Genomic DNA, 72,089 nt, shown 5'->3' with positions numbered 1-72,089 from the left:
CTGTCTACAGATCACCTTAGTCATTGCTTGGATCATTACCTTCTAAAGATTCATAACTCTCTTTAGGTTTTAACCAGGAAATCACAATGAACTTGCACAGGTATCACTCTACTCCTAGGAAAACCCATGATGGGCTACAACTGTGCAGATGACCAGAACCCTTCCTCAAACGGAGAGAAACTCGAAGGTTTCATGGGGTACAAATTGTGTCAGTCTGAATAGCAGGAAAATGATATCCTGAATCAAAGGGCAATTTCAAATCCTTTCAACTGATGTTAAACAGAAATACAAATATCCATGGCCTAAAGCAAGGACTTGAAGTCTCAAGATTCAGATACCCATGTATCTGGATCATGACCAAATAGCATATGCAGAAAAATGTTTAAGCATGGCTAAAATGAAGATGAACTCTGTCCATGCCTTTATCTTTATGGCGATCCATGGCTATTAATCCAAAGAATGCAGGACTTTTGGTGTTGGTGTCTACTGTTTACATTTACACCTGAGCAGTTCCTTTAACAGCGCTTAAGATGTATTAGATGGTGGGAAAACAATAATCAATGAGGACATCCTCACTTACTGAGGCCCCTACCTGCCATAGAGAAGATTTACATCCATCAATGGATGAATGGACACAGAAGCTGTGGTATATATATATAAACAACGGAGTATTATTCAGCCACAAAAACCAGGGAAATCCTATGATTTGTGAAAACATGAACAAAACTTGATGGCACTATGCTAAGAGAAAGGAGACAGAGACAGACAAATACTTTATGCTCTCACTTATATGTGGAACCAAAAAAACTCACAGAAGAAGAGATCAGACTTGTGGTTACCAGAAACGGGGGTGGGGGTGCTGGGTTGGGCAACTGGAAGTGGTGTCAAAAGGCACAAACTTCCAGTTATAAGATAACTAAGTGCTAGAATGTAATGTACAACGTGACAACTATAGCTAATACTGACATATGATACAATGGGAAGCTTTAACAGAGTAAATCCTAAAATTTGTCATTACATAGAGAAAAATTATTTCTTTATTCTTTTCTTCTTCCTTTTCTTCTTATTTTTTTAAATTTTATTTTATTTTGAGGAAGATTAGCCCTGAGCTAACATCTGCCGCCAATCACCCTCTTCTCGTTTTTTTGCTGAGGAAGACTGGCCCTGAGCTAACATCCATGCCCATCTTCCTCTACTTTATATGTGGGATGCCTGCCACAGTACAGCTTGACAAGCGATGTGTAGGTCCGCATCTGAGATCCAAAGTGGTGAACCCTGGGCCGCAGAAGCAGAGCGTGAGAACTTAACTGCTGCACCACTGGGCTGGTCTCCTTTTCTTTTTATTTTATCGATATGAGATGAATGTTAACTGAATTCGTGGTAACCATTTCAGTAAATCAGACCACCATGCTGTACACCTTTCATTTATACAGTCATGTATGTCAATTTTTTCCCAATAAACCTAGAAAAAAAGGAGTCAGAGACTTCTGGTCTCTGGTCTGTCATGCAAGGAGCTCAGAAGCCAGATTCCAGTACTCAAATGAAAAAAGCAAAGAAAATTGAAATCAACAAGTCTTGCATAAGAGAATGGAGGTCACAGGGTAAACCACAATTCAGAAAGAGACAAAAATGTACGATTTAAAACATATCCAAAATATTCTGTTCTTAACAAGGCATGTCCTAAAAACAATCTATTTCACAAGAGGATAACTGACGTGGATTTTCCCAAAGCCTAAGTGACCAGGGGGCACCGAAATAGCCAACTTGAGACTCTTCCAGCCTTTTTTGCTCTCAGAGGTGGGGCAATTGAGAGGATGGTACGTTTTCTTTCCATTCCTGACACCAAATATTTCATGTCTGTTCCAGTGCAACTTCTCCAACTCTGCATCACCAAAAAGGTGTCCAACAGTTCAATTACATTCTAAGATTAACTACACAGAGCTCACATCAGACTCCACAGGTTAAGAGCTCAGTCCCACAAACCGCCCCTTCTTTAGCTGCCAACCACAAATGGGGTGGCCAGGCTGCCAGCATTTCTACTCAGCTGCCTATAGATTCAGATTCCCTCCACACCTTGTTACATTTGGTATTTTACTGAAACAATTCTGAGAACTCAGCAAACTGCTTTACTTAACATTACTGGTTTATAAAAAGGATATAACTCAGGAACAGACAAAAGGTAAAGATGCATAGGACAATGTAAGGTAGTGGTATGGGTAAGGGGAGTGGAGGTGGAGGGGGCTGCAGAGATTCCACATCCTCTCTGGACACTCCACCCTCCCAGCACCTGGATGTGTTCACCAGCCCAGAAACTCTCTGAATTCTGTCTTTAAGGGTTCTGATGGAGGCTTCCTTACCTGGGCACAATTTATTAACTCACCGGCCATTGGCCCTTTGTCAACTCAGTCTCCAGTCCTTCTCCTCTCCACAGAGGCTGGGAGCTGGGGGTGTAAATTCGAAGTCTATAATCAAGGCTTGGTGTTTCTGTTGCCCAATCCCCATCCTGAAGTCAAGAGTTGCCTCATTAAAACAAAAGACACTCTATCTCCCTCATCTCTCACGTAATTCCAAGGGCTTCCAGAGGCTTTTGCCAGGAACTGAGGACAAAGAACACATATCTCTCTTATTATATCACAGAAGGTCAGGCCCAGGGACACAGGCTCAACAAAGAATGAGACCAAAACATCAGACTATGAATGCTTCCCCTCTGCCCACACCTCCCTCTACATGGACTACGCTCTTGCTGAACATTAGTGGACTACAGTAAAAGAAGGAGATGCTTTCTGACAACATCAAGCAGAAGGCAAGGATGTCTCCTCCCACCACTCCTAGTCAAACTAAGACTAGAATTCTTCGTTAATGCAATTAGACATGAAAAGGATATAAAACGTACATAGATTGGGAAGCAGGAAATAAAACTGTCCTCATGGCACAAGATTCTGTATGGAGAAAATCTCAAAGTATCTCCACAGCAAAGAAAATCCCTCGAACTAAGAAGAGTGTAGAGGAAGGATGAAAGATAAAATGTTAAGATACAAAAGTCAATTGTTTTCCTGTAGATATACACAGATATAGTGAACACATCTTTCACAAAGGACCAAAGGCAATTCAGTGGGAAAACATGGTCTTTTCAACAAATACTCCCAGAAAAACTAGCCATCCACATGCAAAAAAAAAGAATCTAGACATAGACTTTACATTTTTTACAAAAATTAATTCAAAACGAATCATAGATCTTAGTATAAAATGTATACCTACAATACTCCTAAAAGATAACACAGCAGAAAATTTAGGTGACCTTGGGTTGGTGATGAACTTTTAGATACAACATGAAAAGCAAGATCCAAGATAGGAAAAAATAAGTTTGACTTCATTAAAATGACAAGCTTCCATTTAGTGAAACACATTGTTAAAAGAATAAAGATAGAAACAACAAACTTGCAGAAAATCTTTGAAAATCACTTATCTGATAAAGGACTGGTACCCAAAACATCCAAAGAACTCTTAAAACTCAAGAAAAAGACAAACAACCAAAATAAAAATGGGCAAAAGATTTGAACACACACTTCAACAATGATATACAGATGGTAAATAAGCACATGAAAACTTGCTCACAATCATGTGTCAGAAGGAAAATGAAAATAAAAGAATGACATATCACGAGATACTTATTACAGTGGCTGAAATTAAAAACACTGAAAACACAGGGCTGGCCTGGTGGTGCAGTGGTTAAGTTTGCACTTAACCACTCTGCTTTGATGGCCCGGTGTTCGCCAGTTCAGATCCTGGGTGTGGACCTATGCACTGCTTATCAAGCTATGCTGTGGTAGGCATCCCACATATAAAGTAGGGGAAGATGGGCACGGATGTTAGCTCAGGGCCAGTCTTCCTGAGGAAAACGAGGAGGACTGGCGGCAGATATTAGCTCAGAGCTAATCTTCCTCAAAAAACAAAACAAAACACTGAAGATACCAAACAACAGTGAAGATGGAGCCTCATTCATTGTTGGTGGGAATGGAGAATGGAATGCCTACTTTGGGAGAAAAGTAGTTTCTTAAAACTAACCCCACACTGACCATACGATGCAGCAATCATGTTCTTCAAACTTATCCAGATGAGCTGAAAACAGATGTTCACAAAATATCTGCACATGAATATTTATAGGAGCTTTATGCATAAATGTCAAGACCTAGATGTAACCAAGATAATTTCAATAGGAAAAGGGATCAACAAACATGGTATGTCCATACTTCAGTGATGAATAGAAATGGAGTTACCAAGCCAAAATCACATGGAGAAACTTTAAAATCATATTGCTAAGTAAAAGAAGCCAATATGACAAGGCTGTACACTGTGTGATTCCAAGCAAGTGACATTCTGGAAAAGATAGAAGTATAAGACACTGAAAGATCATTGGTTACCAGGGACCTGGGGGTGGGAGAGAGGGAAGAATGAATAGATGGAGCACAGGAGATTTTTAGGACAGTGAAAATGTTCCATATGATACAGAAATGATGGAGACATGTCATTTCACCTTGGCCAAAGCCCAGAGATTGCATAACATAGTCAACACTAATGTAAACTATGAACTTTCATATATCAAATTGGCTCATCAAATGTAACAAATGAACCCAGTAACACAGGATATAAAATATAGGGCAAACTGTGTGGAGGCAGAGGGGTTATGTGGGAAATCTGTACTTTCCAATCAAGTTTTCTATAAACTTAAAACTACTCTTAAGAAAAATGAAGTCTACTAGGAACAAAAAGATGGACAGACACATTAATATTCACCCCCAATGACTGGCTGATGACAGAAACAGACCATCTTCCATTCAACTAACTTGACCTTATTTCAATAAGCCATAATGGTGCTCTATGAGGCCTGCACCCCGAGACTTGGAAGAGAGGAGAAACTTCCATTGAATACCTTGTTAAGAGCCCAGCACCGTATATTCTGAGAAGTGAAATGAATGCCTTTGTTATTATCAGTAGTGTCTGGAACTCCCACGTGGATAAAGAGTGTCCCGGTGAGGCTTTGTGTGTGACCTTTATATGTATAGAGACAAGTTTTATTTTGATTTATATTGAAGGTAATTGTGAAGCAAGAGATTCCCAGAGTCCTTTTACCACAAAGGGGCAACTCTCAGGGAATTGCCCATAGTCTGCAATGTCTGCAGCTGGAGCCAATTGTTGGTCAGTGCTAAGATGACTGTTTGATGTACGGTCAGTGTGATGACCCTTGGGTCTGGGCCTTTTATGAGAGATGTCACAACTAAGACATGAAAAACAACAACTCTGCCTGAGCTCCATCATGTACAAATGAGGTGATGTTGTCCCTAAAATCTATGGACTCCCATTGCTTTTCACTCAGGGAGTCCAAAGGAGTTTCACATGGAACCTGTGGGTCTGGGAAAGGGGTGACCTGTTTCAACACATGGCACCTGGCAGGAGACTGAGGACAGGGAAGACCACCCCCTCCTGTAGGTAGGATATCCCAGAGTGCCCAGGTCGGGCTCCATCATGTCTCCAGGGGGTCTCAGTAACCGTGCCGAGCTCTTAGAGTGCTGTTTCCAGGTCCCAAGTCAAAATGGACTGCTGGATAGATGGTCCCATGTGCAGGGCCATCTACTGTCAGGAGAGCCCCGTAAGTAGAGGTCATTGCAGCTCTAACGGCATATAGTGTGGGGCCTAGGGCAGGTTCTTGCATCAGAAGCCTATGGACAACTAAAGGCCATCATGGGTACCCCAGGAGGATGACAGAAGGTCACTGAGGCCTCTATAGTGAAGGAGCCTCTGAGAGCACTAACAGGGATTTTGGTTGTACGACAATCTGAAGAGATTCTCCAGACTTTTGTGGTAGGAGTGCCCATTTAGAGGGGGAGGCAAATATCCAAGTAACAATAGCGAAACAATAGCTTTTTCTTCAAGGCATCAGAGAAGGATCAGAATTCAGATTATTAAATAATTTCCAGAAATTTAACAAAGTTGTCAGGGTGTCACCTCATATGAGTGGGAATATCCCATCCACTTTTTGTGAGCTCCCTTTTAAAATATTTGTATGTCCTAAATGTCCTCAGAGGAGATGTTATTAATGTAACATTGTACCTGTGTTCTTGGAGACACCAGGGCGCAGTTCAGACCCCGCCTGCCATGACTGTGGGAGGGCACAGCTGGGGAAGATCCACGAGGAGAACCCAGTAAAGGGGCATCATGTCCCTTCAGAGGGGAAGGCCAAGTGCAGCTGAGAGGCTGTGGACACAGGACTGGACAGAGCAGACTTAGCCAAACCTGTGAGAGCAGGATATTTATCAATTGCTGATTGGCTGTGGTCAGTAATTTCCAGACTGTGGGTAGTGGGGACAGAGGTCTGTGTGGTGCAGCCACAGCCTCGAGTTGAGGTGAACCACTCTGAGGTGTCAGACGTTCTTTCCAGGTTTAATAACAGGACAAACTCGGATGTTAAAAGAAGCACTGATTATAATCACCCCTTCACTACTAGGTTTTCTGTATAGTTTTCAATGCTTCAAGGCCCTGGATAATTTACATTGGGCCATACTAACTACTTTATTTGTGGGGTTAGGTCCCTGGGGTCCCAATTCGTCAAGCCATTTTGTAGGTGGGAAAGACTTCACTTACTTTTAGTTCTCAATCATTGGTTCAGAGCTTCCCAGCTCACTATGGGATATTTTAGGACAAAGTGTGTTACGACCACGGAGAATTTAGGCAAGACCATAGTTCTGGTGGCTAAAGATGAAACATTTGTCCTATTTGTCCTCTATATTATATTCATGAACACCCCTAAGATCATCAGGGGCACCTTCCTTAAATTTCGTGGGATCCCAGGTATAAGTGTAAACTGACACCTAGTGTTGATTAATTGCTTGATGGTTTCTAAATTAGCACATTAAATGAGAGCAAAATTAATTCAGAACCTATGTTGTAGAGGCCCAAAAGCCAAGCAGTGTACCTTTATCTGTTTTGTTATGTTATGTTAACTCTTTTAGTATATTTTGGATTTCCAATTGGGTCAAATTGTGGACCTTTGTTTCAGTATTTTATCTACTGTTTTCTTCCTCCTGATCTTTCCTGTTTTATTTTCTTCATCATGGGATATATTTCAGGGGAGGTAGTGCCTCTGTATCCTGGTATTTATAATTTTTTTTTCACCCAAGAGCCTAACACAGTGCCATCAGGGTTAGGAGCCTCCCCCATGACAACTGGTTGCTTTACACCTTTTAAACCCTGGGCTTAAGTCAGTTTGAACTAATCCTTTATCCCACAGGACTGTGTGCCATAGGTGTTGTCCCTTATAACCCCAAAGGTCAGGATCCTTGTGGCAGTAGAGGCAGGGGCAGCAGCAGAGGTACTGAAGGGTCATGGCAAGCCCTCAGGTATTAGGAGTGTGGACTCAGCCTGCCACCTACTGTCTGCCTTTCCACCTCTCCTTTTTTTTTTTTAAATTGACTGTTCTTTCAGGAGTGACCATCTGATGGACCCACCTCTTGCAAAGGGCATAGTCCCTCCTGCAGCACCACCATCCCTGAGGTATGTCAGGCTAACACAGCTTCTGATACAGCTTCACTCTAACATACAGATAAATCCCAAAGACAGTGACCCAGGACTCACTTGAGGAGGCCCCAACCTAAGTGTCCTGCTCCCAAATGCATATAAATTCTTCAAACTGCCATCTGTGCTCAGCTGAACCTCGAACTGAGGTTGGTGGGTCAACAATGCAACACGGGGCAGCACAGCTCACAGCACAAGCTCCCCAGCGAGCAGCAGCCCACAGTGCATGCCGCCACCAGGCAGCAGAGCAGGGGAGCAAGTCAGAGCAAGAGAAGACAGACCCACGGGTGGGGTCATGTCTGGACGTGCTGCTCAGGGCGCCAACTGTTATGGTCACCCGCAGAGGGTGGTTCCCTTGTTGACACTCATGCCAGGGTGGTGCACACACATACACACACACCCCCACATACACACAGGGTAGGAAAAGGCTTAGGACTCACATAATAAGGTCTAAAGGGAGGGCAGAGCCGGCCTCTCAAGCAGCTCTGACAGGTCTCAGAAAGCAAGGAATGCAGCCTGGCCTGGGGCTTCACTGGGCCTGGGGGTGGGGCCGGGGCAAGAGCTCTGCACACAGGCAGGGGCTGGGGTGGTGGGAATCTCCTGCCTGCTCTAGAGGAGAGAGCACTCAGGCTTCCTCCTCAGCTTGTCCAGGTTGGGGCACAAGGGGAGGACGGTGGGATGAGGCCTAAGGTGTGAGCAGTCACCCAAAAATGTGGAGTCTGACTGCTCATTACAAGGACAAAATGTGTCAGAAAAATATGCATTCTCCATTGATTGATTTATATAAAGAAACACTAATAGGAGACTCAAAAATGATCAAAACTGTGTGTTTGGGGTAACTCAAGTAACAGTGCTGCAGGGGGCAAGGATATGTTGGCAGTGAATCTTCTTAAGTTAGACTTTGCTATTTAACAGATATATTTCAAATATAGAGAGAAATTTATATCTTCTAATTGTAACTCTTCTACATAGGCAATCATTCTAAGATTTAATTCCTTTAAATGCTAACAGTTACAAAAGAGTAAATTATACAAAATAAAATTTTCAAATCTCTTTCTAAGTAAAACAATCTGCAGCATCCTAGTTTGTCCTTCCCCTATAGCTCACACTGGGGGCACTTTCAGGAGTAGGTAGCATTATAAGAGTTTAAACCCTTAAATGCAATGGATTTTAAAAGATTTACATAAGCTTTCTGAAGTTTACTCGGGTCAATTATAAACAGAATTTCAATTGTTTTAGCCTTTTAAATTTCTATATTATCTAGAGACACGCACATAGAAAAACTGGTCTAAAAATGAAAAACTTTTCGTCCTTCCCTCACATCGTATTTCTCAATCAACTCACAGTTTCAGGGCCCGAGTGCTAAGGGAAACTAGAGCCACAGGGCTGCCTTAGTTCATCAATAAAGGAATCCAAAGGAAAGAAACACAAATACTGGAATCAGCTCAGATGAGCAGCCTGCTTCCCACAGGACAGAAGGAAAGCCACACTCAGAAGGTCCCATGTTCCTGACTCTTCTGGTGGAGACAGAACCCCGGAGGGGGTCAGTCCCTGGAGAAGGAGGGGAGGGCACCTGAGCAGCCACAGGAAGGAGCTCTGGGAGCCCCACACACCCTCCTCTCCCCAGGGAACAGTGCACATGCTCCCTCTCTCACGCTCCATTCTCACAGTGAGGAAACTCAGCTGGATCCAGTTTAAGGTTCTGACCCAAATGGACCCCCAGATTAATGTGCCCTAATCCAGGACACAGAGCTCCTGACTCTCACAGACTTTCTCAGTGTAAACAAATTACACTCTGAGTGCACCTACACTGTGGATGCAAAACTCCAATTATGTCTAGAAACAAGCCCAAGGGAACCAGAGCTACAACCTCAGGGCGTCACTCCCCACCCCATGAGCACGTGCACCCCCAGCTTTCCAGGGCTCTGCAGCTCCTCTCAGGATAAAGGCTCCTTCCATGGGGGTGTGAGCAGTAGGACACCTGCAGGGGGAGGCTCCCCAGGAAGGACAACCGGGCCTGCAAGGCCTTCCCTTTGCAGGCTCAAGGGGGCCTTAGCTTAAATTCACTGCCCTCAGGCCTCCGCCCCCACTGGAGGTTTTTTGGACCACCATTGATATTTTAAATGACACAAACCTGGTCTTTGAACAATCCAGCTAAAGGATTCAAACCAGTCTTTATGTGGAAATGAGGGAAGAAAACTGTACGCCACTTTGCTGACTCAACAAGAAACCCCACAGGCATGTATTGCATTCTGAAAAAAAGGAGTTAATATAGCATTATGTCCATGACAAGAAATTTTTTTATAAACTGTTAATCATACTTGAACACTTCAGGTCTGCAAGTCGAAGGTGTGAAAATCCATTTGAATTCACCCAAAATAAAAGAACAGACCTCAGAATGTTACTACCCATGATGGGAGGGGGGAAAAGGGTAGAAGAATATAGCACATGCAAGGTAAAACTGGAATACTGTATTTTTTCTGAAATTTACCTCTTTCTTGCCTCTTTCAAAATATTTCATATTGTGTTTCAAGTCATATTGATTAAGTAAATTTTTATTTATTGAAAAACTGAGACTAAGATGAAGTGAATAAATCTTCTAAAGGTGACTAGTTCAGGTAGGGACAGTGCTGACAGGACAGATCTCCCAGGAAAGTTTCTGAAGAGGAACCTGCATGCAGAGGATTTCCCGCAGGATGTCTGTGCCCAGAAAGATCCTGGGGGAGACGCACGAGGATTTCATACAACGTAGTTCCAGGTGGTTATAGGCTGCTTTTCTCTCATGGAAAATATCCACAGAAACAAAACAGCCGTCCACTAACTGTGAGAAAATGATAAACAATTAAAATATTGTATCCATTTCAAATCCACCAGGAGAACAAACAGTGGATAACAACGCTGTGAATTAGAGACATCTGGGGATGTGGGGTGAGATTGGGAATTTAGGCATCCGCTGCCAGCCCTCGGAAGATCTAGACTTGGGGGAGAGGGTCATGGATTTGAGACCCTGCTCCCTGAATATATGGAAAATACAGAAGAAAAGAGGTGCCCTCCAGGGAGAAAGAAAAGACTGGGGACCCCATGGACTACAACTCCTCCTGATGTAGATCAACGCTGCCGCAGGGAGACGAAGCACAAGGTGTCCTGGCCTACCTGCTGATCTATATGGCCCAATTCATATCTAAAGTTATACGACCACACAATAACCAGACCCCAACTGCACTGATACCATTTCATGACTTTTTACATCATCTTTCCTTTGTCTAGTAAAAATAAGTCACGTACCGATGCCTTATTATTTAGCCCTAACCCTCAACACATTGCAGCTCTTCACTGTCCACGGGTCCTGTCCCCATGCTACTCCACGCTATTCTCTGAATAAAAGAGCACTACTGCCAGACCTTGAGAGTCCAAGAAATCTTTCTCTCAACTCCTGGCTGCCCAAGCCGCATCACTCCCACGCAAGGACCCCGGAGACCGACGCCCGACTGTCCTGCGGGCCCTCCCGCGGGCCCCGCACCGTCTGGGACACGCGGGGCTGCGGGCGCACAGCGGCCCAGAGACGCTCCGGCCCAAGTCGCCGCGCGCAGGGACCGCAGGACGCCCGGGGCCCGGCTGCCGGCCCCGCCCCCACGCTGCGGCCAGAGGGGCCTGAGGGCCGAGCGGCGCCACCGCGGACTCGGGGCCGCAGAGCCCGGAGGGGACCGCGGGAGGCCGGGCCCGTCCCGCCGCTTCCCACCAGCCCCTCCTCCCGTGTCCTCACCCCCGGGCCGCACACTCACCATTTCTAGGGCTCCCGGGTCCCCCGAGTCCTTCCTACGACCCCCACGGCTAGTGCAGGTCACAGGGTGACTGAGGCTGCGGCAGAGCCACCAGGGAACCTTAACGGCAGGTGACAAGTGATCCCGAGCCCAACAGGAGCGAGAAGACAAGACAACCTTGGGCCAGACACTCCTCCCCTAAATCGTGACTCTAGGCCCCAAATCTCACCTTTCTAGGTTTCCTGGGTCCCCCGGTGTCCTTCCTAGGACTCCCGAGGTCGCTACAGGTCACAACTCGACAGAACAGGCAGCAGAGCCACGTGGAGCCTTTAACCGCGGGGAGACGCGGTCCCCAGCGCGGCTGGAGCAGCAGCAACTTCCGGGGTTTGGGTAGCTTCGCCCCACCCACCTGCCTCAGCGAAAAGAGGAGGATTGGGAGTAGTTAGCTCAGGGCCAATCTTCCTCAGCAAAAAGAGGAGGATTGGTGGCGGATGTTAGCTGAAGGCTAATCATCCTCAAAAAAAGAAAAAAAAACAGAGAGGTGAACACATTGAGTTCAGTTACAATATCAGGGATGCATTAGGTGGGCATCCTTACAACACTTCAGTCAGATTCAGAATAAGAGCATTGTGAGAAAAAACAAGCCACCATTTCAGAAGAAAAGTCACTTCTTTTTATTCAGAATGGTTAACTTTAGAAAATGTTTCTGACATGAAAATATTTGTATCCCATGGAAAATGCAGCAGAGCCTCTTTCTCACCAGTGGTTAAATCACTCTCCGTGGTCATGATCAACCTCTTACTGGTGGTTATCCTATTTAATCCATCTATAATGAGACTTATCAGAAAACTGGTTTCATCTAAATAAGCATCTCACTAATTAGTGAGGCTATGATACTAGGGAGTAATGTTCATCCTGACAGTGTTGGAATCACTCCATGACAGGCATCCTCTCCATGTAGTATGAACGGATACCATTTCTGACCATTTCCTCTCCCAACTCCCTGGGGAAATGCTCACCTTTGATATCATCTGACTCAAACAGCACCACCCAAGTCCAGCTGAACTTCAACAATAATTCCACCATGCTCAGGGACAGAAGGATCCCTGCAGGTCATGTGACAGATGGACACTGAGGGGCAGAGCCAAAGAACCATAAGTGACCTCAATGAAAACAGAAAAGGAAGGCCCAGTTTGCAACTAGTGCTCATCATACAAGGGACAACACTGCTGGGCAGTAGCATCATCTGTCAGTCACCCACCCAAAGTAGGAAGAAGAGTTCTGTGGGTATTCAGCATCAAGCATCAAGAGATGTAGATAGAAGATACCTCCACTTCGTTATCTGTTTTTCATCTTCCCTTTAAGAACTATCTGGAAAATAATGGTCGGGAAGCAAGTTTCCAGGAAATCACTCTGATTTCCTAAGTCAGGAATGCCTCTGTTTTTTCTTTTAACTCCCAGCTCCTCATCTCCACCTCCAACAAAGGACACACCACCCTAAGAATGTGCACTCACCTGGGAAGATGCATGAGTCCGGCTCTGCTCTCACACACTGTCAGCAACATGGTGCTGAGGAAACTACATTTCATCACTGCCCTCCCCCACCCTACTTTCATTGCACTGTGGGAATTGTACAGTTCCAGTAGTGGCCCTATCTGGGCAGAAAGCAGGGATGTGCTTCCTGCACTGATGAATTGGTAAATTGTTCTGCTTCTCACAGGTAACATTAGGGACAGTCTGGTTCTGTCTTGAGGTCACATCATGGTCCTCACAAAGGGCCTGTAATCATTGTGATTGGCACAATACACATGATGCCTTAAGGTTGTCTTTGGTAAGAGCATGTGGTTCCTGTTTATTCCCGTCATGGCACACTTGAGGGACAAAATATAGGCAGAGTGTTCTTGTATCCACTTGTGCTGAATGAAGGCCATGAGAACTCAAGAACGTCCTACAAGGTACTTTTCTAAGCCAAATAAAGAGCCCCCTTTAAGAGGCAAAGGGAGTTATTTGTAGGTATGGAGAGAGAGATTTACTCTATGACTTTAAATAATGGCCCTAATGGAATGAGTTATCCAAGAGTCAAGAAGATGCTCTGTCAGAGGAGGTCGCTGAGAGGATGTGACCACTGGCTGACCCTCCAGTTGGACCCAGGCAATTGGAGCCTCCTTGCTCACTCCCCTGTCCTTGGAATATACATTCCTCCCACTGTTCCCAAACTAAGAGCCATTTCAAGGATGCAGCCTGGAGAGAATAATTTGTTGTTGAGACCCTCTAGACTGTGTTCATTACTGAACTACATTAAAGCATCTATATAATCTTTTAAGATTCTGATGGATGGGTTCGGAGATCTACTCATCTTGCACCACCTAAGACAACCCCATATATTAGTTCCATTGCTTGTTAAAATTGCCACTTCCCAATCTGGAGTCATCTGCTTCTTTCTTCAGTCTCTCCTTGCCCTCCATGTACAGGAGCCAGTTTCAGATGTCCCCCAAACTCTCGAGGTTGTGAACGAACATGCTCTTAGCTCTGAATGAAAATAAGAGAGTAATTGATCCTCCTTGTGCTGGGAAGAATGAAGTACCTCTAAATGGCACAACATCAGGCTATGTCTTTGCACTTTTAAAACTATGAACTATAACATGGTGTTTGAATTAGCAATTGGAGGAACGATCAACCAAATTGTTCTGTCTAGTGCGGAAGGCATGAATCGCCAAAAACTAATTATCAGAGCATTTATTTAGTGAAATTTTCAAAGTATGGGAAAGTAAGCACCCATAGAAGAAATCAAAATAGTCATCACAGAACTTTTTTAAAGCATTAGTTCTCAGTAGTCTTACAAGCCAGTTGCAACCTTACGTGTCAAGGAAGCATGGCATCACCTGCAGTGTAAAAGGTAGATTCACTGAGAGAATTCTGCTTTCTAAGTCGTTATGAAAATGTTGATGAGAATGACAGTGAGAATAGTAACAGGAACACTGACACTAATAATAAGGCACTGTAGGAAGGCTTACTGAGTGTGAGGCACGGCACTCAGCACCACAGGGGGACTGGCTCATTGCTTTTCATTCGCACAGACTTCTAACAGGGAAGCACCAGCATGATCTTATTTGATAAGAGAGGAAACTGAGACTTAGGGGAGCTGAGTGACTTGTGTGACTTTACACAGGCAGTCAGGAGGGTGCTCAGATTCATTACCAGGCTGCCCGACTCAGACCAAGCTTTGCCACTGAGCACACTTCATCTCTTATTATGAAATTAGAAAAATGATTCATTAACTAGGACTGACAAGATGTTTCTGTGTGAATCAGAAACAACTTTATTCTTCCCCACCAGCCTTATTAAAATCCCCACTATGGAATAGATTGCCCTTGCCCTTGGTTGAAATCTGAAGAGGGTGCCACAGTATTTTTAGTCACTTTTAGGTGTTAAAATCTTGTGTTCACTTCCAGGCACAATGACTGGCAGGCCAGCTTGGTACTCACAGAAGATGTTTAGGAGCAGAGCATGAAGAGAAACTTGGTGTGTGAAAGGCATCCCACTGAAAGGAGGAACTAATCCAAAAATAACCAAAGATGTTTCTTTTCACTCCAAGTGTTTACCACTGCTTTAATCTCTAACGTCAAGACAGACAACACAATGATCCATCTGGTGAACAAGATGGAAGAAGTAGATACTGTTATTGGAGATGAGAGCATTGTTTATTTGACAAGCTAAAGATAAAATAACTGGAAAATTGCTACAACTGATGGAGTCAATTTTCTGAACATTGTGTAAATACACACATTATACATCACAGCACATATTATTGAATTAAAATCAATTGTGTTGCAAAATATAGATGAAATTCGGAGGTTTGGGGCTAATACCATGTGTGAGATCTATGTGCAGACAAGTCTGAATGTTTCCCGATGAGATGACAGAAACATGGCTGTTGTCCGCAGCCGCAAAGGGCAAGGAATGACAGGTACCGCCAAGGCTACTTGGTTGTTTAAGCAATCAGAGTTTATTGATAAAGGGAAACAGGACGAGGAGCGGGGAGAAAGGGGAACAACAAATCAGTACTCACAACATCCACATAACAATCAGGCGGGAAGTCCCGATAGTTTGTACAGCGGGCAGGATGCCCATTGTCCGGGTCTGAGGCAAAGCGTCCTTTCCTCAGTGACACTCCCAATCGTTCTGTGCCTGGGACTCCCTTTATCCTAGGGTTCCTCTGGGTTCCGACTCGGGTTTCAGCCATTTGGATACTTTGAGTTATTTCTTCTTGTTCCCACGGATGGGGTGCTTCTATCTTTTTTGTTCCCACGGTTGGGATATTTCTAAAGTCCAGTCAGGTGCCCGTCGGGGTGGCCAGCCCAGACAAGGAACATGACGCAGGACATATTCTTTGTAACTTGTGCCTTAGAGTCAGGGCCGAAGTGGCCACCTTTGGCCCCGAGCCCAAACACATTCCTTCGCGTAGGGCCCAGGCCCAGTGTACTTGGAAGGCGGGGAGGTCAATGAACTCTGTACAATCGCCTCATGGAAACATAATCAATGTTGGTGCATGGCAGACTCCTGAAGTCAATGATGTGGCTCTCTACATACAGCCAGACTTTTAAAGACATTTCCAATCAAATTTGCATCAGGATCTTCATTTCTGCCTCCTAACACAGTAATTCTAAAGCATATTTCTGAAAATAAGTTCAAAGTGTATTCAAGAATTTATTGCAAGTAAAGAACGAAGAAGAGCAATTTTCACCAGATTCACCAATGTCAAAAATTAACGAGGAATGATAATTTTAGTGGTTTGTTCCCACCATAAGAACTGGCCAGTTGTTCGTCATGGGAGTGATTTTGCCCCTCAGGGAATATTTGTTGATATCTCAGGAAAATTTGTGTTGCATCTGTGGGAAGTGGGGAACTCTGCTACAGACATCTGGGGATCCTGTGATACACAAAATAGTCCCCTTGACTAAGAGTATTATCTTGTCATACATGTCAGTAGTGTCAATGTTGAGAAACTAGACTAGTCAGATGAACCCTTGATGGTCTATAAACAGACACAAGGATGGAACAAAATAGATGATGAATTATGGCAATCTGTCATTTTACTGTCTACTCCATCCATATAAATTCTGTAAGGAGTAAAAACTCAAACATTTAAAAAGATTACATGTGCGGGGCTGGCCCTGTGGCCGAGTGGTTAAGTTCATGCTCTCCACTACAGGCGGCCCAGTGTTTTGTTGGTTCGAATCCTGGGCGCGGACATGGCACTGCTCATTAAGCCACGCTGAGGCAGCGTCCCACATGCCACAACTAGAAGGACCACAATGAAGAATATACAACTATGTACCGGGGGGCTTTGGGGAGAAAAAGGAAAAAATAAAATCTTAAAAAAATAAATAAATAAATAAAAAGATTACATGTGCTTGACTTAACTAGCTTTAAAAAAATAATATGAAAATACAAAAGTAAATGTCAGAAAGTATTTCTGTATACCTAGGCAGTAGAAGTCATGACATCACAAGAAAAATGTAAATAAAAGTTAGATTTGGTAAACTAAAACATGTAAATATATCATTGATAACAATAAAAGATATAGAAACACTATCTGGGAAAACATTTTGAATAATAATATAGAGAAATGTATACTATCATTAACAGTTTAAATAGGTCTTAATAATCAAAACCAAAATATGAATGTTCCAATAAAGATATTCAAAGGCCATGCACAAACCTTACAAAATTATGAGTTATAAATGCCTAACAAAGTTATGAAAATAGATTAGCTCCTTAGGCCCAAGCTATGCAATGAAAATAGAAGTACTTTTTTTTTTTTTAAAGATTGACACCTAAACTAACAACTGTTGACAATCTTCTTTCTTTTTCTGCTTTTTTTCCCCAAGTCCCCCTAGTACATGGTTGTATATTTTAGTTGTGGGTCCTTCTGGTTGTGGCATGTGGGGTGCCGCCTCAACGTGGCCCGACCAGCAGTGCCATGTCCGTGCCCAGGATCCGAACCAGTAAAACCCCAGGCCGCTGAAGCAGAGCACGTGAACTTAACCACTTGGCCACGAGCCGGACCTAGATGTACTTATTAACGTGCAAAAATACGTATGTTGCTTTCCTACCCCTTTTAGTGAGGCATATTCTGGTGGGAAAGGCCAAGTGGGTGCTTCTTGATCTCTTCCCCAACAAAGATAGTAACCCAGAAGTAACCCCTTATCTGTGAGGAACAGCAGAGATAACTTCTATCACCAAAGACCTGAGATATATGGAGGGATTTTTTATAACCTTCTTCTTTAATTTTCATGTTTGTTTGTTACAAAACTATGGAGAGTGAGTTTAGAATATCATAAACTTAAAGAGGTTGCGATGTCAATTATAGCTGTTTTCCAGATGTGGAATCATTACTGGGGCATATGAACAAGGCTTGTGGCATCTGGTGTGCAACTCCTTACACATTCTTACTCAACAGAATAGATATTCTTCTCAACCACACATGGACCTTTCTCCAAGGTAGATCAAATCCTCAGCATAAAACCTCACAAATTTAAAATACTAGGGAATTTAAAATTTAAAATACAAAGTAAGATCTCTGACCTCAATGGAATGAAATTAGAAATCAATATCTTGGGAAAATTTGGAGAAATTCGCAAATATGAGGAAATTAAACAAGACGCTCTTAAATGACCAATGGCTAAAAGAAATCAATAAGGAAGTTAAAAAACTTTTTCATTGAGTTCATAATAGTTTACATCAATGTGAGATTTCAGTTGTACATTATTTCTTGACTGTCACCACATAAGTGCTCCCTTTCACCCCCTGTGCCCCCCCACCCCTCTTCCCCTGGTAACCACTGAACTGTTAGAAACATTTTTAATGAATGAAAATATATCAAAGATTTTTAAATTTGTTTTTGCTGAGGAAGATTCCCCCTGAGCTAACATCCCTTAACAATCTTCCTCTATTTTGTATGTGAGCTGCCATCATAGCATGGCCACTGACAGATGAGTAGTGTAGGTCTCCACCTGGGAACAAAACCTGGGTGGCTGAAGTGGAGTATGCCCAACGTAAGCACTAGGCCACTGGGGCTGGCCCCAATATACCAAAGGTATGGTCTACATTGAAAACACTAGATAGATAAAAATTATACCCGTAAATGCCTAAACTAACAAAGAAGAAAGGCCTTAGAGGCCAGCCCGGTGGCACAGTGGTTAGGTGCACGCATTCAACTTCGGCGGCCCAGGGTTTGCCGGTTCGTGTTCTAGGTGCAGACATGGCACCGCTTGGCACGCCATGCTGTGGTGGGCATCCCACATATAGAGTGGAGGAAGATGGGCACAGATGTTAGCTCAGGGCCAGCCTTCCTCAGAAAGAAGAGGAGGATTGGCAGCAGTTGGCTCAGGGCTAATCTTCCTCAAAAAAAAAAGAAGAAAGACCTCAAATCAATAACTTAACCTTTTACCTAAAACATTTGAAAGGATGAGAAACCAAACCAAAAGTAAGGAGACAAGGAAATGATAAAAATTAGAAAGAAAATTAAGAAAATAGAGGATAGAAAACCCATAAAGAAAATCAATGAAACCAAAAGTGAGTTTTATGAAAAGACAACAAGATTGACAACAGAAAACTAATAGACAGGTTAGCTGGATTGACCTAAGGAGAAAGAGAGCCAACTTCAATTCCTAGAATCAGTATGAGAGAGGGGCTATTACCAACGAGATTATAGAAATGAGAAGGGTTATAAAGAAAATCAATGAACAATCGCATGCAAACCAGTTGGACAACTTAGAAGAAATGGACAAATTCCTGGAAATACAGAAACTACCAAAAGTGACTCAAGAAGAAACAGAAAATATGACTAGAATTATAAGAAGAGAGGTGGTTGATTTAGTAAACAAAAACTACCCATGGGGCAAAGCTCACACCCAGAGGATTTCACAGCAGAATTCTCTAAAACATCCAATTAAGGTTTAATAGTCATTCCTCACAAACTCTTCTGCAAAACAGAACCAACACAACACTTGAATCTCACTTGTGAAGCCAGTGTTATCCTGGTACTAAAATCACCAAAAAACCCTGCAGACCTGTTTCCTTTGTGAATATGGACCCAAAAATCCTCAGCGTATACTAGTACCTAATCCAGCAACAACCTAAAAGAGTTATACACCAAGATCAGGTGGTGCAGGGTTGGGTTAACCTCCCCAAATCCATTAATGTAGTACATCATATTAATAGAGTGAATAGCAAAAATGACCTGATCTTCTCAATAGACTCAGAAGAAGTGCTTGACAAAATCCAATGTCCTTTCATGATAGAAACACTCGGCAAAACAGGATTTGAAGGAAATTTTCTGAATCTGAAAATGAGCAAGTAAGGGACACCCACAGCTAACATTATATTTTAAGGTGAAAGGCTGGATATTTTCTCCTACGAATGAGGAACAAAACAAGAATGTCTGTTCTTGCCACTTCTTTTTTTTTTTTTTTTTTTTTTAGGAAGTTCAGCTCTGAGCTAACATCTGCTGGCAATCCTCTTTTTGCTGAGGAAGACTGGCCCTCAGCTAACATTCATGCCCATCTTCCTCCACTTTATATGTGGGATTCCTACCACAGCATGGCTTGCCATTCGGTGCCATGTCCTTGCTCGGGATCTGAACTGGTGAACTCCGGGCCGCCAAAGTGAAACATGTGAATTTAACCACTGAGCCACTGGGCTGACGCCCTCTTGCCACTTGTATTTGACAATGTGCTAGAGATTTCAGCCAGAATAGTTTTGCAAGGAAAGGAAATAAAGACCATCCAGGCTGGGTAGGAAGATGTAAAACTGTCTTCTTTTGCATAGAAAACTCTAAAAAATCCACCAAAAACATCTATTAGATCTGATAATCAAGTACAGCAAATTTGTACGATACAAGGTAAGTATATAAAAATAAATTACATTTTATACACGGCAATGAACAATCTATAATGAAATTAACAAAAGAAATCTAGTTACAATAGCATTTAAAAGAATAAAATAGGAATAAATTTGATAATAGGAGAAAATACTCCTCAAATTGCAAAATATTAAAAAATTAATAAAGATCTACAAGTGTGAAATAAGTGTTGGTGAGGATGTGAAGAAAAGGGAATCCTTGTGTACTGTTGGTGGGAAGGTAAATTGGTGCAGCCTTTATGGAAAACAGTATAGAGGTGCATCAAAGAATTAAAATAGACCTACCGTATGACTCAGTAATTCCACTTCTGGGTATTTATCCAAAGAAAGCAAAAATGCTAACTCAAAAAGATATGTTCACCCCCATGTTCACTGTAACACTATTTACAATAGCCAAGATATGGAAACAACCTAAGCATCTATCAATAAATAAATGGATAAGGAAATTTGTATATATGTACAGTGGAAATCATTCAGCCATGAAAAGAATGAAATCTTACCATTTGTGACAACATAGATTGACCTTGATGGCATTATGCTAAGTGAAATATGTCAGAGAAAGATAAATATTATGTGTTGCTTCACATATGGAATCTTAAAAAACGCCCAAAAAACAAACAAAATCATCAAGCTCATGAATACAGAAACAGACTGGTGCTTGCCAGTGGTGGGAGTGGGAGTGGTGGAAATGAGTGAAGGGATCAAAAGGTAAAATAAAACAGAAAGGGATTTGTATCCAAAAAATGCATATTTGTGATAATCAGAGTGACAGAAAAATGAGCAGATATATATATATTAAATTTAGAAACTACACATCATTGTCATTGGATGGTCATTACTGAATGTACATATACACAAAGGGATATCAGTTACAGAGCTGCAAGAATTCTGAAGGTGTGTGGAAAAAACCCCTCTTTTAGCCGCATTTCTCTCAGCCTAATTTCTAGTAATAATAATCATTAAACTTTTTTTTTAAAGATTGGCACCTGCACTAACATCTCTTGCCAATCTTTTTCTTTTCCTTCTTCTTCTTCTCCCCAAAGCCCCCCAGCACATAGTTGTGTATTCCAGTTGTGAGTTCCTCTGGTTGTGGTATGTGGAGCCCCACCTCAACATGACCTGATGAGTGGTCTCATGTCCACACCCAGCATCCAAACCGGTGAAACCCTGGGCCACCGAAGCGGAGTGTGCAAACTTAACCCTTGGCCCCAGGGCAGCCCCAGTTGCCAAAAATTTGATTTGCATTTTTGGAAATTAAAAAGAATGGGGTGAATTTGGGAGGGGCTTTGGATATTTAGACATTGCAAATTTTTAACAAAGATGAGTGAAGGCCTTGGAGTGATGCCATCCTTTTTCTTGCTCTTTATTTCTCCCTAACCAATAGTGGCAAGAAAACAAGTGAACCCTAAAAATAAACAAACAAACAAATAAAAGGGAAAATAGCCCATGTTCATAAATCCTTAGATTTAACACTGTTGAGATGGCAATAAGTCCCAGAACGATACAGATTTTCAACAAAATCCCTGTGAGAATCTCAGCAAACTTCTTTATACTATTAATAGAAGAAATCTTAACTAAATTGAAGTCGGGAGGCCTGTAGGGGGAGCTCTCACGCCCTATCATCCATCCTCAATTACACAAACAGGAAGAGATGATTGACGGCTTTCATCTTTGACAGGAAGTAAAACTACTTTACTACAGAAAGAAGATCCTCCCCTCACTTGGCAGTGGCCCAGCCAATGAGAAACGCCGCAGCTCAGCCAATGAGGCACCATTGCTGCCCTGGGCTGTTACTTCCCCCAGTGTCTTTTCATTTGGAATAGCTCCTCACTTCTCTCTCGTTTTCTCTATAAAATCTGCTCCTTTTTTTTTGCTGGATTTGCCTATGGTTTGCCATGGCATGGACACCCCAAATTGCAATTCTTCTGACTATTCTGGAATAAACATATTTGCTTTTTTTAAGTTGACAATAGAAATTGGCAAGCGTTTCATAACTTATATGGAATTGCAGGGAAAACAGAATACCCAAACCAATCTTCAAAAGTAAAACATAGTAGTAGGATTGACACTTCCTGATTTAAAATCTGACTACTTGGCACGGTAATCAAAGTACGTGGTAATAACACAAGGACAGACACACACATCAGTGGATTCAGTTGAGATTCCAGATATAAACCCATTCACCTATGGTCAATTGATTTTCAAAAAAGGTACCAAGAACGAGGTAAGAATATTCTTTTGAAAAATTGGTGCTGGGATAACTGGATAGCAATGTGCAAAAGCGTGAAGTTGGACCCTTACATTACACCATATGCAATAATTTGCCAACATGGATCGAAGATATAAATCTGATGTAAAACTATAATACTCTTAGAAAAAACACAGGGGAAAAATGACCTTGAATTTGGTGAAGTATTGTTAGATATGACACCAAAAGCAAAAACAGTAAAAAAAAAATTTTTTTGAACTTGGTCAAAATTAATCACTTTTGTGCATCACGGGATACCATGAAGAAAGTGAAAACATCCATGGGAACCCCTCTGCACTTCTGGTGGGAATGCAAAACCATGGCGCCATTGCGGAAAGCAGTATGGCCGTTTTTCAAATGTTATATAGAGAGTGTTACCATATGATCCAGCAATTCCTATTTCTGAGTATATACCCAAAAGAATTCAAAACATGAACTCTAGCAGATATTTATACACCTGTGTTCTTGAAGCAATATTTACAGCAGGAAAAAGGTGGAAGCAATCCAAGTATCCATCAACAGATGAATGGATCAACAAAGTGTGGTATGCACATATGACTGAATATTACTCAGCTTTAAAAAGAAATGAAAGTCTGACACTTACTACAACATGGGTGAACCTTGAGGACATTGTGATAAGTTAAGAAGCCAGCCAAAAAGAAGACACTAACTGTATGATCCTACTTCTATGAGGTGCCTAGAGTAGTCGAATTCATAGAGACAGCAGAATGGTGATTGTCAGGGGCAGGGGAGTTGGGGGGTGGGAGCAAGGGCTGTGGGGTGCTGCTGTTTAACGTGTACAGAGTTGCAGTTTTGCATGATGAAGAATTCTGGGGATTGATTTCACAATGTCAATGTACTTCACACTACTCAATTATACACTTCAAAATGGGTAAGATGTAACTTGTATGGAATATGTATAGAAGGCGGTCAAAGTGTACACACTCTGCATCATAAAATAAACGTCATGGGAATGTAAAGTCAGCATGGTGACTATAGTTAATATTATTGAATTGCATTTTTAAGATTTGCTAAGACAGTTTGATACTGACCCTGATATCAGTTTCCCCACATTAAACCCAGCATACATGAGGTTAACATCAAAACACTCATTCCCTGCTTACTCCCTGGATCCCTGGCTCCAGAATCCACTATCCTCCATAGAGACAGACACTGTCAAGGACGAGCACCTGGACTATCTCCGGCAAAGAGATACAAGCTTGTGGGAAAGCTGCTGACCAGCAAGGTCACAGGCTTCCTCCTCTCTGCAAGTGTCTCAAGGCCAAAGACAGGCTGGTGGGAAAGCTCTGACCAGCAAGGCCATATGCTCCCCCTCCCTTACCTAAAACCCCAAATGAAAACCCTTCCTTTTAGCTTTTCGGGGAGTTTGGGATTTCAGCGTTAGCTGCCCTCTTTCCTTGGTCAGCGCTGTGCAAAACTGCAATTCCTCCTTTCTTCCACCACACCCGGTGTCAGAGATTGGCTTGCTGTGCAACAGGCGACCGAACTCACTTCAGGTTCGGTATCAAGTTGATCTCAAAAGTTCTCATCACAAGAAAAAAAAACGTATACGTCTGTGTGGTGATGGATGTTAACCAGACTTATTGTGGTACACTTGAAATCAATATAATGTCGCTTCTCAATGATATCTCAATTTAAAAAAACAATGAAGTATGGATACATGCTACAACATGGAATTCCCTGAAAAAATTACACCAAGTGAATGTTTAAAGTACAATTGAGTGGAGGTGGGGAAGAGCTGGGTGGAAGATCAAAGATCCAAGTGGAGACGCACTAATTTTTACACATGGTGAGGTGATTTTGTGTGTTTGCAAAGAAGGGTCACAGTTCCCTAAATGGCCTCGCAGCATGGCGTTTCAGTAGAAAAGTCCCCGGAGAGGACAATTTCCCGCTCCTCGTCAGCTCAGACGCGTAATCTCCGTCCCGCTGTCACTCAGGACCGAGGGGGCTTTTCGAACTGTCCAATCAGGTCGGCTCCGGGGCAGGTGGGCGGGGCGATGCTCGCAATCACTTTCCACTTCCTGGCGTTCCACGGTCCTTCCGGTCGCGGGTCGCCTGGCGCTTAAGGCGCCGCGTTGCTCTGCACGGACTTTGTCGCGCTGTGACCTGACCTGAACCGTAGGAAGAACTCAGGGGACCCAGGAGACCTAGAAATGGTGAGTGTGCGGCCCCGGGGTGAGGACGCGGGAGGAGGGGCTGGTTGGAGCGGCGGGGCGGGCCCGGCCTCCCGCGGTCCCCTCCGGGGTCTGCGGCCCCGAGTCCGCTTTGGCGCCGCTTGGGCCTCAGGCCCCTCCGGCCGCAGCGTGGGGGCGGGGCCGGCAGCCGGGCCCCGGGCGTCCTGTGGTCCCAGCGCGCGGCGACTTGGGCCGGAGCGTCTCTGGGCCGCTGTGCGCCCGCAGCCCCGCGTGTCCCAGACGGTGCTGGGCCCGCGGGAGGGCCCGCAGGACAGTCGGGCCTCGGGTTCCGGGGTCCGTGCGCGGAGCGGCTGCGGTCTGTGGGTCCCCAGGGCCTCCTTTCTCCTCAGAGGGGACCCGTTTTCTCCTGAGTTTTCTAAGTGTTTGGGGAGCAAGGTCTCCGATCCACGACCCTGTCCCCCCAGCTCTTCCAGGACCGACAGTAAGTCCCTAAATTTCCAGATTCCTCCTCACGTTCCCGAACGCCAGCTTCCCGTCTCCGAGTCACAGCATCGTCATCAACCACAAACAGACCCGATATTTTAGTTGTTTATCACTTTTCCGTAGTCAGTGGGCGGCTCTTTCAAGAGGGTTTATTCCTCGTTCGTGGATGTTTTTCTTGAGAGAAAGTAGCGCATCCCCCTGGAGGCGCGTGGTGCGAGCTCCTCCCGCCTCTCCTCAAGGCTGCGTCCTGGGCGCCGACGCGCAGCTGGCAGTCCTTTGCTGCAGGTTCCTCTCGGCAAACTTTTCGGGGCGATCCGGCCTGTCAGCACTGCTGCACCCTGGGGTTGTCACCTTGAAAAGATACATTCACTTTATTTTAGTTGCAATTTTCCTATAGATAAAATGTATTTAATCAATACAGATTGAAAGACAATATAAAATACCTCCAAAGAGGGAAGAAAGAGGCGAATTTCAGGAAAAAATAAAATATTCCAGTTTTACATTGCCTGATTTAAAAATTATTCTTCCTTTTTCGTCCCCTGAGCATGTTACTAATATTCTGAGGTCTGTTCTTTTATTTTGGGTGACTTTGAATGGATTTCCAGGGTTTAGATTGAAAACCTGAGTGTTCAAGTATGATTAATGGTTTATAAAAAATGTCCTGTCATGGAAATAATACTTAACATCTTTTTTTCCTGACAATGCAATACGTTCTTGAGGGCTTTCTTGTTGAGCCAGCAAAGTGCCATACAATTTTCTTCCCTCATTTCCGCATTAAGACTGGTTTGAATCCTTTAGCTGGATTGTTCAAACACTGGGTTTGTGTCATTTAAGGTATCAATGATGGCCGGAAAAAACTCCACTGGGGGCAGAGGCCTGAGGGCACTGGATCTAAGCTAATGCCCCCTTGGGCCTGCAGAGGGAAGGACTTGAAGGCCCAGCTGTTCTTCCTGGGGAACCTCCCCTGCAGCTGTTCTACTGCTCACAGCCCATGGGAGGAGCCTTTATCCTGAGAGGAGCTACAGAGCCCTGGAAAGCTGGGGGTGCACGTGCTCATGGGGTGGGGAGTGACGCCCTTTCTGAGATTGTAGCTCTGGTTCCCTTGGGCCTGTTTCTAGACATAACTGGAGTTTTGCATCCACAGTGTAGGTGTGCTCAGAGTGTAATTTGTTTACACTGAGAAAGTCTGTGAGAGTCAGGAGCTCTGTGTCCTGGATTAGGGCACATTAATCTGGGGGTCCATTTGGGTCAGAACCTTAAACTGGATCCAGCTGAGTTTCCTCACTGTGAGAATGGAGCGTGAGAGAGGGAGCATGTGCACTGTTCCCTGGGGAGAGGAGGGTGTGTGGGGCTCCCAGAGCTCCTTCTTGTGGCTGCTCAGGTGCCCTCCTCTCCTTCTCCAGTGATTGACCCCCCCCCCCCCCCCCCCAGGGCTCTGTCTCCACCAGGAGAGTCAGGAACATGGGACCTTCTGACTGTGGCTTTCCTTCTGTCCTGTGGGAAGCAGGCTGCTCATCTGAGCTGATTCCAGCATTTGTGTTTCTTTCCTTTGGATTCCTTTATCGATGGACTAGTGCAGCCCTTTGGCTCTAGTTTCCCTTAGCACTCGGGCCCTGAGATTGTAAGTTGATGGAGAGAGAGGATGTGAAGAAAGCAAGAAAACTCTAGAAACAAATAGAATTTATGTTCCATTTAGGGAAGATAACCTCAAGATGTGTGATGAATGTATTGAAGTTCTCAGGTGTATGTTTCGTTATTACATCAGTTTTCATATTTGCATGTCCCCTAGAGAACTTTGAAATTAAAAAGGTTAAAGCAATTAAATTTCTATTTCAGTTGATGTGAGGGAAACTTCTGGAAGCTTATATTAATCTTTGAAAATACTAGTATATTTAAGCAGCTAACCTCAAACCCCCATTGCGTTATAATATGCTGCTTATTCCTGAAAATACCCCGGTGTGAGATACAGGGGAAGGACAAACTAGGATGCTGCATGTCTTTTTAGTTAAAGAGACTTAAAAATTTTAATTTTGAATGGTGTACACTCTGTAATCGGTAGTCTTTGGAGGAATTAAATGTTAGAATGGTTTCTTGTATGCAAAAGTTAAAGACTGTTAAATAGTAAAATAGTATGCACAAATTTCTGTTTACTTGAAATCAATCTGTAAGTTAGCAAAGCCTAACTTAAGAAGACTCAGTGCCAACATATTCTGGTCCTCTCCAGCACTGTAACTCCAGCCACCCTCAAGTACAGTTTTGATCATTTTTGCATCTTCTGTTTGTGTTTCTTTATAAATTGATCAACAATGCATATTTTTCTTACCCACTTTGTCCTTGTAATGAGCAGTCAGACTCCACATTTTTGGGTGACTGCTCACAGCTTAAGCCTCACCCACCCTCTTCCCCTTGTGCCCCAACCTGGACAAGCTGAGGAGGAAGCCTGGGTGCTCTCTCCTCTAGAGCAGGCAGGAGATTCCCACCACCCCAGCCCCTGCCTGTGTGCAGAGCTCTTGCCCCGGCCCCGCCCCCAGGCCCAGTGAAGCCCCAGGCCAGGCTGCATTCCTTGCTTTCTGAGCCCTGTGAGAGCTGCTTGAGAGGCCGGCCCTGCCCTCCCCTCAGACCTCTATTATGTGAGTCCTAAGCCTTTTCCTGCTCTGTGTGTTTGTGCCACCCTGGCATCGTTCTCCACAAGGGAACCACCGCTCTGCAGGTGACCATAACGGTTGGCGCCCTGAGCAGCATGTCCAGACATAACCCCACCCCTGGGTCCGTCTTCTCTTGCTCTGACTTGCTCCCCATCTCTGCTGCCTGGTGACGGCATGCACTGTGGGCTGCTGCTTGCTGGGGAGCTCGTGCTGGGAGCTGTGCTGCCCTGTGTTGCATTGTTGACCTTACCAGGCCACAGTTCTAGGTTCACCTGACCAGTGTTGGCAGTTTCAAGACTCTATAGGCATTTGAGAGCAGGAATATGAGATTGGGGCCTCCTTAAATGAATCCTGGGTCAGTGATTTGGTGGGATTTTTCTGTGTATTAGAGTGAAGCTGTGACAGAAGCTGTGTTGGCCTGACATGCCTGAGGGATGAGGGTGTTAGACAGGGACTATACCCTTTGCAGGAGGTGGGTCCATCAGAGGGTCACTGTGGAAACAGCAGTCATTTAAAAGAAAGATAAGAGGGAGGGAAACACAAGCTGTAGGTGATAGCAGAGGACTTCCCATGACCCTTCAGTACCTCTGCTGCTGCCCCTGCCTCTACTGCCGCAAAGATCCTGACTCTCAGGATTTTAGGGGAAAACAGACATGGCACCATTGTGTCCGAAGGTTCAAACCTGACTTAAGCCAGGGGTTTAAACCTTATAAAGCAACCAGTTGTCACAAGAGAGCCTCCTAACACTGATGGCACTATTTTGAGACTCTTGGATGGAGAAAAATTATAACTACCAAGGTAGAGAGGCACTTGCCCTCCTGAAGTGTATCCCATGATGAAGGAAACAAAACAGGAAAGATCAGGGGGAAACAGTAGATAAAACACTGAAACAAAGGTCCACAATTTGCCCTAATTGGAAATTCAAAATATACTGAAAAAATTTACATAAGAAAACAGATAAAGGTACAGTGCTTGGCTTCTGGGCCTCTACAACATCCGTTCTGAATTAATTTTGCTCTCCGATGTAATGCACTAGTTCAGAAACCTTAAAGCACTTAATCAACACTAGATCTCAAATTACAGTTATACCTGGGATCCCACTAAATTTAAGGAAGATGCCCCTGATTATCTTAGCGGTGTTGATGAATATCATGTAGATGACAAATAGGATAAATGTTTAATCTTTAGCCATCAAAACTATGGCCTTGTCTAAATTCTCCATGGTCATAGCACCTGTTATCCTAAAAATCCCTTAGTGAGCTGGGAAGCTCTGACCCAATGAGCAAGAATTAAAGTTAAATGAAGTCTTTGCCACTTACAAACTGGCTTGACAAATTGGGACCCAGGGACCTTACCCACAAATAATACAGTTATATGACTGAATGTAAATGACACAGGGCCTTGAAGGATTGGAAACTGTATGGGAGACCTAGTTAGTGAAGGGGTGATTATAATCAGTGCTGCTTTTAACAGCCAATTAGTCCTCTTATTAAACCTGGAAAGAAAGGATGACACCTCAGAGTGTTTTACCTCAACTTGAGGCTGTGGTTGCACCGCACAGACCTCTACCCTGTCTCCAACAGTATGGAAATTACTGACTACAACTGATGAGCAATTGATCAATATCCTACCATCACAGATTTGGCTGAGTCTCTTCCGTCCAGTCCTGTGTCCACAGCCTCTCAGCTGCGCTTGGCCTTCCCTCTGAAGGGACATGATGCCCCTTTACTGGGTTATCCTCATGGATCTTCCCCAGCTGTGCCCTCCCACAGTCATTGCAGGCAGGGTCTGAACTCATCCTGGTGTCTCCAAGAACACAGGTATGACATTACATTAGTGACATCTCTTCTAAGGGCATTCAGGATATACAAATATTTAAAGAAAGGGCTCACAAAAAGTGGATGGGGGTGCCGACCCCGTGGCTGAGTGGTTAAGTTCACGCGCTCTGCTTTGGTGGCCCAGGGTTTCGCAGGTTTGGATCCTGGGCACGGACATGGCACCGCTGATCAGGCCATGCTGAGGTGGCATCCCATGTGCCAGAACTAGAAAGACCCACAGCTAAAAATATACAACTGTGTACTGGGGGGTTCTGGGGAGAAAAAGGAAAATAAAATCTTTAAAAAACAAAAAAGGGGGCTGGCCCGGTGGCGCAGTGGTTAAGTTTGCACATTCTGCTTCGGGGGTCCCAGGTTCGCCAGTTTGGATCCCAGGTGTGGACATGGCACTGCTTGGCAAGCTATGCTGTGGTTAGCATCCCACGTGTAAAGTAGAGGAAGATGGGCACAGATGTTAGCTCAGGGCCAGTCTTCCTCAGCAAAAAGAGGAGGATTGGCAGCAGATGTTAGCTCAGGGCTAATCTTCCTCAAAAAAAAAAAAAAAGTGGATGGGACATTGCCATGCGTAAAATGTGAGGCCCTGACAACTTACTTAAATTTCTGGAAATTATGTGATAATCTGAGACCCGCCCCTTCTCTGACACCATGAAGAAATAGCTATTGTTCCCCTCAGCACCCACATCTGCTAGGTTCTCTTTATGTTTGGGAGGCAGTATATTCATTATTTACAAGTTTTGCTTGAGTCTATTTGTGCTTTTACTTGCAAATTTCCCACCTAGAATGGGCACCTCTACTGCAAAAGTCTGGAGACTCTTCATATCGTCATATAACCAACAATCCTGAGTCCCCTCGGAGAGTCCTTCACTATAGCGGCCTCAGTGACTTGTCATGCTTTCTAGGGTGCCCATGATGGCCTTAACTTGTCCATAGACTTCTGATGCAAGAACCTGCCCCAGACTCCAGACTGTGTTGCATTAGAGCTGCAGTGACCTCTACTTCTGAGGCTATCCTGAATGTAGACAGCCCTGAGCATGGGACCCTCTATCCAGCAGTCCGTTTTGCCTTGGAACCTGGAAACGGCACTCTAAGAGGTCTGCATGGCTACCAAGACCCCCTGGAGACATAATGGAGGCAAACCTGGGCCCTCTGGGATATCCTACCTGCAGGAGGCTGTGGTCTTCCCTGTCCTCAGTCTCCTGCCAGGTGCCATGGTGTTGAAGGAGGTTACTCCATTTCCAGACCCCGAGGCTCCCTGGGAAGCTCCTTGAATTCTTTGAGAGAAAAGCAGTGGGAGTTCATAGACTTTTGGGATGGCATCACCACATTTATATTCGACATACTGGCTTCTTTCACTTAGCAATATGATTGTAAAGTTTTTTCATGTCTTTTTGGCTTGGTAGCCTCATTTCTATTCATCACTGAAGAATATTTCATCCTATGGAGGTACCACTTGTTGTTTATCCATTTTCCTGTTGAAATTATCTTGGTTACATCTAGGTCTTGACAGTTATGCATAAAGCTTCTGTAAACATTCACATGCAGAGTTTTTGTGAATATTAGTTTTCAGCTCGTTTGGGTAAGTTCAAAAAACTTGATTACTATGCCATGTGGTAAGCGTAGGCTTAGATTTAAGAAACTGCCTTTCTTACAAAGTAGGCATACCATTTTCCATTCCTACCAGCAATGAATGAGGGTTCCTCTTGCTTTCTATCTTTGTGATCCTTTGGTGTCTCTCTGTTTTTAATTTCAGCCATTGTATTGTCTGGTGACATCTCACTTTTCTTTCCTTCTTTCTTCTTTTTTTTTTAAAGATTGGCACCTGAGCTAACAACTGTTGTCAATCTTTTTTTTTTCTTCTGCTCTTTCTCCCCAAGCCCCCCAGTACATAGTTGTATATTTTAGTTGTGGGTCCTTCTAGTTGTGGCATGTGGGATGCCCCCTCAGCGTGGCCTGATGAGCAGTGCCACGTCCATGCCCAGGATCCGAACTGGTGAAACCCTGGGCCGCCGAAGCAGAGCGCGTGAACTTAACCGCTCGGCCACGGGGCCAGCCCCTCACTTTTCTTTTATTTGCAATTTCCTAGTGACACATGATTTTGAGCATCTTTTCATGGGCTTATTTACCATTTGTGTACCATTGCTGAAGTGTGTATTCACAACATTTGCCCATTTTTAAGTGGGTTATTTGTCTTCTTTCTATTGAGTTTGTTTTTTTAAAGATTTTATTTTTCCTTTTCTCCCCAAAGCCCTCCGATACATAGTTGTGTATTTTTAGTTGTGGGTCTTTCTAGTTGTGGCATGTGGGACGCCACCTCAGCATGGCCGGATGAGTGGTGCCATGTCCGTGCCCAGGATTCGAACCAGCGAAACCCTGGGCTGCTGAAGCAGAGCATGTGAACTTAACCTCTGGGTCATGGGGCCGGCCCCTCTGTTGAGTTTTCAGAGTTCTTTGGATGTTTTGGGCAAGAGTCCTTTATCAGATAAGTGAATTTTAAAGATTTTCTCCCAGTTTGTGGCTTCTGTTCATTCTCTTAACATTGTGTTTCACCAAGTGGAAGCTTGTCATTTTTTTTTTTTATTTTTTATTTATTTATTTTTAATATTTTTTTTATTGAGTTATTGATAGGTTACAATCTTGTGAAATTTCAGTTGTACATTAATGTTTGTCAGTCATGTTGTAGGTGCACCACTTCACCCTTTGTGCCCACCCCCCACTCCATCTTTCCCCTGGTATCTATTAAACTGTTCTTGGTCCATAGTTTTAAATTCCTCATATGAGTGGAGTCATACACAGATTATCTTTCTCTTGCTGGCTTATTTCACTTAACATAATTCTCTCAAGGTCCATCCATGTTATTGCAAATGGAATGATTTTGTTCTGTTTTGCAGCTGAGTAGTATTCCATTGTATATATGTACCACATCTTCTTTATCCATTCGTCTGTTCATGGGCACTTAGGTTGCTTCCACGTCTTGGCTATTGTAAACAGTGCTGCAATAAACATTGGGGTGCACAGGACTTTTGGGATTGCTGACTTCAGGCTCTTTGGATAAATACCCAGTAGTGGGATGGCTGGATCGTATGGTAGTTCTATTTTTAGTTTTTTGAGGAATCTCCATACTGTTTTCCATAGTGGCTGCACCAGTTTGCATTCCCACCAGCAGTGTATGAGGGTTCCTTTTTCTCCGCAACCTCTCCAACATTTGTTGCTATTAGTTTTAGATATTTTTGTCATTCTAACGGGTGTAAGGTGATATCTTAGTGTAGTTTTGATTTGCGTTTCCCTGATGATCAGCGATGATGAGCATCTTTTCATGTGCCTATTGGCCATCCGTATATCTTCTTTGGAGAAATGTCTGTTCATGTCTCCAGCCCATTTTTTGATTGGGTTGTTTGATGTTTTGTGCTTGAGTTGCGAGAGTTCTTTATATATTAAGGATATTAAGCCTTTGTCAGATATATGACTTGCAAATATTTTTTCCCAGTTAGTGGGTTGTTTTTTTGTTTCAATCCTGTTTTCATTTGCCTTGAAGAAGCTCTTTAATCTGATGAAGTCCCATTTGTTTATTCTTTCTATTGTTTCCCTTCTCTGAGAAGGCATGGTGTCCGAAAAGATCCTTTTAATACTGATGTCAAAGAGTGTACTGCCTACGTTTTCTTCCAGAAGCCTTATGGTTTCAGGTCTCGCCTTTAGGTCTTTAATCCATTTTGAGTTTATTTTGGTGAATGGTGAAAAAGTATGGTCAATTTTCATTCTTGTACATGTGGCTTTCCAGTTTTCCCAGCACCATTTGTTGAAAAGACTTTCTTTTCTCCATTGTATGCCCTCAGCTCCTTTGTCAAAGATAAGCCGTCCATAAATGTGTGGTTTTATTTCTGGGCTTTCAATTTTGTTCCATTGATCTGTGCACCTGTTTTTGTACCAGTACCATGCTGTTTCGATTACTGTAGCTTTGTAGTATGTTTTGAAGTCAGGGATTGTGATGCCTCCCGTTTTGTTCTTTTTTCTCAGGATTGCTTTAGCAATTCGGGGTCTTTTGTTGCCCCATATGAATTTTAGGATTCTTTGTTCTAATTCTGTAAAGAATGTCATTGGGATTCTGATTGGGATGGCGTTGAATCTGTAGTTTGCTTTAGGTAGAAAGGACATTTTAACTATGTTTATTCTTCCAATCCATGTACATGGAATGTCTTTCCATCTCCTTATGTTGTCATCCAATTCTCTCAGAAAGGCCTTGTAATTTTCATTATATAGGTCCTTCACTTCCTTAGTTAAATTTACCCCAAGGTATTTTATTCTTTTTGTTGCGATTGTGAATGGTATTGTATTCTTGAGTTCTTTTTCTGTTGGTTCATTACTGGAATATAGAAATGCTACTGATTTATGCAAATTGATTTTATACCCTGCAACTTTGCTGTAGTTGTTGATTACTTCTAACAGTTTTCCAATGGATTCTTTGGGGTTTTCTATATCTAAGATCATGTCGTCTGCAAACAGCGAGAGTTTCACTTCTTCCCTCCCTATTTGGATTCCTTTTATTCCTTTTTCTTGCCTGATTGCTCTGGCCAGGACCTCCAGTACTATGTTAAATAAGAGTGGTGATAGAGGCCATCCTTGTCTCGTTCCTGTTTTCAGGGGGATGGCGTTCAGTATTTGCCCATTGAGTATGATGTTGGCTATGGGTTTGTCGTATATGGCCTTTATTATGTTGCGGTAGTTTCCTTCTATGCCCATTTTGTTCAGAGTTTTTATCATAAATGGCTGTTGGATCTTGTCAAATGCCTTCTCTGCATCTATTGAGATGATCATGTGGTTTTTATTCCTCAGTTTGTTGATGTGGTGTATCACGTTGATTGATTTGCAGATGTTGAACCATCCCTGTGTCCCTGGTATGAATCCCACCTGATCCTGATGTATGATTCTTTTGATGAATTGCTGAATTCTGGTTGCCAAAATTTTGTTTAGAATTTTTGCATCTATGTTCATCAGTGATATTGGCCTGTAGTTCTCTTTTTTCGTGGTGTCCTTGTCAGGTTTTGGGATCAGCGTGATGTTGGCCTCATAGAATGTGTTAGGAAGTGTTCCATCTTCCCTAATTTTTTGGAATAGCTTGAAAAGGATAGGTATTAACTTCTCTCTGAAAGTTTGGTAGAATTCCCCAGGAAAGCCATCTGGTCCTGGGGTTTTATTCTTTGGGATTTTTTTTTTTTTAAAGATTTTATTATTTCCTTTTTCTCCCCAAAGCCCCCCGGTACATAGTTGTATATTCTTCGTTGTGGATTCTTCTAGTTGTGGTATGTGGGACGCTGCCTCAGCGTGGTTTTGATGAGCAGTGCCATGTCCGCGCCCAGGATTCGAACCAATGAAACACTGGGCTGCCTGCAGCGGAGCGTGCGAACTTAACCACTCGGCCACGGGGCCAGCCCCTCTTTGGGATGTTTTTGATTGCTGTTTCAATCTCTTTCCTTGTGGTTGGTCTGTTCAAATTGTCTGCCTCTTCTTGAGTGAGCTTTGGGAGATTGTAGGAGTCCAGGAATTTATCCATTTCCTCTAGGTTATCCATTCTGTTGGCATATAGTTTTTTGTAGTATTCTCTTATAATCTGTTGTATTTCTGCAGAGTCTGTTGTTATTTCTCCTCGCTCATTTCTGATTTTGTTTATTTGAGCTTTCTCCCTTTTTTTCTTTGTAAGTCTGGCTAGTGGTTTGTCAATTTTATTTATCTTCTCAAAAAACCAGCTCTTTGTCTCATTGATCCTTTCTACTGCCTTTCTCGTTTCAATAGTATTTATTTCTGCTCTGATTTTTATTATTTCTCTCCTTCTGCTGAGTTTGGGCTTCATTTGTTCTTTTTTCTCTAGTTCAGTTAGGTGTGCTTTAAGGTTGCTTATTTGGGATTTTTCTTGTTTGTTAAGATGTGCCTGTATTGCGATGAATTTTCCTCTTAATACAGCTTTTGCTGTATCCCATATGAGTTGGTATGGCATGCTATCATTTTCATTTGTTTCCAGGTAGTTTTTTATTTCTTCTTTAATTTCTTCAATGATCCATTGCTTGTTCAGTAGTGTGTTGTTTAGTCTCCACATCTTTGTGCCTTTCTCAGCTTTTTTCTTGTAATTAATTTCTAGCCTTATAGCACTATGATCTGAGAAGATGCTTGTTATTATTTCAATTTTTTTAAATTTGTAGAGGCTTGTCTTGTTTCCCAACATATGGTCTATCCTAGAGAATGTTCCATGTGCACTTGAGAAGAATGTGTATTCAGCTCCTTCAGGGTGGAGTGATCTATATATGTCTTTTAAGCCCAATTGTTTTAGTTTTTCATTCAGCTCCACTATTTCCTTGTTGATTTTCTGTCTGGATGATCTGTCCATTGATGTGAGTGGAGTGTTGAGGTCCCCTACTATTATTGTGTTGTTTTTAACATCTTCCTTTAGGTCTGTTAATAGTTGCTTTATGAATCTTGGTGCTCCTGTGTTGGGTGCATAGATATTTATAAGCGTTATTTCTTCTTGATGAAGTGTCCCTTTGATCATTATATATTGTCCCTCTGTGTCTCTCTTTACCTGTCTTATTTTGAAATCCACTTGGTCTGATATGAGAATTGCAACACCTGCCTTTTTTTCCTTGCTATTTGCTTGAAGTATTGTCCTCCACCCCTTCACCCTGAGTCTGTGTTTGTCCTTGGGGCTGAGGTGTGTTTCCTGGAGGCAACAAATTGTTGGATCTTGTTCTTTAATCCATTTTGCCACTCTGTGTCTTTTTATTGGAGAGTTCAGTCCGTTCACATTGAGAGTGATTATTGATGCATGTGGACTTAGTGCTGTTAATCTGTCGCTCATTATCTTGTTTTCCTGCGTTTCTTTTCCTGTGTGCTTTAGATGACCCATTTAATACTGCAATTTCTTATGCTGGGTTTCTTAGATTTTTCCTTATCTATGATTTGTGACTCTGTTCTGTACTTTATTTTAGTGTCTACCTTGAAGTTTGTATTTAGAATCTCGTGTATAATATAGTCTATTCTCTGGTGGTCTCTTACTTACTCAACCAATACTGATTTAGACCCTTTGCTCTTCCCCTCGTAAATAATTATTTTCATTTTTTATTCCAACTCGTCTTATTAATTTGTAGTTAGGGTGCTAAGATCATCCTTGTTTTGGTAGTTTCCTTATTTTTACCCTAATGCTATAGTTGAATATTTACTATCCTGTTCTGCTTCTATCCATCGGTCTTCCTGGTCTGTGGCTTGTGTCCCCTTTCTCCCTTTTTTCTTTTTTCAAGTGTGAGAGCCTTCTTGAGGATTTCTTGTAATGGAGGGCTTTTAATTACAAATTCCCTTAACTTTTGTTTGTCTGGAAAAGATTTACTTTCTCCCTCATATCTGAAGGAAATTCTTGCTGGATAGAGTATTCTTGGCTGAAGGTTTTTATCCTTTAAAGCTTTGAATATATCACTCCATTCTCTCCTAGCTTGTAGGGTTTCTGTAGAGAAATCTGCTGACAGTCTGATAGGGGGTCCTTTATAGGTTATTCTCTTTTTTTTCTTACTTCCCTGAGTATTCTTTCCTTATCATTTTTATGTGCCAACTTTACTATTATGTGCCTTGCGGTGGGTCTTTTTACATTGACAAGTCTAGGAGATCTAAAACCCTCCTCTACACACATTTCTCCGCCGATCCCTAGATTTGGGAAGTTCTCTTCAATAATTTCGTTAAGCACACTTTCTGCTCCATTTTCCTTTTCCATATTCTCGGGAATTCCTATGATCCTTATGTTCTTACTCCTCATTGAATCCATTATCTCTCGGAGATTTTCCTCATTTTTTAAAATTCTTAGTTCTCTTTCTTTGTCTGGCGCCATTCAGCCTGTCTGTCCTCGATTATGCTGATTTGCTCCTCTAGGTTGTCTACACGGGCATTCAGGGAATCCGTATTCTGTTTTATCTGGTCCATTGTGTTTTTCATCTCAAGTAATTCTGTTTGATTCTTCTTTATGATCTCAATCTCTTTTGTGAAGTAACTCCAGAACTCGGCTTGTTTCTCTATCTTTCTCTCCACCTCATTGAGTTTTTTGATTATAGCTGATCTGAATTCATTATCACTTAGTTTACCTAGTTCCAAGTTCTCAGGACTTAATTCTGTGTTTTTATTGTTTTCCTTCTGGTCTGGGGCTTTTATAAATTGCTGGATGGTAGAGGAGCGGTTTTTTCTCATGGTGGTAGAATTCAGTTGCAGTTACAGCCTGTCGCCACTAGATGGGGGTCGAGAGCAGCGCGTTAGCTCTCCGCCTTCGGGGCAAGATGGCTGCGCCCACTGGCTTTGTTAGAGGGGAGGGGCTGTTACAGGCGCTGGTCTGGGTTCAGATCAGTTCTGTTCTCTGGTCTCCCAAGGCCCTTGATTTATAGGGTCCCCATGGATGGAAGCTTTCCCCCCGTCAGCGGGTCTCCACTGAATCAGCGGCAGGAGTCCTGGATTATCCCCCAGTTGTGCGGCCCCTCCCCCGCTCCTTCCCGACCCGCGCCGCAGCGATCGCAGACTCTAGGGGAGGGAGCGATGTTCTCTCCTACCGTTCTGGCGCCTCCGAAGGTGTAAGCAAGATTATGATGTCCGCCTTCCTGGTATTGTAGGTCTCTAACGAGCTGGCATTATGTTTATTCTCTGAAATTCAGTTCTTCCAATCTTTTGTTGTATTTTGGAGGGGAGAGAATCCCGGGTCAGCTCACCCCGCCATTTTGCTCCGCCCACCTCGGAAGCTTGTCATTTTAATGAAGTCAAATTTGCTTTTCTATCTTGGGCCTTGCTTTTGGTGGTGTAGCTAAAAATCACCAAACCCCAGGTCACTTAGATTTTCTCCTATTTTATCTTTAGGAGTATGTCTGTTTTGCATTTTATCCTAAGATCTTTGATTAATTTTTAATTAATTTTTGTGAAAAGTGTAAAGTCTGTGTCTAGATTTTTTTTTTTTAAGATTTTATTTTTTCCTTTTTCTCCCCAAAGCCCCCCGTTACATAGTTGTATATTCTTCGTTGTGGGTTCTTCTGGTTGTGGCATGGTTTTTTTGTTTTGAGAACTGGAATCTGGCTTCTGAGCTCCTTGCTTGACAGTCCAGAGATCAAAAGTCTCTGACTCCTTTCTTTCCAGTTTTATTGAGAAAGAATTGACTCCATGACGTTATATACTTAGTGTACAACATGGTGGTTTGATTTACACATAATTGTGAAGTGATTACCACAATAGGTCAGTTAACATCCGCTTCTCATATAGGTAATATAAAAAATGAAAGGAAGAAGAAAAGCGTAAAGAAAATAGATTTTCTCTTTGTGAGTAGAATTCTTAGGATTTACTCTCTTAACAGCTTTCCTATATATCATATAGCAGTGTTAGCTATAATCATGTGATACATTATATCCCTAGTCCTTATTTCTCTTATAACTGGAATTTTGTACCTTTTGACCACTCCTCCAATTGCTCCTTCCAGCACACCCCAACCCCCATCTCTAGTAACCACAAGTCTGATCTCCTTTTCTATGAGTTTATTTTTTTAGAATCCAAATATAAGTGAGAGTATAAAGTATTTATCTTTCTCTGACTTATTGCACTTAGCATTATGCCTTCAGGTTTCATCCATGTCTTTGAAAATGGTATGATGTCCTGGTTTTTTATGGCTGAATAACAACCCATTGTGTGTGTGTATATATATATGTACACACACATAGAACTTCTGTATTCATTCGTCCTTTGGTGGATGTATATCTTCTCTGTGGTAGGCAGCAGCCTCAGTGAGTGAGGATGTCATCATTGATCATTGTTTTCCCAACATCATATGTATCTTAAACACTGTTGAAGGGACTGCTCCAGTGTGGATGTAAACAATGGGCAGCAATACCAAAGTCCTGCCTTATTGAGATTAACCACGATGGTTCCCCGTAAAGATAAAGGCATAGACAGAGTTCATCTTCATTTTAGCTGTGGCCAAATGTTTTCCTGCATGTGCTATTCGATCATGATCCAGATACATGGGTAACTAGAACTCAACTTCCATTGCTTTGGGCCATGGGTATTTGTGGTATTTATGTTTCTGTTTAACATCAGTTGAAAGGATTTGAAATTGCGTTTTGATTCAGCATATCATTTTGCTGCTATTCAGACTGAGTGACACAATTTGTACCCCATGAAACCTTCGAGTTTCTCCCAGTGTGAGGAAGCGTTCAGGTCATCTGCACAGTTGTAGCCCATCATGGGTTTTCCTCTGAGTAGACTGATATCTGTGCAAGGTCAATGTGATTTCCTGGTTAAAATACTAAAAAGAGCTGTGAATGTTTAGAGGGTAATGATCCAAGCAGTAATTGAGGTGAGCTGTAGACAGACGGAGTATTGTTTGGAATAATATCCTGTGTGGTGGCAAAGGAGGTAAATTTCACATCCTCACATTATAAAATTTTCCATTCCTTTTTGTTTTTCTAAAGATTTTATTTTTCCTTTTTCTCCCCAAAGCCCCCTGGTACATAGTTCCAATTTTTAGTTGTGGGTCTTTCTAGTTGTGGCATGTGGGATACCGCCTCAGCATGGCTTGATGAGTGGTGCCCTGTCCATGCCCAGGATTCAAACCGGCGAAACCCTGGGCCGCTGAAGCAGAGCACACGAACTTAACCACTTGGCCACGAGGCCGGCCCCTCTATTCCTTTTTCTAAGAGGAGTAGCTGGGAGGTTTTTGTTTCAATGAGGCACAAAGACCTCAAAGCCCGTTTTTGCTTTTTTCAGGGATTATTTCCATATGTTTACATTTCCAGATGTTATGGAAGATGGGGTAAAACGTGACAGCTTTTGTTTCATTAAACGACAACAGAAATCTAGACTGGTTCTCTATTTTCTTAGCGCTAATTTCTGTTTTCTTAGCAGTGTAGAGAGTATATGATTTTTAAATTATTTGCATTTCATTTTATCTCCTGACCCCATCTTTCCTTTCATGAGACAAATGACGAAAGTTAAACACAGGGTCTTACCCAAATTCACATAGCTCGTAACAGCAGAATCTCTTATTTTGAAGTTTGGAAGGTATAATGTGTCCCCTCTCCTGGGCAATGTCAAAAACTTCAAACTCACAAGGACACTGCAAGTTTTATATAATTATGCACTTTTACAACTGTGGCATTAAAGTTTGAAAATAGGACTTCTGAGGTAACATGGTGTTCCACTGATATGACGTTCTGGAAAATCCAAATGTATAGGAACCTAAAACAGATCAGCTCTTCAGGGTGGGAGGGTTCAGTACAAATGGGCACCACAAGAGTGTTCCTTTGGGGTGATGGAGCGTTCTCCATCCTGATGGCGGTATAACTGTACGTTTGTGAAAACTCACCACTACTCTTAAAATAGTATGTGTATATACTAAAAACAGTAGAAAACAAAAATGTTTTCACATGCCAGGAGGATATTAAACTCTCCAGAACTCTGATTGCTATATGTCGAACACTTCCTTGCACCACCTTGGGTTCATCTTAGGAAGAAGTGGAAGGACTGGGGAAGAAGGACATCGGCCACTACAGACTGTTCCTGGTACCCAGTCTGAATTAGAAAATTCCCTCTAGGGCTACACCTGCCCTCGTGTTATTCACATAACTGCAGAGAAAGTGATAGGACTTCCGGCCTCAATCCTTGAGTTGACACCAGGTTTCTCAGGTCATATCCTGGGAATGCGGTGGTCTGAAACATAAAGGTGCATCTAACACATCTCCACATGGGATCCAGCTCTTAAGTTTCCCATCTCAAGCCTACTTTGTGCCTCCTTACTGGGAAACATGTTTAAATGCAACACTTGTCCCACTCTGGAAATTTTCTCTGTTGTTAACCTTAAAATATTAAAGAGCCACTTATTTTACCAGTAAAATGAGTTTATTCAGGAGTACGATTCAGGACATGTAAACTGTGGTGAAGCATCAGCGAGTAGGGAGAACAGAACAGATGGGTTTGCTTTTATAGAGGACAGGAAGGAAGCTGGGAGGGGCTGTTTGGAACAGAAGTCCATGGAAGGAGAATGAGAGATCAAGGTGCTGTCAGTGGCCGAGGGTGGTGGTTTCTCATTGGCTGGGCTGTTCCTGGGCAGGAGAAGTTCTTCCTTCCTCCTTCAGTGGTCTGTGAAGTAAGCTGCTTCCTCTTGGGGGATGGAAAGGACGCTTCTTCCTGTTCGGTGTCTACAGTGTATGGTGAGTACTAGTTCATGAGCGCTCCTGCTTTGGGGCTTCCTAGCCCATTTTAAATGAGATTTCCTGTATTTATTTTCACATTTGCAACCCCAGGCGACTGTGAGGTGAGACAGGGGCAGAACCCATGTCACAAGACACAAGCCCCTGGAACACAATACTCCCCACTGTCACATACACATCATCTCTGCACCAACACACACAGTTTCATGATAGTTTCAGTTCCACCAATAGTGTCTAAGAGATGTCCTGCCTTGTCCTAGCTCTGGGAGTCCCTCAGGCGCCTGGCTGTACCTAAATCACTCTCCCTGAGATCTCTGGCATCTTCCACCCTGTGGTTTCAATGGCTCATGCACTGACCACCCCAGCTCCTTCACCTCAGAACCTGCTTCCAGAGTGAGTTTGGAGCCCACCCACCAAGGCCGGTGCTTACTTTTTCTAGAACAGGACTCACCCTGTAGAGTTCCAGCCCTGGCACTCTGGGAAATGGTGATCTCAGCCAGACCCTCCACCGTCACGAGGCCTGCTCTCCTCACATGGCTCCCAGAATGCAATGGGCACCCCGCCAAAGGAAGTGGCAGAAATGGCAGGGATTTCCACTTTTTCTGAAGTGTGCAGATGCAGGATGTGGTGTCCTCCCCTTTGTCAGAGGCCACATCCACTCTTTGTTGAAGAGAAGAGGCAGTTGTGCATCAAACCATGTCCCAGCATGCTCTTTCAACAACTTCCAGTGCATTCCTGTGTCCCCAAAGTGATGTCTCTGTGCTGGAATACCTGCAGTCTCAAGTCCCGAGGCTTCCACCCCCTTCCGTGAATGTTCCAGGGAAAAGCAGTGATCAGGGCCTTGGTGAGGACTGCCCACTGGGCTGGCACACATGAGGTCTGCATGCAGATGAGACTCAGGCGGTGATGGATCCCAGACTGGAGAGATGGCAGTGGGGGACATGGTGGCTGACTGAGGACGCACAGACCTTTGTTGTCTGTACTCAGCTTCCAATGGGAAAGCAAAGTGAGGAAGGGTCACATGGTGAGGACACGTTTCTGGAAATGATCATAGCAGCGTGAGGGGCTGGAACACGGTGATCACTGCAGCCATCGCGGGCCCTGACTCTCCCTCTTCAGGGCCTGGGCTGTGTGTCTCTGGGCCGTTATCTCTGAGGGTCTGTGTGTGGGTGTGGGCACATGTGTGTCCAGTGAGGAAGCCTGTATGATTTTTGTCTGTCTGTCTGGGGGGCTGTGTGTGTATGTCCTTAAAATCTGGAATGCTGTTATTTCATTTGGTGCCTGACTGCCCTGGTAGCCCCTCCCTCACCATGTTGGATTGAACTGACGTGAGCAGACAAATCCTTGTCTTCTTTCTGATTGTATTAGTCCTGTGTTTTATTTTGTCTCAAAATGTTTTGACATCTTGTGGGGCCTCTCGGACATAGGGAGACCCTGCCCCTCCCAGGGGCACCTCATTCCACGTTGGCAGTGGACAGCTTGTCTGCAGCGGGCTTCTTGTATGCATCCCGCCCGATCCAGTGCCCTGTCCCTACAGACCTCCTTATCTGCCTCTCACACGCCAGACAGTATTCCCTGCCCTAAACCCACCCAGGGCCAGGAACCAGATCACTGAGGACTGTCCCTAGGCCCCAAAGGCTGCTGGAACTGTTCAAAGCAGCCAGTCCTGAGCTGCTCACTCTGCCCTGACTCACATTTCCTGTGGGACCCAAATGAAGGCTGTGGCCTAGGTTTGTGTCCCTCTCCTGATTCTGCCTCCTGAGCAGCCCTGTGACCCTGCCTGGCATGGTGTGCCCTTATCTTGGGAAATCTAAGAAATAAAAATCTTTCAATGACATTGGCTTGTTGTGTTGTCACTAGTCACCTCTATAAATTAAAATCTCAGGGATACAAATTAGACCCTGATCCTAAAGAGAAAGTGTTCAGTGAAGATGGTGGAGCCACCGTGGGAGGACGGAGTGAGGTCTGTGGGAATGTGAGTCCACAGCAGAGCTGATGTTTCCCAGGGAGCCTGCAGCAGGGGACATGGGGGCTGAGCGAGGAGATGCTCACCTTTGGTCCCCTCACTGAGCTCACAATAGAAAAGCAAAGTGACAAACGGACAATTCATGTTGAGGGGGTTTCTGGATGCATCTATAGCAGTGAGAGGGCCTGGAACATCATGACTCCAGCCATTTTGGGCCCTGACTGCCATCCAGTCTCCCATTTTGTGTTTTTTGTAGAGATGTCCTGTTTGTACTGTGGTGTCAGGAGGGGTGAAATCCCTTCCGCATCTGGAGGAGCTGAGACCCCCTCTTTGGGGATTGGTTTGGGAGCCAGGAGACACCCCTCTACCAGGTGGGATGGGAGTGAGAATAACGCACTTTGTAAGTTCTGGGCCTGTGATGAGGTTTGTGTAAAGCTTCCATGTGAGTGTGTGTGTCTGTTTCTCTGTGAGCCCTGATATGCAATAAATATTGGTGTGATAGGCCTTCTGGTAGATGCTTTGGTGAACAAAGCAGAGCAAATATCCTTGTTCACTTTAAAGCTGACATTTTAGGAGAGAAGAAAGAAGATATATAAGTAAAATTATACAGTGTATCTGATGATGTTTGGCCCGAACTAGTAAAGAAAAGTGGGGAGAAGTGCAGAGGGCCTGGGCTCTGTGTGTCTGGGAACATCTTTGTCTCTCTGAGCCATTAACTCTGAGAGTTGTGAGTTTGCATCCGTGTCTGTGTGTGTCCTCCTATATGTGCCAAAAGAAAGCCTGTGTGATTTTGCATGTCTGTCTGTGGAGCTATATGTGTGTGTCCTTTGAATTCTGGAGTGGTTGGTTTTTCCCATGTTCTTGCCTAACTGCCCTGGTAGCTCCTTTCTCACCACGTTGGGTAGAGCTGGTGAGAGCAGACATCTCTGTCTTCTCTCTGATCTGAGAGAGAAAGCCCACAGTCCTTCACCATCAAGAGTGACGTCAGCTGTGGGTTCTTCACTGATGCTTTGTTTCAGGTTGAGGGCATTTACTGAGGGAGTTTCTCCTAGTTTCTTGAGTGTTTTCCTTGTGAAGGGGAGTTGAACTTGGTCTAATGCTTGTTTATATCTATTGAAATGATCCTGTAGTTTTTGATGTTGATTCTATTAGTGGTTTCTTATGTTAATTCATTTTCAGAGGTAAAACTAATATTTTTGTCCTAGGTTAAATCCCACGTGGTCAGGGTGTTTAGTTCATTTTATATATTTCCAGATTCAGTGTATTACTATTTTTTGATGCTTCTATACCTATATTAAAAATTGGTGTTTGTTTACTGTAATATATATATAGTATAAAATAATGGTGCATATAGTATATATCTTTCTGTGTATATGTGTATGTAGATATAGAAAAAATGTAGAATGCAAGACATATATATTTATTTTTATATGGTGTATGTAACCTGTATATACTATAGGTAGTATATAGTATAGTATTATAAGTAATTATTATATGTAAGTAGAATATATTCTATAGTTAACATATGTATATTCAGCTTTCTAGTGTATACTATAGTGCTATACTTTTACATAATAATATTACTGTCATCATTCTGTAGCATAGTGGGTAACATTACCATGTCTGTCCAGAAAATTATTCAAATAAGCTGTTCACATCCTCCCATGGGAGCATAGGGGCACCTCACTATCTTGATACCCTAAAGCCCACCTCCCCCACCCTGTTGCTTTTCTCTTCTTCTCAGTACAGGTGAGGTGTCAGTGTGTGTCTCAGAAATTGTAACCAATTTATTAGCCTGAGGGTTGAGGTGAGGCTCTGGGATTTCATCCATGCAGAGACATGTGTGATCTTCTTTTGTATTTGAGTAATTATGAACAAGACTATCCAGAGTGCTTTCTCCCAAAAGGGTGACCTTGGATAAGGAGCTGATGTTCTTGTTGCCAGGCAGCAAGAGAGTACTGAATTTAATTAATCAAAGACCTGATTAAGTCAACACGGAACATAGATGTTTATTTTGATAAGATACAAAATCTTTGTGTTTTTCTCCAGGCAGATTACTTATAAAGGAAAAGAAACAAACCTTTTATAATTTCTGATCATCTAGAGCAGACCAAGAGTTTAAGAACATGGTCTGTTAGAGAGAAAACCAAATACTAATGTTGCAGCAGCTTACTTTTATATTAAAACTCACTTACACAGTTAAATTTATTCTAGTCTTAGCCAGCCCTGACCACACATAGAATTCCTTTTCCTTATTATTTTTGGTAGTTTTAATTGCATACATTAGAATTCTTAAGCACTTCAATATTTTTAATTTCTAGTGAAAACTAAGAACGAAGCAATTATGAATGGTCTTTCACATTAGCGTTCTGTGGATTGACAGATTTATCATAAAAACACTTTATACTTTCTAGGAACATGTGCTTCCTCAGAGTAAATTTTTCAGTATGCCACAAGACGTGTTCGCTAATAGATCCAAAGATCTTTTATTCCTCTATAGAAGGAAGCAAAAAATGGATAAAAGTACATTCAGTAAGTAATGTTTGAGTATTTCCTCTTATTTAGAAATGACCTGGATGTTCAATGAATTTAACTTCTCATTTAACTTAGCAAAACTTTAAGGTTACAGCTTACCAAAAAGATTTGACGAGACTCTTTAAGATGTTCACCTTTGAACTTTTAATCTTACATCTCTTTAATTTGCTTGTTCTTAATCTGTATATTTAGATTACCCACAAAAACCTCATTAGACATCAGAAAAAGTTATCATCCCAACTTAATTTTTCTACTTGTAAATTTTGTAAGAGATTATGTAAACTCATTTTATTAATGAACTCAGGTGGAATAAGAGTTCTATTTCTGCTTTATATTCAATGTTGATAACTTTAAAGACTTGTCTTTTTTAATTAAATCACTAGATTTAAACTAACTTTGATAGTGAATATTTTCTCAGTTCATGTGAACCTGAAAAACATTTGTGTTAGTTTCTATTACATTTTTGAGAATTTCATGAATACTAAGCATGTGTTTGTTTAAGCCAATTAAATAGATCTATTTACAAATTAATTTTAGTAATACCATCCACAGGTGGAAGAGTACCACACATCTATAAAACATACAGACACATGAAACAGAGAGCTTATAGTTTCCATTTCAAAATTTTAGCCATGAGACAGGTACAATAATGTAAAACTCACTAGTTACTAAGAAGTGGGATCTAAGTTGTTTTTCTGGTAGATGGAATAAGTTAAGATTGCCTGCTCAGATGAGTAAAGCCTTTCACTAATATCTGTGGAGAAACACTAAAAAGATTTTTATTTGCCCAAATTTCAAATAACTTTTCCCCCTTTCATTTTTCTTCTAAGAATTATGTCCTTGAAGTTCATACTTTTAACATTTTCATCTCGGAGGCACAAGGAAGAAATGCGGATTTGTCCAAGGAGGACTTTGATTTCCTAAGGCCAATAATTTATGTGTCTTTAGGGATAAATCTCATCGGGCCAGGTTTTGGGATTGGTGACAGGAATTTTAACTGTCCCTAGAGCTGCATTTGTAGTTTTGCAATGATACAAACTTCCCTCATAGAACTGCTTTTGCTGTATCCCATAAATTTTAGCATGCTGTATTTTCATTTTCATATGTCTCCAGGTACTTTTTAATTTCTCCTTTGATTTCTCCATTGACCCAGTTGTTGTTCAGTAGCATTTTGTTTAATCTCCACATATTTTTCGCTTTTCTGAGGTTCTTCCTGTAGTTGATTTCTACTTTTATGCCTTTGTGGTCAGAAAAGATACTTGGTATTATTTCAGTCTTCTTAAATTTATTCAGACTTGTTTGGTGCCCTAATATGTGATCAATGCTGGAGAATCTTCCATGTGCATTTGAAAAGAATGTGTATTCTCTGGTTTTTGGATGGAATGTTCCATATATATCTACCAAGTCCACCAGGTGTAATGTGTCATTTAAGGCCAATGTTTCCTTATTGATCTTCTGTTTGGATATTCTATACATTGGTGTAAGTGGAGTTAAAGTCTCCTACTATTGTGTTATTGTCTATTCTTTTTTGTCTGTTAATAATTGCTTTTTGTATTTATGTGTTCCTATGTTCGGTTCACAGATATTTACAAGTGTTATATCCACTTGTTGAATTGTTCCCTTTATTATGTAGTACCCTTCTTTGTTGCTTGTTACAGTTTTTGTTTTAAAGTCTATTTTGTCTTGATATAAGTATTTCTACTCCAGCTGTCTTTTCATTGCTATTTGCATGGAGTATCTTTTTCTATCCCTTCACTTTCAGTTTGTGAGTGTCTTTAGGTCTGAAATCTCTCTCTTGTATGCAGCATATATGTGGGTCTTGTTTTTTTATCCACTTGGCCACCCTGTGCCTTTTGATTGGAGCATTTAGTCTATTGACATTTAAGGTAGCTATTGTATATACTTATTGCCATTTTGTTACTTTTTTCTGGGTGTTTTAGTAGTTTTTCTCTGTTTCTTTCTTCTTCTCTTGCTCTCTTCCCTTGTGATTTGATGGCTTTCTTTAGTAGTATGTTTGGCTTCCTTTCTCTTACTTTTTTGTGTATTTATTATAGGTTTCTGACTTGTGATTACCTTGAGGTTCATATATAATAACCTATGTATATAGCAATCTATATTAAGTTAATGATGTCTTTAGTTTGACGTCTTTCTAAAGGCTCTAGTCTTACTCTCCTCCTCCCATGTTTTATCTTTTTGATATCAAACCTCTTTTTTTGTGTGTGTATCTGTTACCCTCTTATCATGGAAACAGGTGATTTTACTACTTTTGTCTTTTGACCTTCATTTTGTCTTCATAGGTGGTTGATCTACTACCTGTACTGTATTTTTGCCTTTACCAGTGACTTTATTGCCTTTTTGGGGGGATAATTATCTTATTCCTATTTGTGGTCTTCTCTTTCTTGCTTAAATAAGTCCCTTTAGCATTACTTCTAAAACTAGTTTCTTGATGACAAACCTTCTTTAATTTTTGCTTGTCTGGGAAACTCTTTGTCTTTGCTTCCATTTTGAATGATAATCTTGCCAGGTAGGGTATTCTTGGCTATAGGTTTTTTCCTTTCAGCTCTCTAAATATACTGTGCCACTCCCCTCGAAAAAGCCTGTAAGGTTTCTGCTGAGAAGTCAGCTGATAGCCTTATGGGGTATCCTTTGTATGCAACTTGTTGCCTTTCTCTTGTGGCTTTTAGCATTCTCTATCTTTAATTTTTCTTTTTTTTTAAGGAAGATTAGACCTGAGCTAACATCTGCTGCCAATCCTCCTCTTTTTGCTGAGGAAGACTGGCCCTCAGCTAACATCTGTGCCCATCTTCCTCCACTTTATATGCGGGACACCTACCATAGCATGGCTTGCCAAGTGGTGCCATGTCTGCACCCGCCATCCGAACCAGTGAACCATCGGCCACCGAAGTGGAACATGTGCACTTAACTGCTGTGCCACTGGTCTGGCCTGTATCTTTAATTTTTGACATTAATTATAATATGCCTTGGTGTGGGCCTCTTTTGGCTTATCTTGTTTGGTGCTTTCTGTTCTTTGTGTACCTGGATGTCTGTTTCCTTCCATAGGTTAGGAAATTTCTCAGCTATTATTTCTTCAAATGGATTCTCTGCCCCTTTTTCTCTCTGTTCTCCCTCTGGCACATCTGTAATATGAAGGTTAGTGTGCTTGATGTTGTCCCAGAGGTCCCTTAGGCTGCCCTCGTCTTTTTAAATTCTTTTTTCTTTTATCTGTTCAGCTTGGGTGATTTGCTCTATTCTTTCATCCAGCTTGCTGATCCATTCTTCTGTATCATCCACTCTGCTATTGAGTCCCTCTAGTGAATTTTTCATTTCTGGTGTTGTTTTCTTCATTTCTGATTGGTTCTTTTTTATATTTTCCAATTCTTTGTTGATGTTCTTTCTTTAAAGATTGGCACCTGGGCTAACAACTGTTGCCAATCTTTTTTTTTTTTTCTTGCTTTATCTCCCCAAAGCCCCCCTGTACACAGTTGTATATCTTAGTTGCACGTCCTTCTAGTTGTGGGACGTGGGACTCCACCTCAGCGTGGCCTGACGAGCGATGCCATGTCCATGCCCAGGATCCAAACCCTGGGCCACTGCAGCAGAGTGCACGAACTTAACCACTCGGCCACGGAGCCGGCCTCTTTGTTGATGTTCTTGCTGAGTTCATCCATTCTTCTCCCAAGATCAGTGAGCATCCTGATGACTTTTTGTTTGGACTCTTTGTCATTTAGTTCTTTTTCTGGGGTTTTGTCCTGTTCCCTTACTTGGAACATGTTCCTTTGCCTCCTCCCTTTGCTTCTTTCTCTGTGCTTATATCTATGTATTAGGTGAGTCAGCTACGTTTTCTGATCTTGGAGAGATGGCCTTATGAGGTGCAGCAGTGTTCTTCCCTCTCATCACTAGTTCCAAATATTCTGGGAGTGACCCCTGTGTCAGCTACATGTGTCCTTTTGTTGTGGCAGGATTACTCTTGCTGCAGGTGCCTGGGGAGGCTTGGCTGTCCCCCTGGCTGGTTGTAATGCTCAGCTGTGTGTGTCTGCTAGGGACCCTTCAGTCACTTTATGGGTCATGGGGAGCCCCAGCACAGTTGGCTGCAAGAGCTAAGAGCACATTCCTGTTAGTTGAGTAGGCCCCCAGTGTACTGGGGCTGGTTGGTAGGTTGAGGGGCTTGCAATTGCTGTAGGCCTCCAGCATGCAATGCTGTTGTCAGCTTTCTCAGGATTGCAGCTGAGTGGCACTGGCCCCAGGCATGGAGGCACCCAATTATTTCAGGCTTTGGAAGGTGGGGCTGATCCCTTATGTGTCTAAGAAGCACAACTCTTCTGCAGCTGGTAAGTCCCACCACTCATAGGGCAACACACATTGTGAACACAGTCCTGCCCGCATGCATGTGTCCTGACCCCTTGAAGTGGACCCAGTCACCCCACTCCAGTGGCCCCACACACTCCACCCACTCCTTGTGCATGTTCTGCCACACAGATATGGACCCTGTGGAGGATCCAGGCACTCAGCCTATGCAGGCCCTCAAGTTGCCCGCGGGCTTGCTCTTTGGTGGGGTGAGTCTTTAGGACAGGGTGCCTGCCCTGGCTGAGCTGGATTAAATCAGTGCTCTAGTGGGTGGGTCAGACCCTGGGGTAACAGGCCAGGGGAAGAACTCCAATGGCATCTCCCAGCATCTGTGTCAGCACACCTGTACTAGATATCACAATTACAGCTGCTGCCAATGTCTCAGTTCCTGTAGAGGTCTCACCTTTCACTGAGATGAGCCCAGAGCCTATCAGGTGAGTCTCTTTTCACCAAAGGACTGTGTACCTTACTTTCTGGTGATTTTAGTTAGCTTTCTGAAATTAGTGAATTTGTATGTGGGCCCGTTAAGAACTGACTTTTTCCTCTTATGTCTGATAGCTTGTCTGGGGGTATTCCCTGTTGTTAGTAGCCAGCAAAACCAGATATTGTGACACTTGTCTCACTTGTCCTGAGTCCAGATGATGCTCATAGTGGTAATGCTCCTCTGCTCAGATACCCACTCCTCCAGGAAGGGCAGTGTACCTTGGGATTGCTCCTGGCCAGCCATGAAGCACCATGGCTTGTGAAGGGTGGCTTTTTTCTCTCCAGAACGGAATTTCTGCATCTTCCATCTCAGTCAGGACTGTGCCTTGTTGCAGTGGTTCCTTTTATCCAGTTTTCAGTTCTCTCTTGGGGGTAATTGTTTCTAGGGTAGTGGTAAATTGGTTGTGTCTGTGAGAGGAAGTGAGTTTAGAGTCTGCCTACACCACCATCTTGACCAACAGTCTTGGACATTGTTAATCATCAAGGGAATGCAAATCAAAATCCCAGTGAGATACCACCTCACAAGCAATGGGATGGCTAGAATCAAGAAGTGAGGAAATAAGATTTGTTGAGGATACGTTTAGAAATCTGAACTCTCATACGTGGCCGGTGAGAGTATAAAATGGTGTAGTTACTGTGGAAAAAGGTCTAGGAGTTCCTCAAATAAAAACCTAAAAAGTACCCTCTGAGCCATCAATTCCAATCCTAGCTACTTAGTTTTGTGTGTGTATGTGTGGTGAGATGGCTTACTGCACTGTCTTAGCAAATTTCAACTATTCAAATTGTATATGTATATCAAATGATGACTTTGTAATCTTTAAATATAGACAAGTTTTTAGTCTGTTATACCTCAATAAAGCTAAGGTTAGGAAGATTTTCCAGGTCTATCCCACATTTCCATAATATTTATATTTTTTTCTTGTATCAGTTGAAATAGGATCAGTTGCCTCAGATCCAGATATTTTAGTGGTTAATTTTTGAAAGGCCTAGTGGACTGGGCCAGCAGTTGTGACACAGTCTCTGGGGTTCGTGTGTGGGAGGTGCTGTGGTCTGTGGGGTCCTGAGTGCCTCCTTTTCTCCCCACGGGGCACCTGTTTTTTCCTGAGTTTTCTGAATGTTTGGGGAGCAGGGTCTCAAATTTATCATCCTGTCTCCCTGGGCTAGCTCTTCCTAGGAATGACAATAAGTCTCTAAATTTTTAGATCCCTCCCGACATTCCCAAAGACAGCTTACTCTGTCTGATTCACAGCATTGTATCAACTCTTCCTCCTCTGTGGTGCGTTTCAAACAGACCCAGTATTTTAACTATTTGTCATTATTCCCAAGAGCCATTGATGACTTTTTTAAAGATTTTTGTCTGTGGATATTTTACATGAGAGGAAAGCAGAGAATAGCCACTTGGAACTACATTGCAGGAAATCCTGTGCCTCTCCCCTCAGGATCTTTCTGGGCACAGACATCCTATGGGAAGCCCTTTGGGTGGAAGTTCCTCTTGCAAAAATTTCTTGGGTGATCTGTCCCATTGGTACTGCGCCTGCCTAGGCTTGTGCCCTAGAGAAAATTTATCACTGACTTAATTCTATGTTTTTCACTAAGGGTAGATAGATTTAATCAGTATGATACTGGCTCAACAGAAGATTGACAGAAAGGAAGCCATATTGTAGAAAAGAACCCATATTATAACTTTGAGTGACCTATGGCTAACTAACCCAGCTGGATCTGTACCCTCGAGATCTAACTGTTCTGTAGATTTTATGACCCCTGTTTGTGTATGTCCCTCCTAGCTGTGATTAGATGAGAACTTTGTTCTTTTGAGTTCCTTAGGGATGTGTTGACCCCTGGACAGAAAGTCTGTACTGATGGACATCATTAGTCAGAAACAAAAGATCCAGTGTGGTGACTCCCTGTCTGTAACACCAGAGGGTCAATATTCCTAACCCCCTTCCCCTAGAACCCACTTGCCAATATAACTGCTTCAAGATTCTCTGCCCCCTTAAGATGGTTCTTTCAGACGTTATTTGGCCATGTTTCCCACTTGCTAGCAAGCTGTAATAAAATGGCCTTTCTTTGCCATCATCTTGCCTCTTGACAATTGGTTTTTGTCTCAGTGAGCAGATCATGCTCTTTATGCAGTACCAGAAATCTGGTGACTCTGGTGAGACTTTAAGTGTAGCTCATGACCAGTTGACCTCAGATGGGTGACCTGTTGCGTAAGTCTCCAGCAGCTACTGAGGCTCCATTTGTCTTGGGGATCTGCCCTTCCTGCTCTCCCATGCTGGTGCTGGCTGCCTCCTAATGCTCCCTATGGTAGGAAGAGAAACAGCTACTTCTGGTGGGTCAGTGGTGTCACATCTGGAGTAGCTTCCTGGATCAAACATCTTTTGGGTGATTAAAATGTGCCTGTGCCTAAAATTGTCTAATATTTCATCAGGATAGTGGGTTAGATGCCCCACTGGTGAGATTTTTTTCCTGGGCTAAAGTCCTAAGGCTACGATTGTGGGAGACAATGTAAAAGAGTTAGAGCCACTGGGGCATTCAAAAGGATTGGATTAAAGTCCCAAGCTCTGGGTTAGATACCCAGAGTACCCTGAGTTAGAGGCTCAGAGTATTGCATTTTGGTGTCTGTTCATGTTTGTCTATGTCTGACTGTTTTATTTGTTAAAATTGCCTGTTTTGGGACTGAGATTCCTGGTGATCATAACAAACTCTTTAGAAATTACCTTGTTCGTTGCAGCCACCTTGGGAGATCCCCTTAAAATGGGGATAACTGTAAACAGCTGGCAAGATAACCTGGGATAATTTAAAATAACAGTGGCCACTTTGGGCTCCTTTTGAACTTTTGAACCAAGAAACAAAGAAATCTTTAGAGTCAAAGGCTCCTCCTTTTATCTAAAAGTTTCCAGAAGCTGTAAATGTTCACAGAGAACAGCAGAATCTTACTAACCTTGTTCTGTGCCCTGAGGGCTTGACTTGATAAGCGTCAGGTTACGGGGGGGGGGTGGGGTGGGGTGGGGGGGGTGCTCCTAAAATACGGTCGGACAAAAATATGGTTGCACCCCATTCTGTAGTCAGAGATAGTTGGACAGAAACATGGGTTACACTCCCATCTGTGGCTAAGAGTCCTACCAAACTGCTGTGAGCCTTAGGGGAGTTACATTGGCCATCAGAAGAAAGCCTTGGCTGGGCCTTCATTGTGAAGGCCTTGATTTCAGGGATCCTTGAAATTTTCACTATTTGATTCTGGCTGTAGCATAAATATACTTTTGACAGACTGTGTCTAAATTCTGAAACAATGGGAAATGCTAATTCCATTCTCACTTGTAGCCCCTTAGGCTGCATTTTTCAAATTGGGTGGCTTTTAGCTATGTGTACTGAGTATTCATTAGTTTATTGATCTCTCTCCTCCCAGAGATGGTCGCTACTTTTCCTTTTCTCTTTTGGAGTCATTTGTCATAAAAAGGGAGAACCTAGAGAAAGAAGCAGGCATCTTCAGAAGCCTCTTGTCTGGGCAGGCCCACAGTAAACTTTGCTGTAGCACCCACCTATGAAATATGCACATAAGGTGGAAGCTCTTGCTAGGGGACATTAAGCCAAAAAGGCTGAAATATTGGTGGGCATGGGTTGAGCAGTTCAGAGCCATTAGGGCACTCATCACTTCAAGAACACTTCTGTGATAGGTAAGTTGGTCATGGGAATGGGGTAGATGATGAAAGATCCCCTACTGACCTCAAGCAAATGTCCATGCAGTGATGCGGTACTCTGTAAAGCATATACAATCCCCACCCCTGCGGCACCTCCCCCCTAGGTATTAGTCTGCCTCCAAGAGATCCAAAGCATAGCTCAGGTTGTTAATGTGAATATAAGATAAAAGTTTTTTCTTTTCTTTTGTTCTATGTCTTTAGATCTTGGCTTTGTGACCTCTCTGGTCATGAGGGGTCCAAGTCCATTGGGGGCCTTTGTCATCTCAACCTTTGTTGTTTGTTAGTGCAATACTGCCTGTGCAGGAAAAGCCTTTGCTTTCTTGGACTACTTTTGGGAGTGAACTTTCTGGATCTTGTGAGGGCTTCCTCCTTTGCACTCTCTTTTGTGGATGCTGACAGGGATCATTGTGGGCTCAGAATTCACAGCTCCTGCCCCACCCCCCCAGTGGTGGCAGCTGGAATATATGACCAGATACAATCACTATGCGACGGCAAAAATCCACTCAGACAAGAACTATGATGAAATATAGCATTAGTCCAGACCAGAAGGAAAAGGACAAACACCCAGAAGTCAATCCTGAAGGCACAGAAATCTACAACCTAAATGACAGAGAATTCCAAATAGCTATCATAAAAAAAGTCAACGAGTTACAGGATAACTCAGAAATACAGTTCAATAAAATCAGGAATGAAATTAATGAGCAGAGGGAATTCTTCATAAAACAGATGGAAACACTAAAGAAAACCAATCAGAAATGTTAGAGATGAAAAACACAATGGATGAGATAAAGAAAAATCTGGAGTTCTTTAGTAACAGAGCTTATATTAAGGAGGATATGATTAGCAATGTAGAGGACAGGAATATAGAAATGTTTCAGATTGAGGAGGACAGAGAACTAAGACTAAAAAATAAAGAAATTCTCAAGAAAAATCCAACTTAATTAGGAAATGCAACATAAGGATTACTGGTATTCCAGAGGGAGAGAGGAGCAGAGAGCTTGTTCAAAGAAATAATAGCAGAGAACTCCCCAAACCTGGATAAGGAGCTGGAATTACATGTAAATGAAGCCAATAGAACTCCTAATTACATCAATGTAAAAAGACTTTCTCCAGGCATATATTAGTAAAACCAGGAAAAGTCAATGACAAAGTATTAAAGATTTTATTTTTTTCCTTTTTCTCCCCAAAGCCCCCCCAGTACATAGTTGTATATTCTTCGTTGTGGGTCCTTCTAGTTGTGGCATGTGGGACACTGCCTCAGCGTGGTTTGATGAGCAGTGCGATGTCCGCGCCCAGGATTCAAACCACTGAAACACTGGGCTGCCTGCAGCAGAGCGTGTGAACTTAACCACTCAGCCACGGGGCCAGCCCCAAGCAAAGAAAATATTAAGGACAGCAAGGCAGAAGAAAATAACCTATAAAGGACCCCTGTGAGACTTTCAGCAGATTTCTCAGCAGTAACCTTACATGATCATGAAGGCCCACATACTTGGGGAAAAAAAAAAAAATGAAGAGAGGGGTTACAAAGCCTTGAGAAGGGAGATAAACAAGTAGACAAGATCAGAAAATTGCAACTCTCAATCAAAACAGATTAGCAAACTTAATTATAACATTAAAGATGAAGGGAAGGAAGATATATAATCATTTAACCACACCACTCACAATACAAAATGGAATAAGTTGTCACAACAACAACTTAGAAGGGGAAGAAGTAGAGGATGGAACCTGCTTAGAGTAAGGGAATAAGAGGCTATCAGAAAATGGACCATCTCACTTATGAGATCTTTTATACATACCTCACAGAAACAACTAAACAAAAAATCAGAACAGAGACACAAATGATAAATAATGAGAAAACTATCATAGAGAGCCACCAAACTGCATTGGCAGTCCAAAATACACAAGACAAGAAACAAGGGAAATACAGAACAACTGGAAAACATGTGATAAAATGGTAGTATTAAGCTCTCATATATCAATAATCACTCCAGATATAAATGGGTTGAATTCCCCAATCAAAATATGCAGAGTAGTGGTATGGATTAAAAAACAATATTCAACAATATACTGCCTCCAGGAAGCATTATCTCAGCTTTAAAGACAAACACAGGCTAAAAGTGAAGGTGTCCAAGCTAATGGCAAAGAGAAGAAAGCAGGTGTTGCCATGCTTATATCAGACAAAGTAGACTTCAAGATAAGGAAGACAATGAGAGACAAAGAAGGGGGGTATATAATGATGAGGGACACTCCACAAAGAGGATATAACACTTATAAATAAATATCCACCTAACGTAGGAGCACCAAAATACCTAAAACAACTCTTAATTGACCTAAAAGTAGACATTAACAACGACAATAATAGTAGGGGGCCTTAACACCCTGCTTTCATCAATGGATACATGAGGCAGACAGAAAGTCAACAAGGAAATAGTGGAACTAAATGAAAAACTAGACCAGATGGACTTAATAGATACATAAGGAAAACTCCATGCAAAATCAGCAGAATACACATTCTTTTCAAGTGCTCCTGGAAAATTCTCATAGATAGACCATATGTTGGGAAACAAGGCAAGCCTTAATAAATTTAGGAAGATTTAAATAATATCAACAATCTTTTCTGACCGTAATGTTGTGAAACTAGACATGAACTACAAGATCAAAGGGGGAAAGTGACAAACGTGGAGAGTAAACAACATGCTACTGAACAACCAATAGATCATTGAAGAAATTAAAGGAGAAATAAAAGAATATCTAGAGATAATTAAAAGAATACACTATAGCACCTCATATGGGATGCAGCAAAAGTAGTCCTAAGAGGGAAATTCATAGCAATACAGACCACCTTAACAAGAAAAATCTCAGATAAGCAGTCTTAAACTACACCTAGCAGAATTAGAAAAAGACAAAGCCTATGGTCAGCAGGAGGCAAATAAAAAAAATTAGATCAGAAATAAATGAAATAGAAACCAGAAAAACAATAGAAAGTATCAATGACGCTAAGAGCTGCTTCTTTGAGAAGATAAACAAAGTTGACAAACCATTAGCCAGGCTCACTGACAACAAAAGAGAGAAGGCTCAAATAAATAAAACTAGAAAGAAGAGAAATTGCAACAGATTCCCCAGAAATACAAAGGATTTTAAGAGAATACTATGAAAAACTATATGCCAACAAATTGGAAAATCTAGAAGAAATGGGTGAATTCTTAGACTCATACAACCTCTCAAAACTGAACTGAAAGAAACAGAGAATCTGAATAGAACAATCATAAGTAAATACATTAAAATAGTAATCAAACCCTCCCCAAAAATAAAAGCCCAGGATAAGATGGATTCTCTGGAGAATTCTACCAAACATTCAGAGAAAATTGAGTACCTGTCCTCAAACTATTACAATAAATTGAAGAAGATAGAACGCTTCCCTACACGTTTTACAAGGGTAACATCACCCTGATGTCAAAGCCAGACAAGGATAACAGAAAGAAGGAAAATTACAGGCCAATATCACTGATGAACACTGATGTGGAAATTCTCAGCAAAATATTGGCAAACTGAATGTAGCAATACATCAAAAAGATCACACACCATGATCAAGTAGGATTATACCAGGGACCCAGGGAGTGTTGAACATCTGCAAATCAATCACCGTGATACACCGCATTAACAAAATGAGAAATAAAAACCACGTGATCATCTCAGTGGATACTGAGAAAGCGTTTGAGAAGGTCCAACATCCATTTATGATAAAAAAAAAAATCTCAATAAAATGAGTATAGAAGAAAAGTACCTTAGTATAACAAAGGCCATATGTCACAAGCCCACAACCAACACCATCTCAACAGGGAAAAACTGAAAGCCACCCTCCGAGAACAGGAACAAGACAAGGATGCCCACTCTTGCTGTTCTTATTCACCTTAGTACTGGGGGCTTTGGCCAGAGCTAATATTAGGCAACAAAAAAAAAAAAGAAAAAAGGTATCCAAATTGGTAAGAAAGAAGTGAAACTCCTGCTGTTTTCAGATGACATGATTTTCTATTTAGAAAACCCTAAAGAACCCATCAGAAAAGTATTAGAAATAATCAACTACAGTGAAGTTGCAGGGTACAAAATCAACTTAGAAAAATCAGTTGCATTTCTATGTTCTGATAAGGAACTAAGAGGAAGAGAACTCAAGAAAACAATCCCATTTACAAATGCAACAAAAAGAATAAAATATCCAGGAATAAATTTAACCAAGGAGGTGAAACACCTATATAATGAAAACTATAAGACACTATTGAAAGACATTGATGATGACATAAAGAAATGGGAGGACATTCCGTGCACATGGATTGGATGAATAAACATAGTTAAAATACTACCTAAAGCAATCTACAGATTCAATGCAATCCCAATCAGAATCCCAGTGACATTCTTCATGGAAATACAACAAAGAATCCTAAAATACATGTGGGGCAACAAAAGACCTCGAAAAGCTAAAGCAATCCTCAGAAAAAAAGAAAAAAGCTAGAGGTATCACAATCCATGACTTCAAAATATATTGCAAAGCTGTAGTAATCAAAGCAGCATGGTACTGATACAAAAATAGACACAGAGATCATTGGCACAGAATTGAAAGCCCAGAAATAAAATCACACATCTATGGACAGCCAATCTTTGACAAAGGAGCTAAGAACATACATTAGAGAAAGGAAAGTGTCTTCAATAAATGGTGTTGGGAAAACTGCACAGCCGCATGCAACAGAATGGAAGTAGACCGTTATCTTTGCCCATACACAAAAATTAACTCAAAATGGATTAAAGACTTGAAGGTAAGATGTGAAACCATAAAAGTCCTAGAAGAAAATATAGGGAGTACATTGGTCTTAGAAAGATATTTTCAAATACCTTGTCTACTTGGGCAAGGGAAACAAAAGAAAAATAAAGAAGTGAGACTCTGTCAGACTGAAGAGTTTCTGCCAGGCAAAGGAAACCAGGAACAAAACGAAAAGACACCCTACCAACTGGGAGAAGATATTTGCAAATCCTATATCTGGCAAGGGTTAATCTCCAACATATATAAAGAACTCACACAACTTAACAAAAAGCAAACAAGCCGATCAAAAAATGGGCAGAAGATATGAACAGTCATTTTTCCAAAGGAGATATACAGATGGTCAATAGGCGCATGAGAAGATTTTCAACAGCACCAATCATCAGTGAAATGCAAATCAAAACTACATTGAGATCTCACCTTACGCTCTTTAGAATCGCTGTAATCATTAAGACAAAAAATACCAAATGTTGGAGAGGGTATGGAGAAAAGAGAACCGTCATCCGTTGCTGGTGGGAATGCAAACTGGTGCAGCCAGTATGGAAAACATTATGGAGATTTCTCAAAAAATTAAAAATCAAAATACCATATGATCCAGTTCTTCCACTACTGGGCCTTCATCCGACAAACTTGAAATCAACAATTCAAAGAAACTTATGCACTCCTATGTTCATTGCAGCATTATTCACAATAGCCAAGACATGAATGCAACCCAAATTCCCATTGAGTGAGGAGTGAATAAAGATGATGTAGTATATCTATACCATGGAATACTACTTAGCCATAAAAAAGACAAAACTGTCCCAGTTGCAAAAACATGAATGGATCTTGCAAGTATTCTGTTAATAAAGATAAGCCAGACAAAGACACATAACTGTATGGTTTCACTCATATGTGGAAGATAAATACATGAACAAAGAGAACGGATTCGTGGTTACCAGAGGGAAACGAGGTTGGGGGGTAGGCATAAGGGATAAAGGGGCACATACATACGGTGACTGACAAATAATAATGTAACTGACATTTTACAGTGTTGTAAATTTATTTTGACCTCAACAATACATACATACATACACACACACATACATACATAGATACATACATCTCCAAACCCAAGATCATCTAGATTTTCTCCTATGTTATTTTTTGAAGTTTATTCCTTTGGCATTTTACATTTAGGTGTGTGATATGTTTTGACTTAATTTTTGGGAAAGATCTAAGACTGGTGTGGACCTTCATTTGTGTGTGTGTGTATGTTTGCATGTGGATATCCATTATTTCCACCACTGTTTAAAAGACTTTTTAAATTGTTGTTTAAAAGACTTTTTCATTTGAATTGCCTTTCCTTCCATGTTGAAGATCAGTTGCCTCTATTTGAGTGGGCCTATATGGAAAGGAATTGACTCACATATTCTTCAGCCTTGCTTTACTCACTTAGAAATTCCAGGAATGATTTCTGTTGTGAATTTTTCAGATGTTACACAGACAATCATGTCCTGTGGAACAGATGTTAGAAATTTAGCTACAGATTTTGTGAAGGTGTTCTTTCTCAAGAAGCAGAAGTTCCCCTCTATTATTAGTTTCTTATAAATGGATGTTGGATTTTATCAAATCCTCTTTTATTTTCATTTCCTTCTTCTTTCATTTCTGATGTTAGTATTTATGTATGTATGTGTTTAAAGATTGGTACCTGAGCTTGATGTTACTAATTTCTGTCTTCTGTCTTTATCTTCACTAGAGGCTTATCAATTTTATTAGTCTTGTGAAACAACCAGTTTTTTGGTTTAATTTTCTCCATTGATTTCTGATAGTGACAGTTGATTTCTGTTTTATTATTTCTTTATTGTGCTTGCTTTTGGTTTCATTTGCTTGTCTTTCCATTGTTTCCTAAGATACACACTTACATTATTGATTACAGATCTTTGGTTTTTCCAAGTGTATTTGTTGGAAGATGTAAATTTCCCTCTAGGCACTGCTTTTGCTGCGTCCAAGAACCTTTGGCATGTTGTGTTTTTATTTCATTTGTTTCAAAATAAGATTTTATTTGTCTTGAGACTTCTTCTTTGATCCTATGTATTATGTAGAAGTGTGTTGTTGAATGCCCAGACATTTTGGTGTTTTCCTTCTACGTTGCTGTTATTGACTTCTAGATTGATGGCTATGTTGTGTGAGAGCTTATTTTGTATGATGTCTGTTTGTCAAATTTGTTAATTTGTGCTTTATGTCCCAGAGTGTGGTTTGTGTTGGTTAACGTTCCATGTGAACCTGAGAATAATGTATATTCTTCTACTGTTGCATGAAGTAGTCCCTAGATTGTAATGAAATTCAGTTGTTTCACAAATGCTGTTCAGTTCACCTCTCCTTCCTCATTTCCTGCCTACTGGAATTTATATTTCATGATAAAGGGGTGTTGAATTCAGCTGTAGTACTGGATTCATCTGTTTCTCCTTGCATTCTATCAGTTCTTGCCTCATGTATTTTGCCCCTCTGCTGTTATGCAGGTCCACATGAACGATTGCTGTGCCTTCTTGGTGAATGGACCCCTTTATTAGTATCTAATGCCCCTCTCTGTCTCTGAATTTTCCTTGGATTAAAATCTGCATTGTCTATAATATAAATATTTCAGCTGTCTTCTGATTAGTGTTAGCAGGGTCTATTTTTCTCCATGGCTTTACCCTTCATCTATCTGTGTCTTTAGAATTAAAATGAGTTTCTTGTAGAGAACATGTAATTGTGTTTTTTGAAACCTGATATTACTGTGTCTTTCAATTGTATCAAGACAGTTGATGATTAAAGTTGTGATTGATGCAGTTGGATTAATATTTATCAAAGCTTTTAGTGTTTTCCATTTTTACTTATTTTTTCCCCTCTTTTTCTTCCACCTTTTACCTCCTCTGGCTGATATTGAGCATTTACTTTGGTTCTTTTTTTCTCTTCTCTTAGCATATCATTTACAGATTTTTAAAAAACGTCTTTTAGTGGTTCCCCTTCAGTTTTCAACATACATTTACAACTAACCGACTTGTTCTGCCAGATAACACTATACTACTTCATGCTGTGCAAGTACCGCTTAACACAGTTTCCACTTACCTGTGCCTTGTCACACTAGTGTCATTTATTTCACTTGTACATAAGCTGCTCCTTCCCAAATACCTTGTTGCTAATATTATTTTAAGCAAAGTGACATCTGTCATATAAATTTGGGGAATATATATGACATTTTACCTTCATTCTTTCGTTTTCTGTTCCTCTAGCTTTCTCATTTACATTCTTTCTGATAAATTTTGAACATTTCATTCAAAGTAAGTGTACTCCTGAAAATTTTTCTTAATTTTTGTCTCAGAAAGTCCTTATTTCTCCTTTATTTATGAATTATAATTTTGCTTGACAGAGAATTCTAGGATAGGGTTTTTCTATTTTCAGAATTTTAAATATTTCGCTCTACTCTTTTCCTGCTTGCATGGTGTTTGAAAAGAAGTCCAACTTAATTTATCTTTGTTTTTTATACCTAAGGTGTCTTTCTTCTTTGCTATTTCTCAGTGCATTCTGTGTTTTTGATTTTTCTGCAGTTTGAATGTGATTTCCTTGGGTGTGCACTTTTGTAGTTTATCAAGTTTAGCATTCTCTGAGTTTCCTGGATGTAAAGTTTGCCAGCTAACATTAGTTTTGTGATATTTTGGTTATTATTACTTCACTTACTTTTGTTTCTGTCTTTCTTTTTCTTCAGGTATTCCTATTATGTGTATTTTAAACTTTCTGTTAAAGAGGATTGTCCTAGACTTCATTCCCTCTTTTTTTGTTCGTTTTGGCTTTGCATTAGACTGGTGTAATAGATTTTCTGTTTAGTGTAAGCATTGTTAACAGCAGAATATCTGGGGCATACTTTCAAAATGCCATCTTTTTTTCTCATTCCTAATTATGTAGACATTGGTTGGCCCTATGACCTTAAGGCTCTCATAAACCTGAGAAGACTTTTTCATTTCAAATTTGTTCACATTCTTCTTGTGACATGAAGGTTGACAGCTTCTAAGTTCCTTAAGAGCGGGATGAGAAGTTAGCAAGGCATCATCTAGAGTGTGTGGTCAGGAAACACTTGCTCTTGAAGTTGGAGAATGGAAATTTTATCTTCTTTTGGAGTTAATCCTTCACGTATTTTATAATCATGGCCATATTTACCATGAAACTATTTTGAACTCCTTGCAATCTGTAGCTCTTAACCTACCCTCCAAGGCTAGCAGGCCTCAAGGTACCCTGTTACTGTTTGACCTGAAAGAGCTCTTATGGCATATTGTTATCTCACTATGTGTTCTAAAATTGGTGGGAAGTAGCTTTGAGGCATGTGAATGTAGGGATTTCATGGTCTACTTGTGTCTGAGCTCTAAGTTCCAAATAACATTTTAGCCCCATCAGATTATATAGACAGAGCAAGGAAGAACTGAGTTTATGATCAATATTACACAAGTTAAAAGTAATGCTTCCCCCCAAGAATACTTACATTCAGCCTGCTGCCTCTGATTACTTTTAATGGCCTGGAGTACTTTAGGACAATGTGGCCAGCTGGGCTTTGTTAAGTTTTGATTTCTATAGGCCGCCTCAACGCTCTATTTGGTGATGGGACTAGACAAGAAAGCCCCCCTTCTTCACTATTTTTTTATCCATTGAAGCCTCACACAGATTTGACCCTCTTCCTCAGGGAGTGCTGTGACTGGTGAGTAATAAGGAAGAATATGGAAGAATTATTTATTCTCACAAGGAATTATCAGCCTTAAAAGGATATTACTTTCATTTGTATAGCATTTTGGTCATTTCCCAGTATACTCTGCACCCTGTCATTTGAGAAATACAATATAATGTAATCACAGTAAAAATTCGTAAATAATTTCCATGTGTCCATGATGGTGTTAAATTAATGAGGATGTGTGTACATAAAAAGAGTGTTTTGATGATTGTGACATACAATAAATGTTTCAAGATGACACAGTCATATGTAACCTTCCTACAAATGGAGTGTAGGTCCCCACTGCTGTCTGTCTTATGCTTCCTACTCTACATATATTTGGGATGTTTCAGGACTCAGTGGCTATTGAAGATGTGACTGTGAACTTCACCCCAGAGGAGTGGGCTTTACTGGATCCTTCACAGAAGAAACTCTACAGAGATGTGATGTGGGAAACCTGCAGGAACCTGGCCTCAGTAGGTAAGAATGAGGATATTCCTTCAGTTCATCAATTAGGGAACAAGTGTTTCTTGCCCATTCAAATTGTTCCAAGATGTAGAATGTGGAAATGGGGGATGTTGGTAAATAAACTAGAAATGGTCATGGCTCATCGTGGGATTAGAATATAAAATTTTCTCTGTAATTTTTATTACTTTAGAATCACCTTTCTGGGTCTGCATTTCAGGAAAAACATGGGAAAGTCGTTATATTGAAGATCAGTACAAAAACTGGGGGAGAAAATTAAGGTGAGTCATACTTACAATAGAATATTATCTCACATGAGATTTCTGGTATTATATGAGTTTTGAAAAGGAGCAAACACATAATCCTTGCTTCAAATTTACTTATTCTTTGAAAATTTGCACCAAATACATTTTCTGAAATGTGATGTAGAGGTTAAGTTTTTGCAAGACTTCACTTGGAAATGTATTAATAAAACCTATATATGAATATCACTGGATAATAACAAAGATGATGTTCTCTTGCAGAGCTCTCAGTACATTCTATTTCCAAGCATTCAGACAAGACATTTTCCTATAAATCATGATATAACAAATATCAGATCATTAATGAAGAAATCATTAAAAATGTGCTTCTCCTTTTTTACAGAAGTAATATGGTAATGAGGCTCTGTGAAAGTGAAGAGGGCAGTCAAAGTGGAGAAAACTTCAGCCTTATTCCAAATCTCAATCTGGACAAGAAAATTGCAGGAGGAAAAGCATGTGAATGCAGTTCATGTGGAAAAGGCTTCATGCATCATTCATCCCTTAATAGACATGTTAGATGTCATACTGAACACAAACCATATGATCCTCAAAAACATGGAGAGAAGCCGTATAAATCTAAGAAATGTGAGAAAGCCTTCACTTTTCCCAGTTTTGTTCAAATACATGAAAGAACTCACCACACTCAGGAGAAACTCTGTGAATCTAAAAATTGCAGTAAAGCATTCATTTCTCCCAGTTTGCTTAAAAAATATAAAAGAATTCATACTGGAAAGAAACCCTTTGAATGTAAAATATGTGGTAAAGCCTTCAGATTTCCCAGTGATGTTCGAGTACATGAAAGGACTCATACTGGAGAGAAACCTTATGAATGTAAAATATGTGGTAAAGCCTTCAGTTTTTCCTTTAGTGTTCAAGTACATCAAAGAATTCATACTGGAGAGAAGCCCTATAAATGTAAGGAATGTGGGAAAGCCTTTATAACTCCCACAAGCCTTCGAGCACACATGATCTCTCACACTGGAGATGGACCTTATAAATGTAAGGAATGTGAGAAATCATTCATTTCTCCCAGTATATTTCGAATACATGAAAGAACTCATACTGGAGAGAAACCCTATGAATGTAAAGAATGCAGTAAAGCCTTCAGTTGTACCAGTTCTCTTCGAAAACATGAGAGAACTCATACTGGAGCGAAACCTTATGAATGTAAAATATGTGGTAAAGCCTTCAGTTTTTCCAGTAATTTTCATGTGCATGAAAGAACTCACACTGGAGAGAAACCTTTTGAATGTAAAAAGTGTAATAAAACATTCATTTCTCCCAGCTTACTTCAAAAACATGAAAGAATTCATACTGGAGAGAAACCATTTGAATGTAAAATGTGTGGAAAAGCCTTCAGGTTTTCCAATTCTCTTCAAATACATGAAAGAACTCACACTGGAGAGAAACCCTATGAATGCAAAAAATGCAGTAAAGCCTTCACTTCTTCCAGTTCTCTTCAAAACCATGAAAGAACTCATACTGGAGAGAAACCTTATGAATGTAAGAAATGTAGTAAAGCATTCACTTCTTCCAGTTCTCTTCGAGTACATGAAAGAAATCACACTGGAGAGAAACCCTATGAATGTAAAAAATGCAGTAAAGCATTCACTTCTTCCAGTTCTCTTCAAATACATGAAAGAAGTCACACTGGAGAGAAACCTTATGAATGTAAAGAATGTGGTAAAGCCTTCAGTTGTACCAGTTCTCTTCGAAAACATGAAAGAACTCACACTGGAGTGAAACCCTATGAATGTAAGATATGTGGTAAAGCCTTCAGTTTTTCCAGTAATGTTCATGTACATGAAAGAACTCACACTGTAGAGAAACCTTATGAATGTAAAAAATGCCGTAAAGCATTCACTTCTTCTAATTCTCTTCAAATACATGAAAGAACTCATACTGGAGAGAAACCCTATGAATGTAAGATATGTGGTAAAGCATTCAGATTTTCCAGTAATGTTCAAGTACATGAAAGAACTCACACTGGAGAGAAACCGTATGAATGTAAAGAATGCAGTAAAGCCTTCAGTTGTACTAGTTCTCTTCGAAAGCATGAGAGAACTCATACTGGAGGGAAACTCTATGAATGTAAAAAAAGGCAATAAAGCATGTAGTGTCCCCACTTCACTTCCATGACATGAAAGAAGTCACACTGGAGAGACATGCTGTGAATACCAGTAAAATGGAAATGCCTTTATTTATCATGAAAACTTCCAGGGCTATTCAAGAATGCACACTAGAGGAAAAACCATGTCAATGTAAAGAATGTCAGAAAGACTTTTGTCTTCCAGTTCTTTCTGAAGGCATGAAAGGACTGACTTGATAAAAATTTCTTGAAAGTACACGGCGTGGGAAAGACCTCAATTGGCCTACATGCTTCTATGTTACACTCCCACCAAAAAGAAATATAAATGTAAGTAACAAGAGAAAGCTTCATGGAAATTAACTTGTATATAATGTTCTAGAAAACTTTGAATATGAAAGAGTTCCTGTAAGTTTGTAAATACGTTGTTTACCAAGCATTTTTCTTAAAGTGCAACATTCTAGTGTGGATTTCTCTTAATTAACTTCCTGAAATGAATATTGAGGTGAGATAATTCTGCAAGTCATCCTTCGTCAATACTACATAAGGCTTAATAGGTGGTGCTTTCTTCTTAGATCACCTAGTAATATTTTCTGTTTAATTTTTGTATAATGTTTTAATTGTTCTATGTTCAGAGGCCATTGAAAAATGACAGTTTGGTGTTGTCGGGATTCTTTTACTGGCCTTGTATTACAGATCCTGCATATGCCTGATCCATTGTATGTATTGTGCCTTTTTTAGAGACCAGTCCTTTTTTGGGATGTTAGGTATAGGAACCTATTTTTATTTTCCATACTGTTGATTAGTTGGAATAAATTTTTGTGTGTGGCAGTTTTCAAAGAGTATACTTTCCTTTGAATTCTTTTTGTTTTAAGATTTTAGTTTTCCTTTTTCTCCCCAAAGCCTTCCAGTACATAGTTGTGTATTTTTAGCTCTGGGTCCTTCTAGTGGCATGTGAGATGCTGCCTCAACATGGCCCAGTGAGCGGTGCCCTGTCCATGCCCAGGATCTGAACCAGCGAAACCCCGGGCTGCCAAAGCAGAGCACGCAAACTTAACCACTCGGCCATGGGGCTGGCCCCTCCTTTGAATTCTTATTTTCCCATTTGGGCCTTTGCTCAGTCAGAGTCCTTCCTTCTGATGGTATTTGGTTGAATAGACTTTGAATAAAATGGAGGCCTGTGTTAGGGCAACGAAATGCATAGCTGGACATACCACCCCTCTTTTGTGTTATGTCAATAAGGGTTATATTAAAAACTAGAACTTTAAGAATCCACCCCCTTTATGGTTCCATGTTGGAATTCGCCAGTAGCCTCACTTGCATGAGATTTGGAAGGCAGAAGCAAACAAGGCATTAGGCAGATTTTGGAGCCACCTTACGTGGAGAGAGACAGTCACACAGGAGCTTCAAGGACACTGTCTTCCATCCCATATTCTGGATTCTTTGCCCTTATCAGGAGTATCTTGGAATTCACCACCATTTGGTCTCCATCCTCTTACACATGTGTTTTCCACTGATGTTTTCACAAGTTTCACTTCAAAGATCAATCACAGTCAGGAATTTTTGTAAGGCCTCTTGTGTCCACCAGGAAACTAGTTCAGACATTTGTGGTTGTGAGTATTCTCTGATTCCCCTCTTCTCTAGATTATATCTTTATAAGGTGTAATGTCTACAGGAAACAGCTTTTGCTGTTAACATTGCTAGTGAGTATGCCTCCTGATTCACCATGACATCTGCACTGGGGCAGTAAAAAGAAGGATGTGGGAGTTTGTTTCTCTGCTGCATTGTGATGTGGCTGCCTTGACCCTGTTTTTTCACATGAGGACAGTCATCACCTTCTCATGTCAGGAAACCGTGTGTGTTCTTGTCACTTGTATTTGCCCATAGCCCCTCAGTGTTTTCAGTAATCTTTGTATGTCCTGAAAACTGCATGCATTTCCTTGAGAAATGAACACTTCTGTAGTTGTTTCGTTAATGTACTTTATCAGCTGTTCTCTAATTCCTTATATGTTAATAAATGTTATTGTGGTTTTCATTTCTTCAGAATATATTAAAATTCATTTTAATTATGGATTTTCAGATATGCTTTGCAGTTTTATTTAATTAACTATTATACATTATGGTCCATTTTATCATTTGCATAGTAATTCAGGTTTCTTTCCTCAGGCAAACTATTTTTTATTCTTTTGTAGGTACACTTTTTGTCATGAAATTAACTTCTTCATTCTGAACCCAAAACATAACAAGCATGTTGTTTTCAGTGCCGTCTGGCCAGTGACCTTCAGAATTACAGCTGTAGTCACAGAATGGGGTGCAGTAAGTTGTGATAAGAATGACCACGGACCATAAAGGACTGTGAGGGATAAAAATAACAGGGTGCTCAAAATGACTTCTTACGAGGTTTTGGCATCTATTTGTTGATTTGATTGCTATTCAGGGGAGCCGGTCATTTTCTGTATTGAATGATGTGAGGAAGTTAACTTAGTTCTCTCTTTTGCAAGCGTTTTGCCCTAGTAAAGCATTGTTTTCCTGAAGGCAAAAACAATGCTGTGGAGCTAAAGTTAATTTGTAAGAAATTTCAGTCAGACATATAAATAAGAAGAAATGAATAGTATTCACGTTCATGATTTAGAGTTTTATTTTTTTACCATTTTTAAGTGGTGTGGTTACAGACTACTTTTATTTTTGTCTTGCTAAGTGTATACATTTAACAAAGGAAGTGTTTGCCATATTTCTCTTCAGCAGGATAAGAGTTGGCCTTGCAGTGAATGCAGTCCAGCTCCTAGTCCTCTGGAAGAGCTTTTGCCTTTCCTACTTATTATCAAAACACTGGTGTATTTCCTATGGTGTATTAGACACTGTTTATCATAAATACCTCAGTCAAAATACATAAATACACTTCTTAATAGACTATGTGGTATTTTTAATATCTCCCGTATGACTCAACTGATTCTGTGAGACAATACAAATCCAGCAAGGGAGAGAGGCAAGACCACTATGCCAGTCAAGCCTTTCTTTCTCAGTGATTATGCTCTTAATAATGCTTCAATATCCCTCAGATCCCATGCACTATAAAGTCAGTGTCCCCAGTTCAACAGAAGTCACTCACAGTAGGATTTGGATAGGGCAGCATAAAACAAGTTTTTTGTGGGAAGAGAGGATTAACAAATGGCAAAGCTTTCTCTTATGAGATGGAAATAAGGACTTTGAAGGAATGGACTTTTGAAGGTATGTAAAAAATAACATTGAGCTAATAGACTGAGATGTATACATATCTTTTCTGTGAGGGTAGGAATCTCAGTAAGTGAGGATGTCATTGTTTTCTGAGGATTAAGACTTCCTTTTGAGTTAAGCCACAGATGTTTTTGGTGTCTTTTTGTTTTAATGTCCTTTGAGAGGGTTTTTATTTTACCTTTAAATATTTTAAATGTTACAGTAGTTGGCATTTTCATTTTGCTAATGTAGTGATTGAGTGTGGAATATATACCCCACTAACCTATGGAGTTCCACCCATGTAGAGACGCACTGGTATCTATCTGCACTGTTATGGTTCATACTGAGTGTATTCTATGAGTAGAGTGCTATCTGTAAAAGTCAACTCTGACTTCCCAGTGGAAACACCAGTAAGAGCCATGGGTGTTTAGAGCTAATCATCCAAGTAATTATTGAGGTGAGCTGCAGAGAGGGTGTCATTTTGAGTGATATCCTAATTGAGTATAAAAGGAGAAATGGGAGCAATGTCAGTATCATGGCAGAGCGAGCTGTTCCCATTGCCTTTCTCCCTAGGATACAACCAAAAGGACATTCATTAGCCAACAGATCACACACATACACACAGCACAACAGGACATCTGAGGGCTCTATGCAGCAATACATCTGATGGTGAATCTGCTGCATCCCCAGGAAGCAGCAGAAAGAGATGAGTAGATCTCCCCCTCCCCAGCAACAGTGATCTGCAGCGTGGGACCTTGTGCAGCTGCTGGCGTGACTCGGCGGGGGGGGGGGGGGGGGGCGCGGAGGGGAAGACTGGGAAGTAGGCAGCCCTCACGGGAACATTTTTGCTTTCCGAGTTGCATCCCAGCCCACAGGAATGCTCCACACTTAGGTGGCTAGGCCACCATTTAGGTGCTCCCACCAAGCCCAGCAGCCCAGGTGGGCTGTCAGTGAATGCAGAGCATGTGCATACACATGCATGTGAAAGAAATTAGTCCTCCACTCCTCCCCCCCAGGTGCACCAACTTGGCCAATCAATCAGGGCAGCAGACCCACACCAGAGCTCCTGCATCTGTTTATGGGACTCACCAACCAGCAGGAGCCAGCAAATGTAGATGAGTTGTATTCATCTACATTCAGTGGGTGAGCATAACTTCCAGCAGACATGGCAGGTTCAGATAACACAGCTTCAGGGGCTGGCCCCGTGGCTAAGTGGTTAAGTTTGCATGCTCCGCTGTGGCGGCCCAGGGTTTTGCTGGTTTGGATCCTGGGCGTGGACATGGCGCTGCTCATCAGGCCACGTTTAGGCGGCGTCCTACTTGCCACAACTAGAAGTACCTGACTAAGATATACAACTGTGTGCTGGGCGGATTTGGGGAAGATAAACCAGGAAAAAAAAGAAAACACAGCTTCTGCCCCCTATTCGTGGCAGGCGGAATGTGACCAGACACTACAGCTGTGTGCTGGCAAAAGTCCACTTCATCAAACACCATGAAGAAATACATCAACACTCCAGATCAGAAGGAAAATGACAAGACAGAAACCAGTCCTGAAGACACAGAAATTTACAATCTTAATCACAGAGAATTCAAACTAGGTGCAGTGAAACTCAGTGAGTTACAAGAAAACTCCGTTCAGTGAACAC

The 72,089-nt window shown here is 41.6% G+C and overlaps 1 protein-coding gene across 3 annotated transcripts; it reads left to right on the top strand.

The window, feature by feature from the left end:
- The first annotated feature begins 24,537 nt into the window (after positions 1–24,537).
- On the top strand, positions 24,538–69,304 carry LOC100065592 (zinc finger protein 709). 3 transcript variants are annotated; one of them, XM_070274030.1, is made up of 4 exons: positions 24,538–24,680; positions 64,732–64,858; positions 65,064–65,124; positions 65,489–69,304. In XM_070274030.1, the coding sequence occupies exons 1-4, from the start codon at positions 24,678–24,680 to the stop codon at positions 67,251–67,253; spliced, it is 1,956 nt and encodes a 651-aa protein (XP_070130131.1). In that variant the 5' UTR covers positions 24,538–24,677; the 3' UTR covers positions 67,254–69,304. The 3 variants fall into 3 exon arrangements, with proteins under 3 accessions (XP_070130131.1, XP_023502247.1, XP_014596903.3); XM_023646479.2 differs by having other exon boundaries at positions 24,551–24,680; positions 65,037–65,124; XM_014741417.3 differs by lacking the exon at positions 24,538–24,680 and having other exon boundaries at positions 64,723–64,858.
- The last annotated feature ends 2,785 nt before the right edge of the window (positions 69,305–72,089 follow it).

This window comes from Equus caballus, chromosome 7 (genome assembly GCF_041296265.1).
Source record: "Equus caballus isolate H_3958 breed thoroughbred chromosome 7, TB-T2T, whole genome shotgun sequence".
Classification (NCBI taxonomy): domain Eukaryota; kingdom Metazoa; phylum Chordata; class Mammalia; order Perissodactyla; family Equidae; genus Equus; species Equus caballus.
This window is presented reverse-complemented; position numbering and strand designations above follow the sequence as displayed.

Coding starts and splice junctions, on each gene's coding strand:
- LOC100065592 (XM_023646479.2), top strand. Junction 64,859..65,036: donor CAGGAACCTGGCCTCAGTAG/GTAAGAATGAGG, acceptor TTATTACTTTAG/AATCACCTTTCTGGGTCTGC. Junction 65,125..65,488: donor AACTGGGGGAGAAAATTAAG/GTGAGTCATACT, acceptor CCTTTTTTACAG/AAGTAATATGGTAATGAGGC.